This window comes from Lampetra fluviatilis, chromosome 6 (assembly GCF_964198595.1).
Source record: "Lampetra fluviatilis chromosome 6, kcLamFluv1.1, whole genome shotgun sequence".
Taxonomy (NCBI): Eukaryota; Metazoa; Chordata; class Hyperoartia; order Petromyzontiformes; family Petromyzontidae; genus Lampetra; species Lampetra fluviatilis.
This window is the reverse complement of record NC_136280.1, coordinates 8,956,455-9,028,543: the sequence shown is the minus strand read 5'-3', so window position 1 is coordinate 9,028,543 and position 72,089 is coordinate 8,956,455. Positions and strand designations below refer to the sequence as shown.

General features: G+C 47.3%; 1 protein-coding gene across 1 annotated transcript; it reads right to left on the bottom strand.

Moving 5' to 3' along the window:
- Positions 1-19,894: 19,894 nt before the first annotated feature.
- PPM1F (protein phosphatase, Mg2+/Mn2+ dependent 1F) lies at positions 19,895-60,335 on the bottom strand. The gene is made up of 7 exons (XM_078857707.1): positions 59,619-60,335; positions 34,804-34,925; positions 32,252-32,451; positions 30,804-31,004; positions 30,422-30,565; positions 27,165-27,258; positions 19,895-26,287 (listed from the first exon to the last, which is right to left on the bottom strand). The coding sequence occupies exons 1-7, from the start codon at positions 59,825-59,827 to the stop codon at positions 25,836-25,838; spliced, it is 1,422 nt and encodes a 473-aa protein (XP_078713833.1). The 5' UTR covers positions 59,828-60,335; the 3' UTR covers positions 19,895-25,835.
- Positions 60,336-72,089: the final 11,754 nt, after the last annotated feature.

The window sequence follows — 72,089 nt, the reverse complement described above, 5'->3', positions numbered from 1 at the left end:
GCGCGCTCGGGATTTTTTTTTCCGTTTGGAAAAAAAAAAGACCCCACATTCCCCTTTAAAAAATATCCCCTTTTAATTGGAAGCAGTTACGTGGGGGGGGGGGGGGAGCGTGGGGGGGAAGTGCGGGGTGAGGAGGTCGCGGGCACGGGAGGCTCCCCCAGTAATGGCTTGAAAACACTTAATGACTGCAAAGGCTTCCACCCAGCGTGCCGCCTCGATTCCTCCTGCCACGGCCTGCCACGGCCTGCCACGGTTGCGGAACCCACGCCCGCCTCGGTTACAGACGCAAGCGCAACAAAATCTGCCACGGTTAAATTTCGATGTAATGCTCTCGTGACTGCAGGGATTCATCTTCTTGGTTCTTTCGGTAAAGTCACGTAGAAGGCAAATAATAAAATAATAAAATAAAACATAATAAAATAATTCTCACGACGTTTCGGCCACAACGCAAGCAGCCGTCCTCAGGTGAACAGTTACAGATGAAAGCCTTGCAACGGTTACAGATGGATATGACTCCCACGGTTACAGACGCACGCCTTGCCAGGATGAATGTTGTGTAATCGAGACCAAATTGTATTACTAAATTCCCATGCCTTGTTTGGCCATACTTCACCACACTGGTCACTGCGGGGTTGGTGAAGGGGTGGAGGGTGAGGGGAGCATCCCATGACCGGTTTCAAATATCACTCGCCACTGATGTTTGCCGTGGCCGGCAATCGAATGATATTACGAGGTTCACAGGGTAGTGAGCTAGTGAATGCACCACCGCTCCACTCCATGAAGAAATTGCCATCAATTTAATCTGGTTTGTTAAATACAAATTGTAGCCCGTGTAATTTAATAAGTTCCTCGGATTTCGTGTTACGTCCCAAGAGTAAAACGTCCTGTTCCTTATAGCAGGATGATTTTCGTACGTAGAACAATAGTAAATAATGTCATATAAACACCAGCGGCTCCTACCTCAGTAGCTAACGAATACATTGTAGTCGTGGTTTAGCCAATATGAATGTGCCTGCTTTTGAGCCATACCTTGTGTCACATTTAAAATGTGAGCCATACCATGTGTCAAAATAATGTGTCACGTTTTAAAATGTGACGCAATATTTTATTAAACTTCATCCTGTTGGGTTATTTTATTGCTTAAGTTAACATTTCATGTGTTTGTGAAATGTGGAGGGGAAACATATAAATATCGAGTGTACTCGCAAATTACAAACATCGCAATAACCAAAATCAACATCGCCCCCTACTGGCAGACTAACGTCTCACGTGGCAAGCCGCAGCTGCGTCGCCGCAGTAGGTCAAGCTGCCAATCTGGGGTCCAATCAGGGGTCCCCTAGGCTCGCGCAATCTAAATGCAAGCATTATTATTGTGTACAATTTACGGGGGGTTTCTTTACTGGTTTATAAAATGTTTTATCCTTAAACACGTGGCCGCTGTATTACTATTGCGAGGCAGAATCAGGGTACCACCTGAATTAGAAACACGAGAGACTGGAGAAGATGAAGACTACATGGTGGTGATGGTGATAAAGATGATGGCGATTAAAAAAAAGCACAGCGCTTATAATTCTGATGATGATGATGCTGGTGATGGAAATGAGAAATCTAATGGTAATGACGTTGGTGATGCTCAGGATGATGATCACGATGGACGGTGATCAGGATGATGAAGATGACGGTGATGATGAAGATGAAGATGACGGTGATGATGATGACGGTGATAACGGTGATGATGATGACGGTGATGATGATGACGGTGATGATGATGATGAAGATGACGGTGGTGATGATGATGAAGATGATGACGGTGATGATGATGACGGTGATGATGATGATGATGAAGATGACGGTGGTGATGATGATGATCACGGTGAAGATGAAGATGGTGATGATGACGGTGATGATGATGATGATGACGGTGATGATGATGATGACGGTGATGATGATGAAGATGATGACGGTGATGATGATGACGGTGATGATGATGAAGATGATAACGGTGATGATGAAGATGACGGTGATGTAGTTCGACCCTCCTTCCTCAAGGCATCGAGCGACGTCACTTCACGTTGCTTCCCCGCTCCTCCTCCTCGCTCCCCTCCGCCCGTCCACCCGACGTCTGGCGTCTCCTTGCCCGGGCCCCGACACATCTCCATTGTTTCGCGGCGTCCATCCTCTTCTCTCTCTCTCTCCGAGCCGGATTCCTCCCTCGAGACATCTTCACCGCCCCCTCGCTTTCTCCCCTCGCTGTCTCTCTCTCTCTCTTTTCGATTTAAAGCTTTCGTGACTGCAGGGATTCATCTTATCGGTTCTTTCGGTAAAGTCACGTAGAATGGAAATAATAAAATAATAAAAAATTAAACAGACTCTGTCTTCTCGACAGGCCTGTTTTTCACCTGAGGACGGCTGCTTGCGTTGTGGCCGAAACGTCGTGAGAATTATTTTTATTATGTTTTATTTGTATTATGTTATTATTTCCATTCTACGTGACTTTACCGAAAGAACCAAGAAGATGTCTCCCTCTCCTCTCGCCGTCTCTCTCCCACGTCTATTTGCTTCTTTCCCCACCTCACAGCCGTCCTCCTCTTTCATTTTCTCTCTCGCTTATCAGACAAAACTTCCACTTGGATAAATTTACTTAATTCGATAATAAAACAACACGTAACCAAAGTTTCCGTCGAAATTATAAAACGACTCGCCCAAATGAATGAGCTTGTGAGATGTGTTTATGTTACGCGCTTTTTTAAATTAGGTGCGCTCATGATTCACGCAACGATTTCCAAATAAGGTTGCAAACATTAGCGCGATTACTCTCGAAAGGATGATCGAATTTAAAATAAAGTCGATTACAAAGCAGCTCTGATCTTACAGACTTTATGTCTATGTTAAGGCAATCGGGGCCAGCGCATCATTACATTTAATGTTCTATGAAGAAGGACCATAGTCCGAACCGTCGCTTATTTAATATGTTTTCATTTCAGGGCCCACGGTGCTATTGACGAACGCGTTACATTCATCCACTGATTATTTAAAAACTCGGCAAAAATGGAATCCAAACCGCGTTCCCATTAACTTTATGCAAATTGAATGACGTCACAGCGCCCGTGACGTCACCGCACGGCAGGCCCGGTGCCCCCGAAACCCAGTGCCTGCCTCGCCTGGTTCTCCTCGCCGGGATACCCGCGCCTCCCCCAGGCAAGCGAATCTAGGCGAGCGGCGGGGTAGGGGGGGGCAGCGTTCTACCAACGCCGCCTCTTTATTCCTATACCCAACTTGATGTCTCTGAGGCGCGTCTGTTGCCTCGTCCGTGAGTGCGTTTGAAATGATATATATCGTTAAAAACAAAACACGACCCCTTGCATGTACCGTCATGCTCTATCCACTGCTGCAGGACGATCTCTCGTCCACGAGCTTGCCACGTGGTGCCTCTTCTCTCTCGACGCTCGCTCCATTCGCCATTCTCTTCAAGCACAGTGGCGACAAGTGATGCCCTTTCGTTGATAAAAGATCACCTTTCAAACGTGCATTGCAACCCGCACTCGTCTGCGCCTATTTAACATCCGTCACCTTCAATAACTCACAGTTCCTATGATCACTGTTACATTGCTTATGGGATTTATTTTGGTGATTTCGAAAACGTTTTTTGATTTGGCCATGTTTGTTTGTTGTAGTACGGAGTTAGAATGATGGCTTTAATCTAAGTTGTCTTGTGGTTGTTGTTGTTGTTGTTTGACTTGCATCCCACTGGGATTTTTGCACAGCGTTGGTGTATGGTGCTGTTTTTCTGGAGGACTTTGCAATTTTTTCCTGGATTTTTCTGTTTGCGCATAGTCACTTTAAGATGTTTTCTAGTTCATGTTTTAGTTTTTTGCTCATTGCGGTTGCACCCGATTCATGAGCCAAATGGCTCACAGGGCTTTACCAAATAAATGAAACTGAAAACTGAAACTGAGGGTGTAACTCGCTCTTCGTATTGTCTTCCAGTCGATGTGTTGTCCGGTGTCCAATGCGGTATATGTGCGATAAAATATCAAAGTGAGGATGGAGTAACGCATTTGTGATAAACGTTTAGCCATCCACTTGCTCAGGTCTCGTGATTTGGTTTCAATACTCTATTAGGTTCTTTCGGTAAAGTCACGTAGGTATAACAGGAATCACGACGTTTCGATCGCAACACAAGCAGTTCCACTGGTGGATTCTATTTTTCGAAAGAACCAAAGAGTATGGATTCCTGCAGTCACGAAAGCTTCAAATCAAAATTTGGTTTCAACTTCACTCTCGTCAGCACGGGGAGGTGAAAGTGGGAAGCACGTACACGCGGGTGCATAGAAGTACGGTACAACACGTCTTTAATTTTGACGCAATGCCCTCTGTTGCCCACCACATAGCTCCGCGCTTATTCAAACAACATCCGAGTTATTCGAATTTAAGACTTGAAAGGACGAATGGATGAGTGTTATTGGAAAACATCCACACAGAATCGTTAATTGTGCATTGCAATTGGAGCATCATGTCGAACGGCTACGATAAGCCAAAGTACGTTTCTGTGCTTGCACTTGCAAATAAAATATGTATTGTAGTCAATCTTGATTTGAAGCTTTCGTGACTCTTTGGTTCTTTCGGTAAAGTCACGTGGATAGAAAATGTATCGATCACGACGTTTCGATCGCAACAGAAGCAACCGTCATCAGGTGAGACAAACACAGCAGGAGAACTGCTGACGTCGGAGTGTTGCGATCGAAACGTCGTGATCTATTAATTTTCTATCTACGTGACTTTACCGAAAGAACCAAAGAGTATATATTGTAGTCCATCAGCCTATTTGACTTTTTTTTCAGACGAACTATAATTTGATCAAACAGAATGTGTCTAAGCAAGCAAACGTTGGGACATATTTTGCTGGTGAGACCCGGAATGTTGAAACCGGTCCAGAGTTTTGCTTGCTTAAAAAAAACACCCCACAAACGCTGCTTCACGTTTAGAAAGCCAATAATAGGCCGACGGACCGAGAACTATGTGCACGCGGAGACACAGAATATGGGAGCCCTGTTTGTATTTGGCTAAAAACAGCCCACGGAACGCGTCACCCTGAAGCACTGTGGACGAACAGTGGACAGGACGATGGAATCTAGGAGGCGTTTCTTGCCCTCATTGAGAGAGCTGGGAAGAAATTAGGACTTTTTTTTGTTAAGTGGTAGGAATTTGAAGAAACAGTCCCCCACCCCACCTCACCCCCCCCCCACACTCCCCACACACACACGCGAACTTAATTTACGAGCTGGGTGGGAACCGCGCATTCCTATCGGGTCAGGCGAGCCGCGTTCGCCCGGCCGGGTGAGCGCGGTGCAGCGAGAGAAGCACGTTGCATTGATTGGGGGGAAGGTGGAGAGGGGCGGGGGATTACAAAGCGCAGCCCTGCAATTGCTTGCTCACGCCACAATGCTGGCGGAAGGGGCCTCCGTCAGACGGAGCATCTCCAGTGAGAGTCCGCATCGGGAAATCGAACTGGCGACCTCTGGAAATCCAGCATGCGCACCGTTGCTGCACCAGGGCATCATTATTATCATCATCATCATCATCACGAGTGGCGAGAATGTGCCCGACAGGATGCATGCATGTTGAACTTCCTTCGCGCCGTACGTTGCCAACCGTGCTGTTTGGAGGTGCCGGGGGAAGGAGAACAAACCAAACTTTCAAAAAGCAGTTCTAAAGAAATGGGGTTTTCAATTTAAATTATTTAAAAGCGCACAGCTCCAGCGGCGAAATAATATCGGAAGGAAGAGCGTTCCAGACGGCCGCAGAAGTGCACCTAAAAGCACGCGCGAAGCAGTGACCTCTTTGTTCGATGGCTCGATGACCACCACGGAGATGGAGGGATGAATTTCGATTTAAAGCTTTCGTGACTGCAGGGATTCATAATCTTGGTTCTTTCGGTAAAGTCACGTAGAAGAGAAATAAGAAAATAAGAAAAAAACACCACTTTTTTCAAATATTATTGCCGTGGTTTTCACACCTGATGACGATTGCTTGTGTTGCAATCGAAACGTCGTGAGAATTTTATTGTTTTATTTTATTTATTGTATTATTTCCCTTCTACGTTACTTTACCGAAAGAACCAAGAGGGATGAGTTCAGCTCACGTGCAGGAGCGAGACGGATTGTGGCGAGAAACCTCAGACACGGTTGGGGGGGGTGGGGGGGGGGCATTTTTCCAGCAGTGGATAGATCATGACTGATGAGGACACATCATCATCATCTCTTCCTGCCCCTTCGTGTAATTCCGAGCATGCATCTCTCCATATTTTCTCTGCACGCTATTCTGTATCTTTGCATCGTCGTCTTATCGAGGCAGACCACTGCGCCCCACCGCTCTACCCCACTGTAACGATCGTGTAATCCTTACAGCTTTTACCGATATACCGTGAAGCAACAAAGTACATCGACTTCGGCGTGATTATTAAAACATACAACGTGCGATGCATTGGCGCCAGGAAAGTCTCACTGTCACAATATTCATTTTGAGGAGCGGCCTGCGTTTGGAATGTTTCACCAATCATCTTTTATTCCAGGGAGCGTCGTGTTTCTGCCTCTCTTTACCGGGGATGACATGGGTACTAGAATACTCGCAAACACGACCCCACTTTAAATAAAACTTGCGTGTAAAGTTGCATTGCTATGACGGACTCATCCGAGTACGAACCGGCCACATTTGATTAAAGTGTGAGTTTATTGTAGTTGTTACGTGGATGATCCAGTTTTTAGCCAGTTGCTCGTCTATTTTACAAGGGAGATTCTTGGTGCGTGAGCACAGCATCAACAACAAAAAACAACGTCAAGTAGTGCAGAGAACGAGTAACGTGGTCATATTACTTGGGTCTTTCGGTAAAGTCACGTAGATATGTTCAAAGAAAATAACAAAAAACTACGACGTTTCGATCACAACACAAGCGATCGTCATCAGTAAAAAATGATGACGGTCGCTTGTGTTGTGATCAAAACGAAGTTCCTTGTTATTGTTTTAGTTATTTTCTTTGAACCTATCTACGTGACTTTACCGAAAGACCCAAAGAATGTGAATTCCTGCTAGTCACGAAAGCTTCAATTCAAGATTTGAGTACGTGGTCCTTGAGGAATATTGCACGACGATTCAAAACGAGCTACAGTATTTAACGGACGTATACAAAACTCACACAAGAATGCAACAAAAAAAAACAACCGGGGGAGCAAAAGTACCCGGAGAAGAAAACAAGTTAGGTACATTTGCAAGTAAGATATGCGTTTTGGTTTCATGCGGAAATCATGAGCGGGAGTGAACCGAGCTGCAGATCCATGAGCGGCAAGGGGAATTCCAGAAACGTGGAGCAAACAACGTTTCGGCGAATGGAATGTTAAGCAGGACTACTGAGTCACTTGTGAGGCTCCGGGAGGGAGGATTTGGAGGAACACACGGAGTGTGTCTTCGGCGACCTCCACGGCAGAGCGACGATCCAAGCCTCGGTTGTCTCGTCGCGGCCCCATGGATGTAACCGCTTTGTTGCGTGAGCGCCTCCGTTATTCCGACTGATTAACTTAATCCAGGATACGCGCGCTTGGTTGGACAGCGCTATGGGATTGTGGCACAGTTTTGCTTCGTGAATTCCGAATTTCCAGGCACATGCAGTCACCGCGGCACGCGAGGAGAGAGGCGTAAATCATCTCCGCACACGTCGATTCAAGAATCCATTCGCTGCACTGCCACCTCGCGGGGAGGTAGTGATGGAGGGGGGAAAAACAGGAAGGGGAAGACACTTAATTTGGAGCTATCGTGACTGCAGGAGTTACTCTTTGGTTCTTTCGGTAAAGTGACGTATAAAGATAAAATAATAAATTAAATACTAGCATACGACGTTTCGATTGCAACACAATCAATCATCATCAGGTATAAATGAAATAGAAACACAAATCTAGTATACTTAGAAATGTAATGTAATACAACAGAGAGTCGGATAACATAACAGTCAACACCCTACCTGGTTGATTACGTTCTTCCTGAGAATGCTAAATTTGAGAGAGAGAGAGAGAGATAAACACGGAACCAGAGACATATATACAGACATATAAGCAGACAGATATCACAGAAACACATAGAGAGAGAACAAACATAGGCAAGGATTAATTATGGAGAAAGTGATGGCGGAGAGATCACGGAGGAATGGAGTGTGGGATGGGGTGATGATGGGGGGGGGATGAAGTTTGTGTGATTTTTGTGTGTTTAGTTTGTCGTTATCCCCCCCCCCCCACCGCACCTCCGCTTATCACTGTTGGCTACGTACGATGCGAAAGAAGTTCAACGTGACGATTATACCCAAAGGCTGTGTCGGCTGGCCCTGAGGTTCTGGATCTCGGCTACTTCGTCCCGGGCTGTGCTCTCTCTCTCTTTTTTTACGATCAGTGAAAACAAGAAGATGCTCGGTGTATTCGGCACTTTGCTTCGTTCATCATTTCGTTAAAAAAAAATGTTTTACATTTTTAAACTTAGCTTTATGTAAAACCCCCACCTCTCGCTCACTCTCTCGGTCACTCTCTCGGTCACTCTCTCGCTCACTCTCTCGGTCTCTCTCGTTCTGCACGCAGCCCTTCTCGCAGTCCGAGGGCCTCCGACGGGTAGCTCATCTCTCTCTCTCTGCCGTGTTTCAGTGCCTGATCGCCCCCCACCAAACACCGCTTCCTACCCCCCCCCCCACACACACACACTTCTAGCCCTAATGCAGTTTTTCTTTCATTTTTGTGAAGCGGCTTGAGATGCGATTGCATTTAGACGCTATATAAATTCAAATTGCTGTTGTTGATGGTGATGGGGTGAGCATTGCGGGAGTGATGATGGAGTGACTGAGGGATGGGGTGATGGAGTGCTGATAGCAGTGATGATATAGTGATGATGGTGGCGGATAATGGAAATTATGTCGTAATGATGATGACATAGTTATTACGATGTAGTGATGTTATTAATCTACCGATGATGATGTTTTAGTAATGATGTAATATAGTGATGATTATCATATAGTAACGATGACAGCGATATATTTTTTGTTCGTGGTCTAGTAGTAGTAATAATGATATAGTGATGAGGTTAGTGACATGGTGATTATGATTCTAGTAATATAGTGATGAGAGTGGCATTATGACGGCGATGATGGTGATAGCATATTCTTGGTTCTTTCGGTAAAGTCACGTAGATAAAAAACAAAAATCTAAATTAAAAGCAAAAATCCCACAACGTTTCGAGGTGGAGAGAAAAGAGCTATTTTCTGTACACCTGAAGAAGACCGCATGTGTTGCGATCGAAACGTCGTGGGTTTTTTTGCTTTTAATTTAGATTTTGGTTTTCTATCTGCGTGACTTTGCCGAAAGAACCAAGAATATTAATTCCTGCAGTCACGAAAGTCTTAAGTCTATGGTTGAGAGCAATTTAGGGATAATGATGCTGCTGATAGTGTTATAGGGGTAATGATGGTGACGATGATGGTGACGATGATGGTGATAGCAATTTAGGGATAATGATGATGCTGCTGATAGTGTTATAGGGGTGAAGATGGTGATGATGGTGACGATGATGGTGATAGCAATTTAGGGATAATGATGATGCTACTGATAGTGTTATAGGGGTGATGATCGTGATAGCAATATAGGAATAATGATTATGATGAGAGTGATACAGGAACGATGATAATGGTGGTGATGATTATGATAGTTATATATGGATAATGATGATGGTGGTGGTGATAGTTATATAGGAATGATGATGATGGTGGTGATGATTATGATGGTGGTGATGATGGTGGTGGTGGTGATGATGGTGGTGGTGGTGAGATTGATATAGGAATGATGGTGGTGGTGGTGGTGGTGGTGCCGATGGTGGCGGTGATGATGGTGGTGGTGATGGTGATGATGGTGGTGATGGTGGTGGTGATGGTGGTGGTGGTGATGGTGGTGATGATGATGGTGGCGGTGATGATGGTGATGATGATGATGGTGGTGGTGATGGTGGTGATGGTGGTGGTGGTGGTGATGATGGTGGTGGTGATGATGGTGGTGGTGGTGGTGGTGGTGATGATGGTGGTGGTGATGATGGTGGTGGTGGTGATGGTGGTGATGGTGGTGGTGGTGATGATGGTGGTGGTGATGATGGTGGTGGTGGTGAGAGTGATATAGGAATGATGGTGGTGGTGATGATGATGGTGGTGGTGGCGATGGTGGTGGTGGTGGTGATGATGATGATGGTGGTGATGATGCTGGTGGTGATGATGGTGATGATGGTGGTGATGATGATGATGGTGGTGATGATGATGGTGGTGATGATGATGGTGATGATGGTGGTGGTGGTGATAATGATGATGATGCTGGTGGTGGTGGTGATGATGATGGTGATGGTGGTGATGATGGTGGTGATGGTGGGAGACTGCTCTCCTGCTCTCCACACGGCGCGGGTGGCCTCCCCAGCGGAATGATTCTTTTCAACCCCCGAGATAAATGAACGCGCCGGGCCCCGCCCGGGGAACAGGGTCGCGTCCAGGGGCCACAGGGGCAGGGCCCCCGGGTTACTGTGGGGGGGAGGGAGGGTAGGGGGACGATGGCGGGGTGGAAGGGGGAGGGGGGGGAGCGTTAAGAGTTCGGAAAGGACGGGAGAGGTGGGGGCCGTGATGGGTGGTGGGTGATGTGGAGCGAGGGGTGGGCGGGCGGGGGAGACGCAGGACACGGGGGTTCAAAAGACGAGCTCTTGGAATGCGCCCACTTCAAACGATGTCTTCGACTCGGAAGATTTGTGCGTCCTCCGTTGTGGATTTTTAAGGAGTCCACAAGGGATGATGGGGCGATGGTGGGGGGGTATGTGGGGTGCAGGAATGGTGGGAGAGAGGTTGATGGTGGTGATGGTGGAGTGGGGAGCGGTGGTGTAGCGGTTTGCGCACCGCGTTTACGGGCTCGGCCACCAGAGTCCTGGGCCTCCCCTAGGTCGACTCAGCCTCAAATGAGTACCTGGTGCGGTGTGTAAACATCGCCACCGGGGGAGACAAAGGCGGCCGGGCGTGGTTGCTGGCCACCCACCGCCTCGTGTGCCGTGCCGGCCTTCATAGGTGCTCCTCGCTAACAGCACTTGCCCCAACAGTCTGTTAAGGCTACACGGGGGATCTTTTTTCGTCTTTGGTGGCGGTTGTGATGGTGGTTGTAATGATGGCTTGTGGAGGGGGGGGGGGGTTGTGATGGGTGTTGGAGATGAAGGCGCTTGCCCGGGTGCACGCATCACGGGTTGTGGTTTTATTTCAATTCAAAGTTCCCTCCGCGAATCGCAGTTGGCGAGGATGGGTTTGTTTTACGCGTGGGATTGGGGGCGAGAATAACCAAATATAAAAAAAAAACTCGGACGAGATCGCATCGGTGGTAGCGGAACGCACACAGCACGACAGAGCTCAATTACTCTGTAACACAAATACAAATAGTCCCCCTACAGCCTTCACAGACTGTAGGGGCAAGTGCTGTTAGCGAGTAGCACCTGTGAAGGCCGGCACGGCACACGATGGGGTGGGTGGCGAGCAACCACGCCCGTCCGCCTTTGTCTCCCTCAGTGCCGATGTTTACACATCGCACCAGGTACTCATTTAAGTCTGAGTTGACATAGGGGAGACCCAGGACCGGTTCCAATACTCTAACACACACACACGAACTACAGACGCGTAGGGGCAAGATCGATGCACAGAGATGAGCTTGAAGCCTCCAACACGGTAATCAACATTTTATACAAATCACAGTACAGCTTAAGTATTATTATATATTACACAATACACTGGTTAACGGTTTCAACCACAGGCCAACGTTGACTCAACGTTGACTCAACGTTGGCATGTTTCCTGGTTATTTAATCATCCGGATGTTTTCCTATTAATTACTGGAGGAATCCGATGAGCAATCGAGCTCTTTTTCACAGATGTCCGGTAAAAAAAACGTCCTTTGTTTGCCAAACGAGAATATAAATGTTTTGGTTTATCCGCAAATCACCTCCGAGTAGGCGTCACTTGAAGGCATGGCATGTGTAGATTATGCGAAGTGGAGATTACGATTTTATTTTAATTTAACGCCAACTCGATCATCCCACCACTGTTTCGATTTAAAGCTTTCGCGACTGCAGGGATGCATCTTCTTGGTTCTTTCGGTAAAGTCACGTAGAATGTAAATAATACAATAATAAAAATAAAATATAACATAATTTATTATGTTATGTTTTAGGTTTATCATTTTATTATGTAATGTTTTATTTTTATTATTTTATTATTTCCATTCTACGTGACTTTACCGAAAGAACCAAGAAGATGCATCCCACCACTGTTTCGGCCTCGCCGCTGCTCGTCTGCTCTCCAACATCTCTGCCCGTGACGCGAACCTCCGATTAGGAATCAATACAATGGATGTGTTCGAGCGCGCCGTTACATCTCAGCCGTTGTGATTGATCGATGGCTGAATTACAATATTTTAAGGGAACCGCATCACGCGTTGCGTTTGGTGTGTTTCATTTAATAATTGTTCTATTGTTGATTTAATTACGTGTGTGTTTTTTTGTCTTCCTTTCTCATGTAATTATATAAAAACGTGAATAGAACAAAGGCGTGAGAGCCGTGGTCTATTATCCAATAGGCCGCAATGAGCACTGCGCAAGAGGGCCGACGAAAACTAAAGGGCCAACGAAAAATATTTTGTGACCGTATTTAATTTAATTTTTACGATTAAATAAAAACGTAGGCAAGATATCTTCTTGAATAAATATACGCATGTAGCAAGGATAGACACAGTGTACATACATACAAGAGGAGAAGTCATGTCGATGGTGGGGGGAGGGGGGGGTTTCCATAAGGTGAGAGAAATTAACACGGGAGATGTGTTCATTTGCAACATTGGTAACGCGTGAACCACAAGCGGAGTAACAGCGGAGGCAGTAGTGGCATGGAACAGCAGCGGGAGCAAATGCCAAAGGGCCCACAAGGATCTTAATGCGGCCCACGCTGCGGGGTTACAGATTCATCCTCCGACGACCGCTTCACGAATTTTTCGCGTTTTGAGTCAAGACTCTTTTTAAATCCTTTATATTAAGTTCGCTTGCTTGCTTGCTTGCGTGCTTGCGTGCGTGCTTGCTTGCTTACGACCGTGCAAATCTTTCGGTCGTTTTTTAACCCACTTCCCGTGATCCAATCGAGCTGACATTTTGCACACAGACTCGTTGTGCGTGACAATTTATTTTCGATAAAAATTTGTTCCCATAACTTTACACTTAAAAAAAAACAATTATATTTAATTACCAATTGCTTAATGGTGGCAGCCATCTCAAGCCAGAGGACGAGAGGACTCTAGCCGCCACGCATATTAAGGATTTATAGTGAAAAATTTAGTTTTAACGGGTTAATTTTTTTTAAATAAGCATCGTGACAAATTTAGCGGCCTCTAGTGGCTGAATGGTGCACGTGAAAGTGCTACCCGTACGTATTGTAACAACACCAACATAAAGCACTCTATTCGTCAATAACACTACCTTAAAAAGGAGAATATATAAAATGCGACGTTTCGGGCAACGACCCTTCTTTATAGCTTTCCACGCGATAACTCCGAACCTGCGGGTGTAACGCACACATCTCGACATGAGCATCGGGTTGTTAAAATCGATGTTTTTCATTCCTGGCAACCGATTTTTGTTTGTTTAAGGTAAATAACGGTTACCGGTTCGCCACCCATGTTGAGAGACGTCCAGCAACACACGTAATTGATAATTTCACGTTTTTTTTACAAATTTTTTTTGGAAAGTGAAATTCAGCCTGGATGTGTGTTGTTGAATCTCCGCTTGTTGAATCTAATTTTTTTTCCGGCGCGGCGCGTTGAAACAATGGGCCGAGTTTCTGACGTCTCCCCCCACGCCTCTCTCCGCCCAGCAGCAGCAGCGTAAACACCGCAGTCATCATCATCATCATCGGTCGATCGCGTGTGGTGAGGTTCAGGCGTGGGGTACTCCAACACCTCTTCCTAGACATCTGTTCGGCGCAGGAAGAGCAGACCAAATTGGCGTCCATGACCGCCTGCAGTGCCCCCCACTTCCGAGTGGAGTATGTACTGGTTATCGTTCGACAATCCCGTCCGAAACGATCAGATTTCGATTTAAAGCTTTCGTGACTGCAGGGATTCATCTTCTTGGTTCTTTCGGTAAAGTCACGTAGAAGGGAAGTAATAAAATAATAAAAATTAAACATTATAAAATAATTCTCGATTTAAAGCTTTCGTGACTGCAGGGATTCATCTTCTTGGTTCTTTCGGTAAAGTCACGTAGAAGGGAAATAATAAAATAATAAAAATAAAACATTTATTACTTGATATTTTTGTTACTTTATTATTTCCCTTCCACGTGACTTTACCGAAAGAACCAAGAAGACGAAACGATCAAGTTTCAACATTGCGGCCGTATCTAAAGTCGCGTTTGGGCTGGAGGAAAGAAAAACAAACTAACGCTCTCTAACCAGTGTCTCACCATTGTTAGGAATCATCAGCACAGCGTGGCCATAATTGCCGCCTCGTTTTCGACAAGCTACTCAAAACGAGTACAAACTGTTGCCACTTCAACTCTCATTATGCAACTTCGTGTGTACGATTCTCGAGAGAGACGCCGCTTGCCACGTAATGTTACGTAACAAGGGGGAGAGGGGAGGCTGGGAAGGAGGGGGAGGGGATGGATGGGTGGGTGCAGAAGGGTCGAGAGGAGGAGATTGGGGGCGGGTGGGTGGGGGAAGAAGAGGCGTGGACGGACGCATGGTTGGGTTGAGGGGGTCGGGGAGAAGGATGGTGAGGAAGGAGGGGGTGGGTGGATGGAGGAGGAGGGTGACGAGGATGAGGAGAAAGAGGAGATGAGTGGGTGGTGTGGGGGGGAGGATGGCGTGGAGGAGGAGGAGGAGGGGCGGTGAGTGGCGCCGTTTTGAGTTTCTGGAGAATGGACAGCTCAATGGTGGAGTTGCCTCCCCCTCCCCGCACACACACACGCATTGACCCCCCATCCCCACACACACATTGCCCCCACACACACACACAGTGCCCCCTCCCCACACGCACACACATTTCCCCCACACCCCACACACACGCATTTCCCCCTCCCCACACGCACACACACGCATTTCCCCCACACCCCACACACACACGCATTGCCCCCTCCCCACACACACACACGCATTGCCCCCTCCCCACACACACACGCATTGCCCCCTCCCCACACCCCCCCCCACACCCCACACGCATTGCCCCCTCCCCACACCCCCCACACGCATTTCCCCCCCCCACACCTCAGCGTGCACCCCTCGGCCTCGCACAGAGGCAAACGATACCCGTGTAGCCTATGCTGTGCTGTGCTGTTCGCGAGCACCTATTAAGGCAAACACGGCGCACGAGCGTGCTGGTGTCGTCGGTTGTCACCACCCCGGCCGCCTTTGTCTCCCCGGTGTTAACATTTAGCGCAAAAGGCACCAGCTACTCGTTTAATCTTGACGCTAAGCTTTCGTGACTGCAGGAATCCATACTCTTTGGTTCTTTCGGTAAATTATAGATTTTTATTTATTTTTATTTTTTTACCTACGTGACTTTACCGAAAAAACCTAAGAGTATCTTTCGGTAAAGTCACGTAGGCAGAAAAATTACAAAATAAAACAACAAATAATACATCACGACGTTTCGAGCGCAACACAAGCGGTCGTCCTGAGGCGGAATAAAATAATCCAGCAGTGCAACTGCTGAGCCAGCGAGAGAGCTGTTACAACAAGAGGTTATTCATGTGGTGATGGGCCTCATTTAAGGCTGAGTCGACCTACGAGGGAGGGGTGTGAGGGGGGTGGAGAGACCCAGAACCGATTCAGATGAACGCCACTTTATAATGTGAGCATCCGGCTGTAAATCGAATTCGCAACTCCGCGTCCGCAGGAGGAGCGCAGCGCACGGAACCACGAGGCCCCCCTCCGCTCCCCCCGCGTGCCACGCACTCCTCGCCCCCACCTCCTCCTACTCCTCCTCGCCCCGCGAGCCGGTGGTGCTGTACGGAGGACCTTTGTCTTTGTGGCGGCACGTGGAGACCGCGTGGTCGGGGTCGGGGGGTCTGGGCTGTAAATAAACTGGGCGAGCGCGCCCTCTGCTGCTGCTGCTGCTGCAGCTACCAATGACGATAGCAGCAGCAGCAGAGGCCATGATTAATCCACTGCTGGATGAAGGCATCTCCCAGCTGTGTGCCACTAATCCCATGGTACTCATACTCTTTTTTTCGGTAAAGTCACGTAGGTAAAAAAATAAAAAATTACTAAAAGTAATACTAGGAATAAAAGAAAATAAATTTCGATTTAAAGCTTTCGTGACTGCAGGGATTCATCTTCTTGGTTCTTTCGGTAAAGTCACGTAGAAGGGAAGTAATAATACAATAATAATAAAATAAAACACAACGCTACTTGCGTTGTGGCCGAAACGTCGTGAGAATGATTTTATGTTTTATTTTTTATTATTGTATTACTTCCCTTCTACGTGACTTTACCGAAAGAACCAAGAAGATAAAATAAAATAATAAAAATCACGACGTTTCGGAGGCAACACAAGTCTCCGTCATCAGGTGGGACCGTCACAGCTAGATTTGCTGTATCAAGTGAGGCAGAGATTCCAAGATGCAAGTTCTTCAATACAATACAATCCCATGGTCCTGCGAGGCAACAGCACCGACAACAGTCGCCATTCGCCACTGCAACAACGAAGGCAAAGATCTCCCGTGTAGCCTGAACAGACTGTTGGAGCAAGTGCTGTTTGCGAGCACCTATGAAGGTCGGTACGGTACACGATGGAGTGGGTGGGCCACAACACCATACACGCCCGGACGCCTTTGTCTACCCAGTAGAGATGTTTCTACACACACCAGACCAGGTACTCATTTGAGGCCGAGTCGACCTGGATGAGGCCCAGAACCGTTTTAGATAACCGTGAGTGGGAATCGAACCTGGGTCACCGGGTTCGTCAGCGCAGCGTGCTAACCACGACTCCACAGCACCCCCACACACACACACGAGATGGTTGCATTTCCAGCGTGCATCTCTCCTTCAATGCTTCCTTGCGCACTTTCTAGCCAGCGCGTGTTGCATCCTCTTAGTGAAGGACCGATACACGCCACGGCATGTCAGAGAGCAGTGGCAGTTTGCTTGCCGGCTGGGCTCCGAGTTTATGCGACCCCTTGTGTGATTGTTCCTCCACGCACACATTGAAGCTGGCGAGGGTTGTTTGCCCATACTTCACCACAAGGCCGTAATTATAATATATATTGGGGGACCCCCCCCCCCAATATTCAAAAATGCTGAAAATGTCCCCCCCCCCCCCAATATATTGCTATAACATAGATTTCTGTTTAATATGATTGTGGTCATTGTTGTACTTTATTAATCCCTAATCTCTGCCATTACATACAATGAAACAAGGTAAAAAAAGAAAACAGAGCAATGTAATAAATACAATACACTATTAGACATTATTTAAAAAAATAAAATAAAAAATCCATCCGAGGTGTTAGTGATTTTTTAAATATTTTAGGCAGGAAATTCGTTTTCAAATTTATATATTTTTTTCTGGGGAGGAAACCCCCAGACCCCCTGGAAGATTTGTTCCCCCCCAATGTTGACTCCATGGCTACGGCCTTGCTTCACCACGCTGGTCAGTGCGGGTTACAGAAAGCGAGTGCTTGAGAGGGTCATAGACCACGCGTAAGAATACAACAATGGCTTTTAGCTGCACTGCTGCCCCCTCTACTGGTCATCGCGCTTTGGGGGTCTGCGTGGTGGCTGGAATAACCCGCGGCACGCTGCGCCCTCCGCCGACAAGATTCGGTACCGAGCCAAATGCCCCCGTTCAACAAAGTGCTCACAAGGTCACTCGCTTTAGATGTCCTTTTCGCTTTCCCAGCTCGAAATGTTGTTGCGTATTTGTTAAAGTAAAAAAAAAATGGGATGGAAAGTTAATGGAATCATCAATATCGGCATCGTTTTAGCCATGGGCTCATCTGCCTCGGAATCGTGGCCTCCGCAAGCCGTTGCCATACCACACGGACCCGTAGTTGGTGGGCAGTGGCTTGCCCCCCCCGCCCCCCCGTCCCAAGACTCGTGTGTTTTTTCACAAGGGACATCCATTCTGTTTTTTTACACGTTTGAGCCAAACGAACTCTCCTGCCCCGGTCTCCCTTTGGGTCGCTTCATAGGAAAATTTGCTACCGCAATATGCTTTTCCTATTAAAAAAACATTTTCGATGATAAATCAGTGCTTTTGCACAGAATGGGGAATAAAAAGAACAGCACATGTTTGTTTTATTCACAAACGCAGGGATGAGGCCCAAATATGAATTTCAAATGCCGTTGCCAGGCCACATTAACACACACATAAGTCACATTTGCCACTGCCAGACAGCATTCAGTAACAGAAGCGATTGGTAAAGGTGCAGCCCTGCAATTACTCGCTTTACACCAATGCTAGCAGAAGGGCCTCCACTGGATAGAGCTCCACTTCAGGGTAACTGCGAAGGTGGGAGTACCCACACTTTACCCCACCACACACCCTCACAATCAACAGGAGAATTGACCCGAGCGCATTTTAGAAGTGTTGCCAGGACTAAAATGTTTCCTGCGAGTATTCTAGTACCCCGTTGGACCAGCTCAGATGCTTGGTTCGACAGATCGTTTACGGGCCGGTTTTGAGTGGCCGGTCTCGTGGGCGTAGACCCCATGAAAAAAAAGTCCTGGGTCATAACCAGACTGCGGTATTCCGTATTCCACACCCCCTGATTGAACGGAATTGCCACTTTAACGAACCGAGAAGCGTTTGTGGTCAATATTTCTTCAGGGTGGAACGGTGGCCCACTAGTTAACACATTGTTCTATAAACCCAGTTGACACGAGTTTGCTTCCCGGATCCTGATACGGGGCCCCAATGTCGTTCCAACCTCCTCTCTTCGTAGCCTGGCGCCTGGGCCCAGGGGCAGTTCAAGAGTCCCTGCACACCGCGGCAACTACATCGCTCACTGCCCCGCTGTCCAAACTCGAAATTAACCCTGGGCGTGGGGGACACATCTACCATCGCTTAGCCTTCGGATTCATATTCTTGGTTCTTTCGGTAAAGTCACGTAGATAGAAAATAAAAGATAATAAAATTTAATAAAATTGAAAATAACAAGCGGTCTTCATCAAGATCGCTTGTGTTGCGATCGAAACGTCGTGGGTTTTTTGCTTTATTTTTCAATTTATTTTCAATTTTGTTATCTTTTATTTTATATCTACGTGACTTTACCGAAATAACCAAGAATATTCATTCCTGCAGTCACGAAAGTTAAGCCTTCGGATACCGGCCTCGCGTGCAGCGGCCAGCACACCGAGTAAACACGACAACCCACGAACACCCTCTTCACGGCATGCCGCCGCGTCCACCGGTCATGGTTGCGGAAGGTCAACGTCAGTCAATAACCCTGCCGCACAGATCCTCGTCAAAGGATATTGGGGGGGGGGGGGGGAGAATTACAATCACACGCAAGACAGGAGTGGGGGCACGGACACGAGCGACAGACACGCAGGGAGGACACGACAAGGCGGCTCCCAAGTTTCATATACATCATGTTTATTTGTAGGAATTGAAGGTAATACTGTGAAGAACTGAAGCTCAGACCAATAGAGGTGTTAAGGAGGACTCGTTTCAAGGAGTACAGTGAGTGACCCACTAGAAAAATACAAATAGGAAAAACAGTAACCCCATGACCGACACGACTACAGAAAGGACAGCACTTGAAATTTAGGCTTGTTTATGTTTTCTGGTAAATAAATAATTCAACATAAATAAGCTTGTTTTTTTTTATTAAACACCCGCTGCCACTAATGTACTATAGCATATTGATAATTGTCAAACTCTCCCCAAAAAAGCCAACATGCACCATGCCCTATTATTCTTACTAGTACACAAAAACAAGCAAGCAGTCACAAGCATCATTTGGCCACTTTCAGAAACAGACCTCACAGTGGGTACATTTTAAACCAAACTTTCCCGTTCTAAATCGGTATAATAGTTTGCTATTTAACACACAAAAATTCCAACCCCAAAAGCTTCATTGTAATGAACATCAAGTATAAAAAAAATCATATATCCAAGGGAAATGATAAAGGTTATGCAATATAAGCTTAGTGTTGTGCTTTATGTACATATAGAAGTTGTATGGACTATTGAGCTAGAGAATTATTCAGTGGTACAGCTCTACGGGCAAAACGACTCCAAATTATAGTTGGCAGTCAAAATTAAGATCATTTAAATTGTCTATATGGCCAATAGAAAACGCACGGATTAAACCCTCGCAAGATGAGAACACGTTTACTACTCTGGCATTCACAAGCGGGCGAGGAGTAAATGCTGGGTTGGATTTCAAGACGAGGTTCGAGTCTGCAGACGTGGTGGCACGTGAATGTTCTCATGGCGTTGTCACAACCTCGGCACAAGATAGTTTCACATTTGAGGCCGAATTATACAAATCGGGGGATAAGAAACCACAACCAATAATTTCATTAAACTTGTATTCTTCTCCCCAGTTAATTTGCACATCAAAATTCAAGTTTATTCAAGGAGATGACAAAAAACCCCACCTCCAACAGCAACAAAAACGATTATGGCCATATTATTGGGGGGGGGGGGGAGGAGGGGTGCAGAGACACTGGGAGGGCAATTCATTCCCGACAATTTAATCCACGCGGCGAGGGTGAAGTGCATGGACGACAAAAACTGGGCACAGAACGCCTCCAACCCCACTAGGGTGGCCACGTTGGGATGTTGGTGCCTCAATTACGAAGAAGCGCAGACCGTCGACACACGGCGACGGGCAGCACGGGATTATACACACTCGTTAAGACGCCGATCAAGCACAAACAAGGACCCAGGCGATGTTGTCATTTTAGGCAAGATAAGGTCATTTTGCCGTCTTGCCCAAGGCACAGGTGGACACGCAGCGTATTGGGTAACAATAAACCTTGCACGCGTTACACATCTTACACGCCCTGAAACCTTGAATGCGGTACACACTCGTTACTCGAATGAACTCCCGGCTTCAGCGGCTCAATGTGTCCTGCGATAGACGTCTATAGAAGGTAATCCGTGCAAGATGTTCGCCGAAGCAAGAGAGCGTAACACTGAAACCGAAGCACCATAGTTCCTGAAAGGTGGGCCCCACGTGCAAACACCAGGGGGGACAGCTCATCAAAAGAGACCCCAATTCTTACCACAGAGGGGTTTGCGTGAAACAGACAAAAAATTCTCCCGACTTTTGAAATTCGAAATGAAACTTTCAACCTTAAATAAACACACGAAAATACTGCGTAGCATAATAAGACAACGGTATGTAAATTTTAACAAATGGCAAAAAAAACAGTCGTAATAAGAACGAATCTATTGCGCGAAGCCAGCAGCGATCGCGGACATCAATACCACAGCCTGCACACTGCTGTAACAGAAGGCTCCCTTTTGAGATGCAAACAATCAAATGTGAATTTTTTTTTTTACTATTTTTTATTTTACCAGGTAAGGCCACCGGAGGAGCTGGATAGCTCTTTCCAAAGCGACCTGACCACAAACGATAGCCCAATGAAGTGGCTTTTTATATGGGAATTTATTGCAGCCAAATACTCAAAACGCATGTTTCTAAATGTGGAGGAAAAATAAACCGGAAGACCCGGAGAAAAATCCACACGACCACAGGGAGAACATGCAAACTCCAAATATACAGCAGGCGTCAGGGTTGAGATCGAACCTACGACCTCCTGTATACCAGGCGAGGTAGTTAACATCTCGCTACGGTGGCGCTCATATATAGTCAGAAAGCATGCAATTAAATGTTAACATCCACACGCATCCCCTCTCCTCTCCCTTCTATCCGCCACACCCGACCTAACAAGACAAGTTATTTTGGTTAACAAACTGACACTGCTGTGTGGGTCTGCACACCGCAGTTGTCTTATGTACACCATTTTACACCAACTCACTTTAATATCTGTAGCTGCACTTGTTTACAAAACACTCACTTTCACCCCGACACAAAAGTAGGAGGGCAATTTCAGTTTGTCATGTTTCTGTAAGCCCATTAAACCCAACTCGACAACTAAGCCCTTGTAACGTGGCAGGTAAAAACATTATTATTCCTGCACAATGCAAAATCTGCAAAAAACTAAACGCACTTCGAGAACCACGCTCCCCCCTTGCTCATTAAATCTGCAAGCAGTTCCGTTGATTCGTGTGAATTGGCAAAGTCGGGCAAGGTTTACATCGTCATGGTGATAATAATGCCACTTTTTTTTTTCAAAATACGCAGATATTTACAGAGCGGCTCCACCCTACCTACCTAAGTCATCCACGGTATTGCCAAAATGTAGCAGAGATGTGCTCTGCTACATTCTTCCTAAAATATAAAGTATACCCTCTAATGCATTGCTGAAAACATTCACCGAAAAACTTTTTTGTTCTTAACTTTGGTTTGTTTTATGAAGGAAAGTCGTTTTTTTTTCTTAGAAAGGCGCAATAAGTGACGTGGCATCTTGCGTTCAACTCGCCTTAAAGTCGGCGACAGCCCAAGACGGACACCGACGGAAAAAAAAATCCCCAACGTTTGTTTACAAAGAGTTAACACTCTGACGAGCGTGCAGCCGTCAGCAGCGAAGCGAGAAATATTTTCTTCAGCTTCGATGAAAAGTAAAGGCAGTAGTGTGACCTGAAGCCACGAAAGTACATCCGTCGGTCCTGCCAGCCAACTACATAACATTGCATTTGTAGGTTTACCAACGACCTGCATGGCTAGCCATCCACCCAGCTGTCTAATGATACGTCATCTACATCTATTATATTCAAGTTTACCCTCGCATAAAAAAAAGAAATATACCGTGTGTGACTTCAAGCTTTCAAGTCAATAACGGGGACGAGGTGTCATGCTTTAAAGAGAAATGGCAGTCGTGCCTCGATGCCACCGAATGGAAGGACAGATAACTGTTCTGTGTTCTGCAAATCACTTATTGCACCTTTTAAGTGTCAGGGGTGGCACTAGTAGATGTCATCGATTTATTTGGGGGGGGTCCAGGAAAGCTGGTTAGAGTTGGTAATGGGGCAAAAACGGCCGTACGTACACACACACACACATCACCGTGCTGGCGACATGTGCGACAGCTTAACAGTTGAATGTATATCTACGTCTGGACTCCCAATTTGACATCCTAGTACCATCCCCAAGACTGGAGACCTGTACCAGCAGAAGTAGTAATAGTCATCGACTAAAGAGATGGCTCGATTGTGCTATCCCCAGAGAGAGCCTGAGTGCACGTCCGACGATTGTAGTTACACTTCCGCTAATGGCAGTCAAGAGCGCGTGTGTGTGCGCGTGTGCGTGTGTGCGTCTGTGCGTGTGTGCATGTGTTGCGTGTGTGCACGCGTGTGTGCGCGTGTGTGTGCTCGCATGTGTGCGTGTGTGCACGCGTGCACTTGAAAAGGATTTGCCGTGCACGGCGTGGGCCGTCAACTTATTCCAAAATCCTCGCGTCGCACGGAGGTGCGCGATCACTCCAAAATAACTCTCACGAGCGAGCATCGTAGAGAGCGACTCGAAACACTGCACCGTCCCACGCGACGTGCCAATAGCGGTGTTAGCGGCAGTGTGGGATTTGCTCCCGACTCTGCATCCTGAGACAAATCAACGATGAGAAAAAATAAAAGTCCTGACCGATCGCAAAGCTCGCGTCAAGTAGGGCCGTGCCGACATGCAGCCTGCAAGGCGTCGGAGGTCTACGGATCGCATAGACAGGCAGCGCGGCAGTAGAGCAAGTAGGTTGCTCACCTAACTGTGCGGGGGAAGGGGGGTAGGGCGAGTTATCGCCACGCATGGGTGGGTGTTCTCCGGGCACAATGGTTTCCCTCCCACGTGCGCACAAAACAAAAATACTCGAGAAGTACAGTCTAACGTCCCTAAGCAGGGTCCTCTCTTGAAAATGAATATTGCTTGAAGGACTTGGGCTTTCCTTGGCAAGTCGTCACATTATTATTATTATCCACCGCCGGTCACGCATCACGTGATTTGAATAAAAATTTGTAAAGCCTATCGGAGACTCCAAGTTAAAATGTTCACACCGTACATCAATAGAGACTTAATTATTATTTTAATTCCCACCCCACCCCACCCCCAAAACTGAGAAGGGCAATTATAAATTCATTTAAGTGCTCCGTTTGCAACCGCGCCAAGCTCGCAACGTGTACTGAAAACTGACCAATCGAAAGTCCTGCCGTTAACTCTCGCAGCGCTGTAATTGCACAGGAAGGCCATCTCAAGTGCTCGTTTTCCCCATTCCCAAGTGGGCCACAAATTATTTCTACAGAGACCCGAAGTCGTGCTGCTGCTCACAACAATTCCTTTAAAGTGGCTCACCGCATTTCCTCCGCACACTTTTGGCAAATGAAAGCGTGAGTATTTCCAACGGACAGCTTTACAGAAACTTACGAAAACTGCCACCGGCACCGATAAACGTTAAGTGCGAGACTCCCTGTGCAGGCCTTGATAAACTGGACACGTTACTAACCGGCGAGTCGATCCCCCACACACCCCCTCAATTTCGATTTAAAGCTTTCGTGACTGCAGGGATTCATCTTCTTGGTTCTTTCGGTAAAGTCACGTAGTAGGGAAGTAATAAAATAATAAAAATAAAACATAATTAAACAATTCTCACGACGTTTTGGCCACAACGCAAGAAGACAGAGTCATTCAGACGCTGTCTTATCGACAGACCTGTTCTTCACCTGAGGACGGCTGCTGGCGTTGTGGCCGAAACGTCGTGAGAATTGTTTTATTTTTATTATTTTATTACTTCCCTACTACGTGACTTTACCGAAAGAACCAAGAAGATGAACCCCCTCAATTGTTTCATCGAATGCGCAGAGTGCAGGTTAACCTCCGATTAGCACCGTTGGCTATGTATGGTGCTCGCAAGATGTTTGACGTACGTACGTACGTACAAGCTGAACGCGGTGGGGGGGTGGGGGACTGATCAGAAAAATCTAGAAGGCTATTCCAACTCGATTCTCGACCAGCAAGCACCTGCGCTCCCCATCCCCAAAACCGTTTCAAAGCTGCACCCTCGGAAAACGATTTCTGTCACCACCGTGAAGTCGAACGCCGCAGTTACCCTTCTTGTCCGTGGTCATCTTTCAAGGTGGCCCACTTGCCTGGGGAATAAGAAGGCAACTGCCCATTTCATTGGGCGACTGCAAAACTTAACGAAGAGGTGATATGGTCGGTTATTTGCAAAAAAAGGCACAAATGATTTTGCTTGACGCCGTAAGTGCATTACACTCAATTTACGGGGGGAAAAAAAACACTTAACTAAAACCTTACGCTTAACGATGAAAACCAAGAAAATAATAAAACTACCAGCAGAAACGATGCTCTTCTTAGTGTTAGTCACTGCAGACAAAGATGCCCGAATTGCATCCCAACATTTTTGTTTTAGTTGGCCTGTCCCCAAAACACCCACCATTATTACACACACAACACTACTCTCCAAGTTATCTTCTCCGCTGCGCACGGGGTACTTTGCGGCTCATACTGCTGGTGTTTATTGCCCTGCCGTAAAAAAGAAAAGGAAAAAAAATGGGGGCGAGCCTGGGGTAGTGCTTACGATTCATCCCCACGACCCGAGCTCGCTTGTGCCCTCGGGCTTTGACTCGCAGGAGCCAAGCGGACCTGGGCCGCCACCGCTGCCCCCCCGCTCGGACTCAGCGGTTCTCCGCGCCTCGCGGGCAACCATCCCCTTTCTCCGCCTCGCTCGGTTCCTTCACCATCTCCTCCTCCTCCTCTTCACCGCTGCCGCTGCCACCACGGCACGGCTTCGCTCCGTCGGAGTGGCCCGGGCCCGCCGCGTCCACCACGACGGTGCCGGGGTCGCGTAGGAAGAGCACGATGACGGTGATGTTGTCGCCGGAGCCGGCGTCACGAGCGGCCGTGACAAGACGCTGCGCCAGGCCGGCGGGCCGGCAGCCTTCGTCCTCCGCCGTGCCGGCATCCCGGCTCTTGCGCAGGTGAGCGGCGGCCACGGCGACGGCCTCGTCGGGCCGCACCGTGTCGAAGAAGCCGTCGCACGCGAGTAGCAGGTAGTCCTCCGTGCCGTCGAGACGCACCGACGCACTCTCGGCGTCGCCGCAGATGTACGGCTTGTAGTCCGCGTCGCCTGCGCATGGAGGTGGAGACGCGCCCACAGGTAGAATTACTTGAGGGTTTCTTTGTGATGTTTGTGTTGCACCGCCGTTATTTTGAGTCGAACGTCGTTTCGCACGTGTTTTTCACGTGCCAATTGATCATTTTATTTGGAACGCTGGCAGTAATCGATTGAGAAATTCTTTCCCCCAAATGTAATCATGTTTGTTTCATGTACTTTGTTTTAATATTAGATGCTTAGCGCAGGCCTATTAGTATCTAGCAAAAAATATGATGATGATGATGATGATAACAACCACCCCTTTGGTTGATCAACCTTGGATTAAGGCCTCTCCATGCCCTGTTGGTCACAGGGGTTGTTTGACCATACTTCACCGAAACAGGTTGTTAAAGGAGGGCCGTGGACCGGTTAACGTTAGCCACGGCAGTGCGCGACCCACTGCGCCACCGCTCCCACACACGACAGATGCAAATTGAAAAGAAACGCGAATCACGAACACACAATTCGATGCAGGTATAGTGAGAGCATCGGAATCTATTTTTCCATCGATGCATCATTGCAGACTTAGTATTTAGTAATAGGTTTTTACCCTTTCAACTGGTACAAAAACTGACACCTTTATACAAGGCATCATGTTTGCAATAACCACAACACAAGCAGTCAAAATGTTTATTTTTGTTTGCATTTTGACTGCTTGTGTTGTGGTTATTGCAAACATGATGCCTTGTATAAAGGTGTCAGTTTTTGTACCAGTTAAAAGGGTAAAAACCTATTAGTATATTTTGCCACTGGTAAAGGAGGTCGCATAGTGACTTAGTATTTGTTTATGTATCTGCCAGTGAAACATTTCTGTTTGGTGTCTCCGTGCGGGAGCCAACGCCGAACTCACCGATAGCCCTGGACACAGAGAGGGTGCCATTGACTCGCCAGGCCCCGAACCACACCACGCACCCTCCTAGCGCTTCAATTCGCTTCTTCTCGTCCTGCACACAAACCACAAATGGGGCAAACCCCCACACGGCGGTGAGACCTGCGACAACACCGTGCGCAAGAGGTCACAACCCCGGATCAAACGCAACCGATCCCAGCCGCCCCAAGCGAATGGACGGACTGATCCGCAGGAATGCTCCGCTGGTGGTGTGTCCAGTTCACTGTGGGTGCTAACAAACAAAAATAGAATCTACCTGTAGGCGGATACAAAGTCAATGGTTTCATAGCTTCATTGCGAGTGTTCATAGCCATCCCCCCCATCTCTCATTCCAATTCTGTCACTTCCATGGTTCCTACCCACTGCAATCAGGGTCATCGTTCTCGTAAACTCCAGTCTCTCACTATCGTTCTGTTACCTCAAGGTCACTCTTTTGTGGCTACTACAACGGTTACCAGGGTCAATGTTCTTCTTGGGGCGAGGCCATACGCCAGGCCATCGTGAATCGATGCAGACCCAATCTGTCAGTGGGATCGACTCGCTAACAGACTCGCCCACATGAACGCTCTGCTGGGAGGCGTGTCAAGCTTCTCGCGAGTACTAAATAAACTAAATTAAGCCTTTCCCTCGAAGGGATCCAAAGTGCATTGCTTCACATAGTTTTAGCGCACGGGTTCACCGATTCATTGCACTGTTGTTCAGTTGCTTCCGTGTCGCGCTTTCACAGCCACTACCACAACTACAAATATTATTCTCAAATTTCATGCCTCTGGTGATGTGGTAATGTCAAAGACTCGTGCTATCAAACCGATTCCTCTCGACTCTACGATGCTCAAACGATAGATTGTGAATACATCTCTTGTTCCTTCATTGCTAGAGAGCGGCCTAACCTTAGAACCATCGTCCCTTTCCTATAACCTTGCTCAATTTTACGCTCGGAAACTCTTATCCTTTATACCATCGTTGACAGAGCGTTGCAATCAGCTCATGTCCAGATGCTGGGAACATGAGAGATGGCGACACCTGGGGAAGACCATCGCCAAGCAGTGGATTGATCATGGCCGATGAGGAGGATAGATTATCATGAGTGTTCTTAGTCACTGGCCGCCTTGCGTTGCAGGCCAGCAGGCCTGGAACTCGCTATCGGTGATGAATATTAAAAAAGGGCACTCGAAGCAAAACGCGGTGATGTAAGCAGAGTACGCCGTGAGCGCGTACGCAAGTCATGCACAAGCACGTGTGTACAGTGCTTGCGTAGGCTGGTAATCGAGCTGAGGTCCGGAGTAGACAGGATATGGGTGGCAGCAGATGAAGAGGGGGTGGCGGGCTTGAGTGGTAACATTAGCCCTGTTACACTAAATGCCAATATAAATAAGGGCTGTTTAGTTAGCAAAAACAAAGGCTGGCAGCCTTCCATTGCGCGCTGTTAAATGCTGACGGTGCACCAAAAACTGCATCCCAGACGGCAAGTAACTCGTCGATTCAAAACTTTTATCCTCAACGGTAGACGTTTTCCTTTCAGAGCAGGGTTGTACAATATGCATAACGAACCGTCGTGGCGAATCGGGTTCTAAATAATAACATATATTTTTTAAACACGTGCCAATTGATGCATTGTTAGATGCATGGTCACCACCCACCGAGCAGAGGAAGCACATTTATAAACACGCAACTCTTCTAACCTAGGTTATCACAAGTGACCAAATATTCATACATTGTGAGCTCTACTGAACAGTTCTGCCTCGCATTTTCTACTGAACCGGCTAAGCGTCTGTGAAGTCTCGAACATCGTGCAACAGCAGCGGATACCAAGCCTACGGACTCCTGAGTGGGCGAGTGGGCGAGTGGATGGATAGACGAGTTCCAGACGGATGGGACCGCTGACCACGAAGCTGCCAAGGCCAAATCTCGCTGTCCCGAGTGTGCGGAAACGATCAGGGTCAAAAGAGCTGCTGAACGAAGATGGCGACGATTAACAATGGATTATACCCGGCACACACGTGTGGGTTTGTGTGTGTGTGTGTACCGGCACACACGTGTGGGTCTGTGTGTGTGTGTGTACCGGCACACACGTGTGGGTTTGTGTGTGTGTACTGGCACACACGTGTGGGTCTGTGTGTGTGTACCGGCACACACGTGTGGGTCTGTGTGTGTGTGTGTACTGGCACACACGTGTGGGTCTGTGTGTGTGTGTGTGTACCGGCACACACGTGTGGGTTTGTGTGTGTGTGTACCGGCACACACGTGTGGGTCTGTGTGTGTGTGTGTACCGGCACACACGTGTGGGTCTGTGTGTGTGTGTGTACCGGCACACACGTGTGGGTCTGTGTGTGTGTACCGGCACACACGTGTGGGTCTGTGTGTGTGTGTGTGTACCGGCACACACGTGTGGGTTTGTGTGTGTGTACTGGCACACACGTGTGGGTTTGTGTGTGTGTTTGTGTGTGTGTACTGGCACACACGTGTGGGTTTGGGTCTGTGTGTGTGTACTGGCACACACGTGTGGGTTTGTGTGTGTGTGTGTACTGGCACACACGTGTGGGTTTGTGTGTGTGTGTGTACTGGCACACACGTGTGGGTTTGTGTGTGTGTGTGTACTGGCACACACATGTGGGTTTGTGTGTGTGTGTACTGGCACACACGTGTGGGTTTGTGTGTGTGTGTGTACTGGCACACACGTGTGGGTCTGTGTGTGTGTGTGTGTACTGGCACACACGTGTGGGTCTGTGTGTGTGTACTGGCACACACGTGTGGGTTTGTGTGTGTGTGTACTGGCACACACGTGTGGGTTTGTGTGTGTGTGTACTGGCACACACGTGTGGGTTTGTGTGTGTGTGTACTGGCACACACGTGTGGGTTTGTGTGTGTGTGTACTGGCACACACGTGTGGGTTTGTGTGTGTGTATACTGGCACACACGTGTGGGTTTGTGCATGTGTACCGGCACACACACGTCCATCAGATAGCATGGACCAAATTGATGTCGACACACGTATACGAATGTGCACAGCTTGTAATCAAATCTTTTGTTTAATTGGGCAGCCAGTGAAGGACATCACGAATGGTCGGTGTGATGTGGTCGCATTTCCCTTTTTGCACAATCAGACGTGCGGCCGAGTTCGGAGGTCAACCGCCGAAAGAGACTACGCCGTGCCGGCAGACCGTCAGCAGAGCGAATGCACAACGCGAAACTTGACGATGTCGGTTGAGCGGTGTCACCTCTCGCTCGGGCTTGTGCGGAGTCATGATCTCGACGGGGCAGCCGTCCCTGACAAGCAGGGCTTGCGAGTCCCCGAGCCACGCCACGTGCAGCATGTCCCCGCGCACCAGCGCCACCACGCCCGTCGTGCCGCTGCGCAGGTTCTGGGCGCCACGCAAAAGAAATCCACGGTTTCATCCCAATGGCGTTCACGGGACGAGGAATCACGCAGCGGCACAACGTTTCGTGTAGGTCAACGGCCCACGGAAAAAAAATACTACAGAGCTGCATCCGAGATTCCCGACAGTGACCCAATCCGTCAGGCTCAAATGCGAACGGACGTTTAACAAGCATCGGGCCACCGTTGGTCGCGCGACACCGGTGGCGGCGGGTGGCGGTTACCTCTCGGACGGCCTTCTGCACAAAGTTGCGGTCGGTGAGGCTGAAGGCTTCCCGGAGAGCACGAGCCGGGTCCCGCGCCAGCATCTCCTGCTGCAAGAGGTTCACGTGCAGGTGCGTGGCCGCGTACACTGCCGCCTCCACCCCGCCGTGGCCGTCAAACACGGCGAGGTACGTCTGCTGCTGCTGCTGCTCCTCCGCGTCCTGCACGCGCGGCGGGCCGGGGCACGGGTGCAGCGTGTTGCAATAACACAGACGCGACGCGGCTCATCAACGACATCCCCCCGAGGCTCACGAGACACTCGGTGCATGGCACGTGCGAGAACGGATTGTTTATACAATTCACACGATGCCCGATTTGAAAATCCCGGCCATAGCCCTGCGCAGCAAGTGATGTCTGAACAAGCTATTAGTTAACTCGGCCATTCTTTAGTTTAGCACGGTCGGCCAAGTACGGTGCGAAAGAAGAAGGTCCAACCCGCACTGACGAGCGTGGGTGAAATATGGTCAATGAAATGGCCATGACCGACAGGGTACGGGGAGAGGCTTCCAGCAGCGGATTGACAATAAGAATTGTGATACATGTTGTAATTTATGAACCATTACGAGGCCCCTCCAAAATTCACAAACATGCACCGACCATCATGAAGAATGATAAAACAACCCCCAAATATGAACAGCAAATTTTAGATGTAGGTTAACGGCACATATGAAAACTGTAGTACAAACAGGACCGACATTTTAAAAAAATCGATTTTTGATTCGAATCCGAACCAATGAATGACGATAACTCGTCATTCGTTATATTATTAGTGCGAATCATTGCGATAGCCATTGAATATCTATCCAGAGCTGAGCTGCAGTGTACCGACGTAAATTTGGATTGCTGAACATGTCAAGTACTTTGAGAATTACCTTCAAAGCCTCTTAATAAAGCTAATTACGCAATATTCTTTATGTTTACAAATGTATGTTTATATCTGGGAAACAACCAAATTGGGCGTGTTTACATTGGCATAAAATATTAAAGAAGCCAGTGATTTGCATCTCAAATGCATGATTAGCACATACATGAAGACTGCATTGGCGTGGCTTAATTTATTTGAGCCTATTAAGTAATAAAAACGGCCATTATTGAGAAACTAAAATATTAACCATTGGCAAGCCAGATCGGTAATGCCACTTTGATCACTTATTGCTCAACCACTTTCAATATTTTTTCTTCATCGTGTATTCCACACTGATTTTTTGCAACATCAAGAGAATTAAAAAAAAATTTAACAGCCAAATTCTCCATTATGTCAGTAACAGTTTTAAGCCAATTGATAAACAATGTTCAGCCCTTGACCAATCGACTGGTGGATGAAGGCCTTTCCAATGCCATGCCAAGAATCAATCCGAATGGCACAAACCACACGAGGCAGCTAACGTAGACGATGGAGAAAACTCACTTCCAGGCCCAACAGGGCATTCAAGTCGGGCAGCACGACGTGCCGGTCTTCCATCTTGCGCCGGCTGTTCTTGACGGCGTGCAGTGACGTTTGGAAATGGCGTGCCGATGTGCGCAATGGTGGGAGGTCGTCCAGCCAGGCTTCGCACACCTCCCGCACGCAGTTGCACACCACGCGCGCGAGCTTGTACGCGTCATACTCTGCAAGGGAAGAAATTCGCGAGAGGGCGCTTTGTTAACCAGAAAAAATAACGAAAAGAAACAAAGACTATGGCGGTGGTGGCACAGTGCAATTATTGGCTTAGACTTTCAAGAACTAAATGGCTGGCCAAACCGCTGAGCTGGCATTAATGAGATCCTGGATTCAAATCTAGGAAAACCGCCTGAGATTAAAATGGGTTTCTCAAATTTAGCGAGATTATGATCTCAGCCCGGTCAACCAGTGAGTGCACTTAGGAAACAATGTTACATTTAGTTATAGATTTAATTGGCCAAATCTCTAGCTCCGATAATTTAAATATGAGTTTGTCATGTGGCAAACATTACACTCTTATATGGCAGAGCAGCTGCGAAAGAGCTGCCCCCCTGTGTGGAGCAGAGGTCACTTAAAAGGGCATCTCTGAGATAGCTTTGCGATATTCACTTCCGTGGAATGTTCTCGGACATGAAAAGGTTGCAGTTCTCTGCGAGACATCCGATTGATAATTTCTTCTCATTACTTTGCTGCCAATAGCACAATTAGGATAAAAATTGGGGAAAAGAAGAAGTGTGAAAAGCGGTTATCTAATGATTGACGAGCCTTGAAGTTAATTAACGTTCAGACAAAAAGTCCAAGAACGGTATGCAACTACACATTTTATCCAAAAGCACTGTTGACTTTGTTACGCTTCCGTTTGCTATGCTCCTTTATTCGAACTAAGTTGCGCATTTTTCCGCGAACATTTTCTGCAAAAATAAAATCAGCAATCTTGTGACTCTGCCAACAGTAGGAAGAAATTAATGTGCGTTTTTCACTAATTATAGCCCAATCGGCCACATCCTGAATGCAGAAACGCATCATTACTCAATTTGCGGATCCTCTGCGGACTGCAAGACAGCTTTGCCTCAAATTATAAGAGACCAGGAAAGATGGATGCACTGCAAGCTTACACACGTGCGCTCACTGCAAGCTTCACATACACTTGGGGGAGGCTCTCCACAGGCCTCGCTTACCCACCACAAGACACAAGGTCTTTTAGCTGGGGAGACGAATGTTGCAATTTGCTCCATGTCAGTCACCGGTTCAATTGAACCTCGGCGCTGGCTACAAGCAAAGTGGGCGCAATTACCAAGGTTTGCCGTGGGAATTTTTCACGATCATCAGGGGCCCGTGCCGAGACCGTCGAATTTGCTGCAGATGAAAACCCCTTTCATGTCCCTCTACCGCAAGCGGCAAGACGGGAGCCCGGAATTTCGGATGCGGCAGAGCAAATCGATACGTCTACGAGAATGACCCGCCTGTTTAATATCATCATTATTATTGTATTGTATCGGTCGAGTTAAAGATGATTTCTTTAACCAGATGAGAACTCAAGAAACCAGGGTTGTCTCATTTGGCAAAGTGAGCTGGGTCACCAAAAAATAAGTTAAACTAATAACGTACAGCAATGAGGCAGACAGATAGGAGCAAAAAAAAAAAAAAGAAAACCTCACATGGGATATTTAAAATATTTGCACAACCATAAAATCACTGTTAAATAATACATTCCCTGTAGCGCAAGTAAAATTGGGCAGATCATTTTTTTTATACTGATCATAGTAACATTACATTTAAGTTAAAGAAATATTAATAAAAAATACGGTGACCATTGTACGAATATGTAAATTGATAACGATGTCAACCCATTACTGCTCGGGTTGCCGTACTAGGGTATATCGTACAGAATAGGCCCACGAGAATTGTACTATAATTTTTGCAAAATATAATAATAGTGATTATCTTTACTCACATGATTCTTCTCCAAGTGTTTTATAGCCCAACAAAATATTTATTAAAAAACAGAAAATGCCATAATTATGATAAAAAAAACAATTATCCATTAAATTAGTACTTTGGAAATTGCTTGAAGGCCTAATAGACGGGAAAATGGTTATCTCACATTATAATTTTTGTAGTCATTCGATTTTTTTAAATTATTCCTTGCATCACGAAGTGGCACAAATTGTCAAGGCGCAGCAACACGAAGACCTACGGCAGCTCACGTCGAGCGAACCGTAACGGAAGCACGTTCACGTAACCTGCACTCCGACCTCTCAAGTACAGCTAAGAGCCGACACGAGACCACCTGAGGACGGCTGCTTGCGTTGTGGCCGAAACGTCGTGAGAATTGTATTTTATTATGTTTTATTATTTTATTATTTCCCTTCTACGTGACTTGACCGACAGAACCAAGAAGGTCTAAATATACCGTCAAAGTTACAGGACACCAATATCGCAAACGGAAAAAAAGGAAAAAAAAAAAATCGCCCCCCGGTTTGTGCCGGGGGCCCGTCGCGAGCGACGCGTTCACGTACGCCGGGGCTCTCCCTCTCCGTCGCACTCCCTGGCCTCGCGCTGGTGAGGGCTGAGGTCCTGCTGCGGCACCCTCTCAGCTGCAGCGCGAGCGATCGCCAGCGCCAGCGCAAACGGCGCTTTGCTGCAAGCGACACGAACACACGGAGCTGCGTTAACGACAACGTCGCATTGGATGTGGGGCACCGAGTGGTTTTTCAGCGAATTCATTACAAACAATACGGATCCCAGCTAAAAGAACAATTATATCGATTCTCGCACATTCCGATACAATGCATCCATGGTGGCGAGCATGGGAAGCTATTTCCACTTCTGTTTTCAATACGTCGTCGCACACACCGGCCCGCACAGTTAGATATGTTCGTTGCACGCGTAATAATCACGGTCTGGCACACCAGATGGCGCTGTGCTGAGATCATGCACGTGCAGTACTTCATATGAACCTTATGGCAGGACCCAGAGGTCCCACAAGCCCCCGGCTCTCGCATGAACCGCGTTGCGACGTCATTTTATGTCTGCTGAAGGCGAACCATACAGCAACCTATTCCTCTCGACGAGCTCTACACGATGCGCTAATCAAAGATTCAAAGTTTTGTTTCTTCTGCGCATCCGTCCAAGCGACGCTTGATCCGCGCCAGGTGGGTCGCGGCGATTATGTGGTGCGGTGGGACCAGTCGCCAAAAATAAATCAATTACGATTTTGACTTCCGTTTATTCGGGACCCCGGGATCCCGCCATGAGGTTCATATGCATAAAAGACACATGTACTGTACATAAATAAGAACACTATCAGAAGTGTGTACAATATACTTAAGTAGAGCATCACAACATCAAATTGCCCAAAAGCTATTTATTTCTCAGGTGGAAACTCAACCACTGCCATCATTTTATGCTACTGTGCATTTTGCTTGACTTGAATTTGCGGTATTTTTTAAATGGGACTTTGTACTAATAAAATATCTAACTGCATTCTTACTCGGTGTGTTAACAATACAGATCCAATGAATTCTAGTTCTTATAAGCACGATAAACGCACTGAATCACTCACGCAAGAATAAATTATTTTCAATGTGTATACGTTGTGTATAAACACTGGGTTCACGTGCCACTACTGGATGCTACATTTGCCACGGTTAACACAATCCAATCTATCCTCCAAATAAAATCTCAACTCCGAATCGGTTTATCGAATCGATAAACCGCACATGCACTGCAAACTAGCTGAGAAACACAATGGATACCGTTTTCAAACAAACTTGATTATTGCTTCCAATGTCTGAGCATTGAGATGGCAGGAATCTACAGTCACAAGTGAAACTTGGCAAGAACTGTTAAAAAAAAAACCCACAAGCCTCCCCTGACCATATGAAACAAAAACTGAAAGCGAATCGTTTGGCGTATTTTTTATGCTAAACATAGGCCTCGCTTAATTTTCAGGTCTCAAAGGCCGTTTGGCAAGGATGTGATTCTGTTAGAGAGAGAGAGAGAAAGCGTAAAAGGTTACAGTGCAACAGTAATAAAAAGCATGCTGGCAGCGCCCGTGGCAGGATGCACGTTTTTCCGTGCAGCTGGAAAAGGCTTCTAACGGTACCACCCTAGCCTCCCCCGGTTGAGCGAGGGCACTGCGCTCGATTCCCAAGTGGGTTGTGGGACTTTAATCTGGACTATGCGAATGTATGGGTCGCGATGCACGTCCATGTACAGCTCTCCATGCGAGGCGAAACGTGTATTTAAAACCGTGGAACAGTGACGGCAACTGCCCTGCTCTGATCGTTCAACAACTCCTGAAGCGGTCCACTGGCCCATTCACTCACCAAGCTCGACATTAAAATATACACACTGCTCATCAACTCCCCACCGTACGAAGGAAGGACCCTCCTGACCACCCCCTTTCACCACCCCCCCCCCTTCACCTACAACCCCCCCCTTCACCACCACCCCCCCCCCTTCACCACCACCCCCCTTCACCACCACCCCCCCCCCCTTCACCACCAACCCCCCCCCCTTCACCACCAACCCCCCCCCCTTCACCACCAACCCCCCCCCTTCACCACCACCCCCCCCTTCACCTCCCCCCCTTCACCCCCCCCCCCCTTCACCCGTACAATCCCATCCTCACAGAATCGCCGCTTCCAGGAGGAGGAGGAGGAATAGACGCGCGCGGCTATACGAGGTTACAGCTGTCAGCCATCACTCAGGGGCCTTCTCCAGCACGGTGAAGAAAGGGGTGTGGTGGTGGTGGTATGGTGGTGGAGAAGGGGGGAGGTGCGGAGAGAGGGCAACACAAGAGCCTTCATTATAACAAAAAAAAAATCCTGACAGTAAATCTGACTTTTCCCTATTCCAGATATGGCACAAACGCAGCTCTGTGACTGTGCCCAAGAAAGGCGGCTTCATGCCGGGAACCGGGGCACTCTCAACAGAAAAATTGCTTCTCAGTGCACGGGTGGCATTTGACGAAAATAATATTAACGAAAATTATCGCTCTTGAGATCTATATACAGTATATATATAAAATAAGAGCGTGCATTCTCCGATTGCAGATTTTGGCACGGCCGTAAATTAGGCCCAGTGTACCAATTGCAGTGCTTTTCATTCACCCCGTGCTGGAAGAAGGGCTTCCTCCTCATGCAGTGCGGGTCACGGTATCCGTTTGACCATACTTCACCACGCTAGTCGGTGCACGTTGGTGAAGGAGGGGAGCACAGTATGTGGGAGCATACAATTACAGTATAACAACGGATTTCTGCACTACTCCCTGCTGCACACACAACGTAGCCCTGCACCTTATTCTATACGAGCCTATAGCCCCTGTCCAAGGACAGGTGTATTGAAGTAAATCTGAAACATTCAAGCGAAAAGCAGACCGCAAAGTGATATTCATTGCATCAATCCGTGTGCAATTTGTAAGGCCGCGGTGAGACAGACCTATTTCATGTTAAGGTTACAATCCCTTGTTCATCATGACGTCCTTTTTACTTTGATGTCTCAACAGCGTTACGGAGATCACGTGACGTGAGGGTTCTGCCTTTGTAGTGAGGGTTGTGAGTTGACGCTGAGGGGGGAGGAGGCCCCCACCCCCATGTGGAGAGAAGTCACCCACTCATGATAATTAATGAGGGAAAGGGTGCGGCATGTGGAGTGACGTCACACAGACATTCTTGGCTCATATTAGTAATAATCTGGTCGCCAATCCAAGCACTATCCAGGCTCAAAAACCTGCTTAGCTTCTGAGATCTGACGAGATCGAGAGCAGTCAGGGTGCTTTGGTCAAAGGCTGTAGTTATGTGCCATGTAGTAATAAAAATGTAATTATAAATATTGATTGACCTTCATTCTTAAGCTCATGATTCTGGGTGTAAAGATGCACCCCACCTTGCAAATATGATGCAATGTTACAGTCCGATTGAGGAGACCATTTAAGTAATCGTTCTTTTTTTATTACCAATACAGCGGCAGCTACAATCACCACAATATTCAACGAAGTATATCTCTTCCCGAATCAAATCGTGGAAACGTATTGAACCACGAGGACAAGGCAAATCATGGAACTTCTGGTAACATTTAGCCACGTAATTTGGCAACGAACCATAACGTCTGCTGCCGATATCGTCTTCGCCCTGCTGCGGCTATCGAGTGTGCAGGCAGTGCAGCTGCACCGGGGTCCGAGGCAGGAGGGACCCAGGCATCGGGCTACAAAAGCAGTGGTGGCGGTGAGTGGGGGGGGAATGGGACACTTAATTCCATGCACAAGGGCCAGTGCCAAATCGTGCTGTACCCCTGCATCTTTGATCCTCACTTTGCCAGCTTTTACAACACACGAAGCTCACAATGTTCCGTCGGTGAGCGAGCAGCCACACCTATGGCCACGCAATCGCCTGTCTGGAGCCGAGCTACGGTGTAATACGATAAGGGAATGTTCGCACTATTCAAACCAGGGTACTTCAAAAGACGAATGATCTCAGTCAACCGCAATAAACTCGTGCAACTGACAAGCGGTTTCATTACGATGTAAAGATTATGAGAATTAGAATGGCATTAAAAAAATGGGGTTGTTGTGGTGACCGGGCTGAGACCATCGACTAGCTACCATTGGGCTGCTGTGTGGATTCGAAGGCCAGGCTCTAGGTATTGCTGGCCGAGAGAGCCTGGCTTTCGTGAAATGGTGAAGAATTTCGTAAGCAAGCTCCATGACAATGACACAGAATTGGCTTTATAAAAAAAATCTAAAAATTCACGGCCACCCCAGAACATCTCGAGGGTCACAAAGCAGAATTGTCCTGCAACACACCACCAGCGGTTCGGTTTTCACCTGCGAGCGTATGAATATTTAATGCAGGCAGATGTTGGAATGCTCTTGCGTTAAAAGCACGCACGCACACGAGATGGGGTCCAACTTAGTGTTGCGAGACAGAAACTATGCACGTGCACCTTCATAACCAAACATTACGTTTGTTTAGCGTCAACATGAACGGCCAAGCGGGTCACCATTTCCACGTTTACCCAACAATGCGTTCATAAAAGGGTCCTGTGAATAATACAAAAAATTCATGCAGAACACGCTTTCGCAACAACGCTGCAATTTAATCATCACCAGAAGTGGAGAGGGGAGGGGGGGGGGTGGTGGAAATCGCTGTTAAATACGATTGGCCAAAAATACGACATCCAATGCGAACTTAGCTAGACGCTTCCAGCTCGGTTAAGCAACAGAAAATTAAATTATTTGCTGGGGGGACACGCGACAAATGAAACAACTAAACACGGCGGTAAACGCCGCGTGCGGCAAAGCATTCGGACGAAACCAAAAACTGCTGCGCTGCACGGTTAGCCTCTCGACACGCTTGCAAAAAACATAAGGGGACCAAGCAAGGTCACACACGCTCGCCGCGCACACACACGAAAAAAAACGCAAGCGCGGAACATGGCGCGTGCGGACCTGCCGCTTGCTTGCGCACCCACACGGCAGCGCAGGATTTTTTGCGCGCTACGATCGCATTTCCTCTTTCGCTTGGCCAGAGCCGCGTACAGTGCTCGACGGCCGAGGGTTTCCTCTGCAAAAGGAAACTGGAGGGAGTACGGCAGATTGTGACCCAGGGCTCAATCTCTTCCCCCCCCCTACCACCACCACCCTCCAACACTCTCTCCCTCCCCTCCCTCTCTCTGCCTCTTCCCTGCCTCGGCCAAATTGCGTTGACAATGCTTGCACGCTACTATCGTCGGAGTCAAGTTTTGACGAAGCGATTTTTGTTAACTTGTAGATGGAGCACAATGTTTGTTGTTACGTCCGAAATATGTCAGTGGGGTTCCGAGTTCATCGCAATCTCTCGCGTGGGTTATCTTTCACCGTAAAAAAAAAATCAGAAAGTGCGTTAAGACGTGCACCAGCAGAAGAAGAATTAGAAAAAAAAATAGCATTTCATCTGCCCAAATAAACACCGATACAGCAGTGCGTGCAGTCGTGACAACTCGGCGCAATCTCTAACCATCCAAAGATCAACACAAACAAGGGTTTAAATTGAGCAAACGCAACCCACTGCGGGCCAAAACGCACGCACGCGCACGCACATGGAAGCTCTGTCACGGCTGATTGGACGGAGAAAAAAAAAGCCTGCACGGGGCTCATCGCAAACATCTCAAAACCACGACCGCAAAGAGTGGACCCCGTGGCGGGGCAGATTCCGTGCATACCAAAGCCTCCACACGCACCCCTCCCCCCCCCAAGCGCACACACGCACGCACACACACACGCGCTCCCAAACCTCGCTCGCCTGCTTTAAACGTTCACCGTGAAGATTGTTCAATACAGAACCCACCCCCACCAACCACTATTATTTAGGCAGAACAAACTTTTAATTTATAGGTTTAACCGACAGTCCCTGCACCCCCCCCGACTCCCAAGGTGTTGTTTATGAGACTTTTACAAAGCGAATCTCCATTTCCACCACCCCGCCCCCGCAAACTCACTGCTCCCACCACCCTTCCACTCCCATCCATTTAAACGGTACAAAAAACACACACACAAAGATCCTCCCCGTATAGACTTAACAAACTGTTGGGGCAAGTGCTGTTAGCGAGCACCTACGAAGGCTGGAACGGTACACGAGAGGGGGTGGGTGGCCAGCACCACGCCCGACCGCCTTTGTCTCCCCAGCGGCGATGTTTACACGCCACACCAGCTACTCATTTGAGGCTGAGTCGACCTACGGGCCGTCCAGGACCGGTTCATATAATCGTCACCTGGGGTTTGGCCGCGAGCGGGAATCGTACTCGGGTCGCCGGGTTCGTAGCGCAGCGCGTTGACTGCTACATTACCACTCCCCATTTTAAAAAAACGGTACACAGTGAGTCAGTGATAAGACCTAGGCATTTCCTGGACACGATGAGTAGGCAGCCAACACATGCGCGGCCAGATGCACTATTGTCATTACGGTTATTAAAAAAAAGCACGCTGCAAGACCGAATTACCCTAAATGCACCCGATCTTATTGAATCTCGGGAGGATATGCGCGCAGGGTTGAGCCCGATTAGTAAATTGGATGGGTGACCTGGCGTTGTGGGCGGGGGCCCGCAAGATTGCCAGGAAATGGCAGTGTTGAGTTTGATCAATTGCATGTACGATCACCCCAATTGTAGGTAGGTCCCCTCCTGAAAACGACTCTTGCTTGGCACTGGGCGAGCTTTCCTGATTAAATGAATAGCATAGTTACGCGGGCAACTAATTTGTACATTCGAACAGGGAGGCTTTATTATAATTTCTCTATGTCAACGCATTCTGCAGGCGATTGACAATTAAGGTCAACTTTACAGCCAGAACTGGCCCCTTACCATCAGATCTGTGCTTCGCAAATCCGCGGTGCCGCGGCACACACAAGTCCCGGGTGCGCCGTGGTATTTTAGAGAATTATAAGGGGTAGGAAAGATCCTCACACCGTTTGCCGGCGAGAGCAGGCGAACTTCACCGTGCTGTTCAGTGGCCAAACCCAGCACCCATCTACCCCGCCCTCCCCCCATTGGTTGCGGCGCAGTATGCCAGACAGCCATCAGCTTTCCCAACCTCAACCGCATGGGCCGAACAGCGATTTTTGGTTTTGTGTGCCAGGAAGATAAGCAAGCTCCGAAGCGTGCACCGTGGCACGAAGAACGTTGAAGGGGCACTGCATGGGACGGATGTTAAGTTACAAATATCGTCAAGGAAGGATGTACAAAAAAGGTATTGCATGTTCATAATGTAAATAGACATCCGACCAATTTTCGACTAAAAAAACGGAGCAAGAACTTCGAGGGGGTGGTGCGACACGGACGTACGATTACACTCCGGTGTGATATTTACAGCACGTTCGAATAGAACTGCAAGGGATCGCACCACGCAGACCTGAAACCTTCGCACTCCGCATAGCACGCACCAATCACACGCACGGGAATACACTGGACGAGGGTCAAGGGTTAAAGGGCACCGACGTCACACGGACTCGGCGTGCGAGACGGAGACGTGAATTGGGAACGAGGGCGGAGATGGAGGGTTCAAAAGGGGCTGCGTGACGCGTGCTCAGAGTTGGTTTTGGGAACGAGTGTGTGGCTGTGGGCTGAAGAATAAACTATCAAACATCGCATCTGACATTTTTGGAAATGGCAGCCAATTGTAAAACATTTAATGGGGAAGAAAAAAACATGCGTAAGCATGGATTCTGTAAACCTTCCCAACATGCGTTTGACCTCAAGAAGCAATTGTTTCATAGAGACGTTACTCTGACCGGCCGAACAAGACAAGGTCACATGATGTCATGTAATGAGGACATGGGAAAGCGACATACATGTGGAGACCCTAGCACGAAACGGACAAGCCGGAGAGCTTCATCGCCTACTTAATGCTGGTTTTACCCTTTCATTAATTTGTCTGGTTTTTTTCTGCGGGAAAGTCCCTAATATAGCAACGCAGCTTTACTAAAATTTCATTACTATTGGATCATCCTCACAAAGTTAACGTGACCCCCCCCCATACTACAGACAATACAGACAGAAGGAATGCATTAAACGCATTCTATTTTAGTGGACTCTTTAACAACTTTAGTTGGAAAGCGCTAAAAAGAATACGCAGAATGGGCAAATGTACGAACAAAAGAAACCCAACTCGTAGAAAAACAACCCGCGGAGAATGAAAGCATCATCTGGATTTCATACGGCAGTTTGCCGCAGCCATACAAGTGGCGTTATGAGCCCAGGGAGAGAGAGAGCGAGAGAGAAAAAAAGTTAAAACGCTCGTGTCAAAAGTTGGGAAACGCCAGCACAGCTGAGCACGCTTGAGACCGGGAGAAGCGGCCAGACTTTACGACCAGCACCGGCTTCTGTTACAATCCGTGGGACGGCCTGCGCAGCTGAGAAAATCCCCCACGATTCGTACATGAAAGGAGACAGGTGTCAAGGAAATGAACGGCCATTTGAAAACGCTGACCCAGGCGCGTGTCACTCGCTTAACGGTGGCATCCATGTGCTGGCATTAGCAGGATCCTACCACCTGCAAGCCATTAAAAAAAAAGAGTCAAGCCCTACCCCTCTCCTTCCTCTGCGATGGAAACTACTGGATGGCACTTTCATCACGAACATTATTTTCAAAATGCGCATGCTGTGATTATCTGGCGCTGCATCCAGTTGTGAAGTCCATGCCGTGTTTCATTCTTGGAGAGCCTGATCGTAAGAGGTGACATGACGGAGATTCACCCATTAGCACTCGTAACTTCGCGATAGGGGCATCGGATGTCATTGCGCGTGGGAACTTTAGGGTTTAATGCTAATTACGTGTGAATACAACAAGCAGACTACAAAGGAGCATGCAACCCCTATGGACACGAGACTGAACGAGGCTGGAAAAACATGTCTCAAATAGAATCGCAACCCCAAGTCGTGTCAGTTCACCAAATCGCACGCGCTGAATGCAACTGCTTCACATCACTCCTGCAGGCCCGACATCGGGGGTCGGTAACCCGCGACTCTGGGAGCCGCACGTAGCATTTTAAAGACTGCTTCGTGACGTTACTTATTAAGAGGACCACTGTCTTGTCTTCACATACATTGCGGCTCTTGAAATGGAGGGTTTCTTTGACCGAACGAGAGAAAAAAATGGCTCGTTATTTTTCTTGCCCACCCATACCCTAGGAGGAACCACTGCCAAAAACCACAACGTTAAAAACATAAATCGGTTCTTAAAAAGATTCATAACCGTGAACTGTTACGATTCATTTAATTGCCTAGTACAGGGTGGGGAGTGGGGGGAGTGAGGGGGGCGGAGAAATGGTTACATATGGATTATGAAACTGCTTCGGTAGTCACAAGAAGTAAATTTATGCTCTTGGAAGCAGTTGGTGACCACACATTGCAGTGCTTCCTGTACGACGTGCAGCAGCAGCAGAGCATGTGTACATATGTTGAACTTTTTCCGCACCATACGTAGCCAACACTGCTAATCGGAGGTGCAGAGCAACAGAAAGAAAGAGAGAGAGAGGACCCAGAAGCCACAGGCTGGCAACGGCCGGGCAGTTAGGACATTTGACACTTTGGAGATAAGGCAGATGGAAATGCCACTTCTGGAGTTCAAAACATCGCTGCCAAAACACAATGTTCGGGGAAATCGATGTAACAACAACAAAACAGGCTGTGCAAAGGGCAGGCCGTCAGGAATTGGACATAACAGCTGCCTCCATAAATCTTTACTGCCTCTCCCACCACCATGCGACCATCCTCCCACCCAACCATCAACTCGCCAACCCAAACACCCGTCCACCAACTCCACCAGGCGCCTCACTCACGTGGCACATAGGAGTGGGTCTCTCTTGCTGCCATTTCCCAGGTGGCTTCAACCAAAAATGTTTGGGCACAAACACAGCGTGAACCCTGCGTGGAATGATCTGATGAAGATATCCTGGACTCTCTGTCGACTGCCAGGCACGCGAGTCACGACAACTGTGTGGACACTGGGGATACGTAGCACTGGTAGAGTGGGAGTGGTCGAGGGCTGCCACGGTGGCGAGATGTTAACTCCCTCGCCTGGTATGCAGGTTGTTCGTGAGTTCAATCCCGACCCTGACGCCTGCTATATTTGGAGTTTGCGTGTCTCTCCCTGTGGTTGCGTGAATTTTTCCCCAGGTCCTCCAGTTTTTCCCCTCTACATTTAGCATCAACCACGCGTTCAGAGTATTTGGCTGCTTTACATTTCACACATGCTAAGCCACTCGTTGAGCTCTCATTTGTGGCCAGGTCACATCTGAAAAAATATCTATATAGCTCAGTGGGCCTTACCTGGTAAAATTAAAAAAAAAGTGTAGTGGTGTACTACACTCGTTTTGCACTGCGGCCAGAAGAATATTCTTGGGTTTTTTCGGTAAAGTCACGTAGGTAAAACATTTTAATTAAAATAAAATAAAAATCACGACGTTTCGGAGGCAACACAAGCCTCCGTCTTCAGGTGGAACCGTCACAGCATGCTCGCTGTATCAAGCAAATGAGCGAGCGTGCTGTGACGGTTCCACCTGAAGACGGAGGCTTGTGTTGCCTCCGAAACGTCGTAATTTTAATTTTATTTTAATTTTAATTTTTTACCTACGTGACTTTACCGAAAAACCCAAGAATATGAATCCTTGCAGTCACGAAAGCTTCAAATCTAGGCCAGAAGAATGTGTTTAAAATGCTACGTCAAGTTCACACCCAATGCAAAAAAAATTAAGGGAATTGGCTATAGATCTCAATTTACGATCGTCATTAAAAATGCATGAAGCTCGTAAGGCATTCCTGACCGAAGGACTTATCGTGATATTCCGCAAACGATTAAAATGTCACGAGCCTTGGTGTAAAACACAAATCAAAATAACTCGCCATGTTTTTCATTAACACTACCTTATAACAGAATAATTGAAAGCTATACAACCACATAATAATAGGCCAAAAATATTAGTGGATTACATATATTTCCATTTCAAGGCAATGTTAATGATGAATGTGGATACTGTATATTGTTTTGTTGAGCAAAACACATTTTAATGCTCTGCATGATTACAGACAATGAGTAGTATAGTGGGATAATTAAGAACAAAATCACAGTACACAGTTATATTGAAAAATGCTACATGCGAATATAACAGTTATAAATTACGTAAATTTGACTATTTGCCCTTTGATTTTTTTTGCCAATTTTTCTCCCAATTACAGCCCAACTGTGCCATCGGCATTAATCACACGATGCAAAGAACATTCCGTTCAGAACTCTCGCATGGAGCACACACCCAGAAGAGAACGTCACACATCTTGTCCAAGTAAAGTCACGTCGGTAGGAAAAAAAAATCACGACGTTTCGATCGCCACACAAGCAACCGTCTTCAGGTGAGAGAGACAGAGGCTGCTGAAACAAGTCCTTATATAGAGAGAGAGAGCCGAGAGCGTGGGGGCTCCAGATTGTGCTGAAGCGAGTGGGAAATCCAAAGATGGGAACCGAGATAGGGGGGGAAGGGAGGATGACCATTGTATCGTGAGAGATTAGCAGGTCAGTGTAGCATGTCAGTGTAGCATGTCAGTGTAGCAGGTCAGTGTAGCAGGTCAGTGTAGCAGGTCAGTGTAGCAGGTCAATGTAGCAGGTCAATGTAGCAGGTCAATGTAGCAGGTCAATGTAGCATGTCAATGTAGCAGGTCAGTGTAGCAGGTCAGTGTAGCATGTCAGTGTAGCAGGTCAGTGTAGCAGGTCAGTGTAGCAGGTCGATGTAGCAGGTCAATGTAGCAGGTCAATGTAGCAGGTCAGTGTAGCAGGCCAGTGTAGCAGTCAATGTAGCAGGTCAATGTAGCAGGTCAATGTAGCAGGTCAATGTAGCAGGTCAATGTAGCAGGTCAATGTAGCAGGTCAATGTAGCAGGTCAGTGTAGCAGGTCAGTGTAGCAGGTCGATGTAGCAGGTCAATGTAGCATGTCAATGTAGCATGTCAATGTAGCATGTCAATGTAAACGAACCAATGCAACCGGTGGCTGTGCTCGTGCGACAAGCAGCTCGTTAGAAAACGAGGGAAACAAACGAGGGACAACATCATAGAGGGAAGGAAAGAGACACACACAGAGAGACACACACAGAGAGAGAGACACACACAGAGAGAGAGAGACACACGCAGAAAGACACACCCATACACAGAGAGAGACACACACACAGGGACACACCCAGAGAGAGGCACACACAGAAAGACACACAAAGTGACAGAGAGAGACACACACACATACACACAAAGAGATACAAAGAGACACACAAACCGAGAGACACACACACACAAAGACACGCACACACAGAGACGTCGTGATCTATTATTCTTTCTACCTACGTGACTTTACCGAAAGAACTAAAGAGTATGAATTCCTGCAGTCACGAAAGCTTCAAATCAAGATTGTAATCTTGTCAAATCACTTAAAATCGGCCTCTTATCCTCAAGGAGGTGCTACAACCCTTTGATATGCCCTGCTAGAGTTTTGCATTTGCATGCCAATCAATCCATATTTGTTTAACAACCCGAAATTTAAAAAAAGAGTCAACCAAAGAGACAAACCAGCCATTGGTGACAGGGCTCAGACTAGAAACTCCCGACCCATGAGAACCCGATTTTATAATAGATAACACCCTCCGGCATGCTAAATTCCCACTAATTGAAGGGATAGTGACCATAGCTGAAACACAAAGGTTGGCCATGACTGGGAGGGTTGATGCTGCAGCTGATGGTTCAAATGGGGGGAAAAGGTCAACGTTTAAATGTTCCAACTCTTTAAGCGAAGGATCGAGTTCACCAAAAGTTACATATGTACGTATTACAAACACTTGTGCATTGACTATTCACACTGCTGCTCTACAAACCCATCGACCCGAGTTTGATTTCTTGCCATGGCTAACATCAGTGGTGAGTGCTATCTGACCTTTCCTGCCCTCTCTCCCATCTGTAGGGGTGTTAGAGAGAGAACCCGTTATGCATGGCAGCTTATGGCAAACACAGTGGGCGGGGCTACGTGAGTGCACGGGGAGGTGCTCTCTACGACGTCCGCGCCAGGCACCCTGGGGGGCCCCACCCCTCAGCGGGGGGGTTGGGTATAAAAGGGGATGTATCGGAGGGCTCGGGGTTCTTGTTAAGCTAACCAGTGAAGACTGAAGACGTCTTAGCTAGAGCCCTGGACTCCCCTGGTTCGCCGTCCTTATCAGGGCCGAACAGGACCGAGCCAGCGGCGTGGTCCCGAGATCCAGAGCCGGTGCTCTTGTCAGCGCTGGTCTGGGACTCAGGGTACCGGGCCCGACTTACCAGTGTCGGGCCAGATAGCCTCCCCTAGCCCGTTAGAGGAGGACTAGGAGGCAGGCTAGGAAGTAGCTAGCGCGTGTATCCCCAGCTAGCCGGGTGAGGGGGCCGACACCCCCTCTAGTGTTGTATGCCAGAACCGTGCTGTGTGAATAAAACCCGTGTGCCTCCAACTCCGGCGTCCAAGAGTCGTGAACTCTATTACACATCCTTACCAAAACACATGGGCCATGTTCTTGGTTCTTTCGGTAAAGTCACGTAGAATGGATATAATAAAATAATAAAAATAAAACATAATAAAATAATTCTCACGACGTTTCGGCCACAACGTCGTGAGAATGATTTTATTATGTTCTATTTTTATTATTTTATTATTTCCATTCTACGTGACTTTACCGAAAGAACCAAGAAGATGAATCCCTGCAGTCACGAAAGCTTTAAATCGAAACATGGGCCATGATTACAAAATTTTCAAACAATCCTTATGACCGGTACAGGGTGGGGAGGGGGGGGCTTCATCCAGCAGTGGATTGATAAAGGGCTGTACATTACATTCATTACACACACACACGAGAACACGCAGTACCAAATTGTAATCCTATCAATCGATAAAAATCAATGTCAACACACTCGTGCTACATTCATCCCGGCGATAACACCGACAGAGCGGCAGCCAACAGGGAACAGAGCGAGGAGGACATCCACTGCAGAAATGAAGCAATGAAATTAGCTCGTGTGCAGGTGCTTCATGGGTCGTTACATCGCGAGCCTGCGAGAGACGGCGGTGGTTTGGGAGGTAGGCCTTCATCCAGTAGCGGACATGGCTGACGATAATAAAAACCACGCGGGGAAAAAGTTTTAAGTTTGGATCGTTTCTGTCACACGTCATTATCGCTTAGAACACAAATAGCAATGGGTGTGGTTTTGGAAAAACTGCTGCGAGCAAGGTCGATGGTCCTATCGATGTGCTGATCAGGAGGTCACAGCGGGGCCGAAACGGCCGTGGCACTTTTAACACAATGGGGCAGGTGGGACAAAGACGTGTCCTGCGATCAAGTGCTTTGCATTTCAATTGGATAAGTGCACAGTTGTTCTTTAGAATAAGATGTATTGCCATATTCACTACTCTGATGTGTTCGGGTTGTTACCGCATGTTGTTCAGCATGCCCGACGTTTCATTCCACGCCCTGGGAGATTCTGCAGAAATTTAACCGAAGCTCGCAGCACAACGGAGTGAAGGACAGCAAATATTATCTCAGCCTGGTCACCCCATGGCTGCACGTGTCACTTAGTTTGGCTTATTGCATTTCAGAGAATTAAAAAAACTGATTTGAACATCACACGGTACCACTACAAAAACCCATCAGAGATAAATTCCCTACCTGTCCCACTCTGCCAAAGAGCGTGGCCGACGTTAGCGATGGCACATTTATCGCAGTGCCCATTTCCCGTGAACCATGTGGCCAATACTTGAACGCCATTCCAGCGAGAACTGTTGCAAAGCGTGGCTCAGCGTTTCATAGAGACTGGGGGCAGGGAATCCACAACTTAATTTCATGTGTCAAGCGGTCACGTGAGGCCTACCGCTTAGAAATGGCCCACAAATAATAATTATCCACCATCATTAGAGTCTTTAGCCACTCTACTTTGGATATGCCACGCGACAAAGCATTTGTGAAAGGAAAATCGGGTTAAGGCATCGCATTCGTGCTGTAAAAGGCGAGTCCTCATAATTTTCACTTTATTATTGGATGATGCTGGAGGTGGTTTCCAATGTGGCCGACCAATGGAATTCAAAATTCGTACTTGGCCCACAAGTAAGGAAAAAGTTTCCAGTCCGCTAAAAGACGAATCCTCCAAAATGGCGACATTTGTTGTTACACGTTGCATGCGATCAAGCTACTAATTGTAATGAGAAATTGCGATGGGATTGTACAATTGGTGAAAATAACACGGCAATTTTTTGTGTACCGTGGAGCCAAACACAAAAAAATCTTCCATGCAATTACCACCAAAATAAATCATGTGGATGACAGCGTACAGAGGCACACAACACTGTAACATTAGTGGTATCTCTACCTAAATATGCACAGAGCACATTAAAGTATGAAATACAAACAAGCTCAAAACATAACAGAAATATGATGTCCATTAACTGTCCCACAACATAGATAATGTAGCTAATTTCATCAATTTAGTTTTCAAAAACGGGCTCAAGAACCCTTGCGTGAGCACGAGTGAACTTTGACACAAGAGCAAAGCGAACAACTGGCGTGAAATCAATCGGCGATGGTGTTTTTGGGCGCAGTGGTAAATTAAGCAAAAACGCATCTAAAAAAAAAAACCCGTGCGTGCAATCAAGAGATGGGGCCCCACGTCATCTTGCTTGCAAATTGATGGCTTCATTAGCATTCCCTACCAACCGATGATGACCTTACCGCTCATCACGGCCCCACGCACGGAAAAGGAAACAATCGGGAAGCCACTAACCGAATTAGTGCGTGCCCAAATTAAACAGCCCCGATTCCGGCCCGCGTCCAAACCGCTGTGAATTTCGCCGAGGGGAAGTGCGGCGCCCGGTTGTAACTCGACGTGAACGGCGGCAGAAGCGGGTCCTCGTGACGTGCTCAATAATATCGGCGGTTCGTTCTAGATTTGGAGGCGCACGTAATAGGCTCGGTTTGCGTCGGGGACGCGTTCCCGAAAAAGGTGCGACGACGAATAGAGACGGGCGTCAATCGGAGCGATTCACATGGCAGGTGGAGAAGGCCGAGAGGCGATGGACACACGATGTTGTCAGCGACACAAGTGCGTGCGTGTGCGTGTGTGGCTTGAGGCGACTGCAAATCAGGTGGCAGTGTTAATCAAGTGACGACGCATTTGCGAAACGAACGGTGTATAAATCTGGGCATCACTGTGACACATCGCTTCGGCAAATTGTATAAAGTGTTGCGACCGAGGATCACGAAACAATTCAAGAATTCATTAGGGTTCTATGTTATGGGTTTTTTACTGTCTCATTTGTATCGTCTCTGTTTTTGTTAAGTTGTGTTTGCTCTAGGCAGGCAGAATATTACATCAGTATCGATTTTGCATAAAAACTTGCATATATAATAAACAATGCTGACACGCACTACAGCATTCGATAATATGCAGGTATTGCGCACATACAAATCTTTTTTAATCCATTAAACAATGCATCATTACATGGCTCGTCAATAGGGGTGTAAATATGCATTAATTTCTAATTTTATTGTTTTCATTCACGACTCAAGCATCGAAACCTGCATTTGAGAATCAATTGTGTTATGATTTGCATACCTTGTATGTAATGGGTGAATGTGATTCCTGCAGCTGCTTAGGGAAGCTGTCCACCAATAAGAGACAAGAACGGATTCCTTAAATCGAACTCTTGTCCTGAATAGTGACAATTCACCTAGTCCACTGGTGGGAATGGCAATAGCTTAAGTAGATTGAATCGTTAAACCTCTACAATCCAAGTTCACTTTGAATCCCAATTTTGGAAATCGATGAAGCCACATTACCCCGAGGGTCACTAAAATATGTGTCACGTTGCGAGACGTCATCAGTGGAAATATTAAAGATCGACTTGGCAGTGATAAAATGTCACTCGGGACCTCAAACATCATGGGCTTGACCTCTGCCCAATGCCATGACCGTGGCTTTGAATCGGTAACCTTTATTGACGGAACTGCCCAACACCCAACAACAATGCAATGCATAATCTATGCTTATGGTTAAACCAACTTTTGACCTTTCTCTGCTCACCACACCTTCAAGGAGAGAGCCAATGAACAACAATGGGACGCGTAACAAACACAGCGTGTGGCGGCCAGCGGCCAGCGATACTGGTTCCGTCAATTTGAATGCGAGTGGGTGTGGGTGGGCAGGAAAAACAAGTCCAAAGATGAATCTTCTTGGTTCTTTCGGTAAAGTCACGTAGAAGGGAAATAATAAAATAATAAAAATAAAACATGATAAAATGATTCTCCCGACAGACCTGTTCTTCACCTGAGGACGGCTGCTTGCGTTGTGGCCGAAACGTCGTGAGAATTATTTAATTATGTTTTATTTTTATTATTTTATTATTTCCCTTCTACGTGACTTTACCGAAAGAACCAAGAAGATGAATCCCTACAGTCACGAAAGCTTTAATTCGAAATTTAAATCCAATCCCCTACACTTGTAGCGTACAAACTCAATTTGTAGTTATTTCGCGTGGCCCACGGTGGCGAGATGTTAACTACCTCTCCTGGTATACAGGAGGTCGTGGGTTCGATCCCGACCCTGACAGCTGTATATATGGAGTTTGTATGTCCTGCCCCGCAGTCGCTTGGATTTTTCATCGGTTCCTCCGGTTTTTTAAATCCTTTATAATAAGTTCACTTGCTTGCTTGCTGGCTTGCGCGCTTACGACCGTGCAAATCTTTCGGTCGTTTTTTAACCCACTTCCCGTGATCCAATCGAGCTGACATTTAGCACACAGACTGGTTGTGCGTGACAATTTATTTTCGTGAAACTTTTTTTCCAAAATTTGACACTTTTTAGGAAAAAAAAAAATTTCATATTTAATTTAAAATACCAATGTGATAAAAATGAAACTCTTACTCAAGAAAAACAGAAATGAATAATAAAATAAAACCGATGCCACGCATATAAAGGATTTATAGTGAAAAACTTTGTTTTTATGGGTTAATTTTTCCCCTCTACATTTAGAAAGGTGCATTTCGAGTATTTGGCCGCTATAAAGTTCCACACGAGAAGCCACTTTGTTGAGCTATCATTTGTGGCCAGATCGCTTCTAAAAAATATCTATAGCTCAGTGGGCCTTACCTGGTGAAATAAAAGGTCCCACATGTGCAATTATTAAAATTCCATTTTGTCTCCATTTAAAGATGGGGGATTAGCATGAGTAACAACTGTTTAAGTTTTAACAGGACGGAATTGGGGTTATACATTTGCATCTATAAAGGGCTTTGGCATTTAAGGTTTAATCAGGGCTCTGGTTTAAAAATGTAAAATATTTACTTCCTATGAAAACGCCACAGGATGGGGCCCCACTGCTCTGAAACTCCCAAATAGCTTGATACCCCCCTCTGCCAATGCCTGAAGCTACTGCATACCTTTACAAAAATCTAACAATATTTTACATCCATTTGTAAATACACTGCTAGATGAAGGCCTCATCATAACGGAGGTTGTTTAACCGTACTTCACCACATCGCTCAGCGTGGGTTGGTGTAGGGGGGAAAAGCATCAAACGCTCAAGTTGCCAGGTTCATAGCACGATGCATGACCAACTGCGTCCATAACATGTGTTAAATGTCCCTTTAGCACATCGAACAGAATGGCCATTTTACGTACGACATTTTCGTCAATGTATTTTAAAGAAAACTATTCACGTTTGGTGGCTTCTCACCACATCTTAATTATATGTAATACGCCTGCAAGAATCTACACTGCATCAAATTATTAACATTTATTCTTAAAACTCATGACATTAATTTGCATACGTAAGAATCCATGTTCTGACATTCACACACGTACATCACGGGTGTAACTGGACCCCCTGGAGACACCAATAACTACATTCACAAGGTAACCAAAATATGATTGAATTGAACGATGACCCCTAATCACGTCACTTCATCTAATTGGTGGGTCAAGATCAGTGAATTGTTGCACCCCGATAGCCAAACAGTTTGTGAGTTTCCATCCTTATTTGGGTAATACTTGAAACCATCATATGTCTAGGGTCAATACAAGTATAACTGCTTAGTGGGATTCGGGAGGGCATTGTAAAGGAGTTGGGATCTCACCACAGTGCACATTATCAGAGTTATGTCTTTTGTTTGTATTATGACTGCAGGTATTGCGGTCTATGCAAACATGACTCCTTGTAAAAAGGTGTCCGTTTTGTTGCCAGATAGAAGGGTAAAAAAACAATTATCGAGTTGGGATCTCTTTAAAATTCAGAGGCCGTGGAGTCGATGTCAAAAACCCGGGATTAAGAAGTGAGCCATGAAGTTTAAGCGATTAGAATTCAGGGTTAGTGGGGGCCAAGGCTTGGCAAGTGTGAGGAGGGAGGGGTACGTTCTCAGTCAAGGGCTCAGGGTTAAGAGGTCAACCAGGGCTTCAGTGAAAAGGGCCCAAACCTCCTCCCTCCTCCTCATCGCCCTCCTTTTCCACGGGAAAACCCACCGGCCACAAAGCCACTCTGGGCACAACGAACTTTTGTGCCAGAAAATGTACACTTCGAGAGACAGAGCAACATAAGCCTATCAAGATCAAGATGTCATCATCATGGCCACGGCCACTTATGCCGCTACACCTTGCCATTGCTTGCTACTACCCTCTGCCAGCTCCCCGCAGCTGCTGCTCAGTAGACGCGGGAACTCCCAGCTCTGCCCTAACGGTATGTCAACAAATGCAAGCTTACAAGGGTTTTCGATTTAAAGCTTTCGTGACTGCAGGGGATTCATCTTCTTGGTTCTTTCGGTAAAGTCACGTAGAAGGGAAATAATAAAATAATAAAAATAAAACATAATAAAATAATTCTCACGACGTTTCGGCCACAACGCAAGCAGCCGTCCTCAGGTGAAGATCAGGTCTGTCGGGGAGACAGCTGACTGCTGTCTGTTTGACAGATATGACAGACCTGGTCTTCACCTGAGGACGGCTGCTTGCATTGTGGCCGAAACGTCGTGAGAATTGTTTTATTATATTTATTATTTTATTATTTCCCTTCTACGTGACTTTACCGAAAGAACCAAGAAGACTTACAAGGGCTACTCATTTATATGTATAGCCATATCTGTCAAAGCCGCACTGGATGATTACCTCCCCACGACACGCAGGTTCGTTGGAATTATTCGACGACCCCTTCACCCTGCTAGTTGGGGCAAGTTGTTGATGGCAGAGAGCATAGACTGAGAGCGGAGTACAGTACAAAGGATTGTACCACATCGCCCCCCTCTGCTGCTCAAAACGTAGAACCGCAAACAGCCTATGGCAACCTGTTTGGTCCATGTGGGTGCTCATCCAAGATTTGAAGCTTTCGTGACTGCAAGGATTCATATTCTTAGGATTTTTCGGTAAAGTCACGTAGGTAAAAAATTTAAATTAATAAAAGTAAAATAAAAACTAAATAAATAAAAAATCACGACGTTTCGGAGGCAACACAAGCTTCCGTCTTCAGGTGGAACAGTCACAGCACGATAGCTGTATCAAGTGACAGCTGTATCAAGTGATACAGCTATCGTGCTGTGACTGTTCCACCTGAAGACAGAAGCTTGTGTTGCCTCCGAAACGTCGTGATTTTTTTTATATTTTTTTTATATTAAACCTAAGAATATGCTCATCCAAGCTCTATCCTGCTAATTTCCGATTGTTGCTTAGTTTGAGATGGGATAAGATCGGACACATTCCGGGCGGTTTTGGTCAAAGGCGAAGGACTACTCGTGCAAAGACAATAGCTATCGTACAGAGCGGTACAATCGTGAAGGAAAACACACCTAATGTCTTCGAGGCTTTCCTGGGTAAAAAAATAAAAGTTTAATTCTGACTGCGTAAAAGCAATTTACACGAGCACCCTGTTCTGCTGTCATTGCCAATAACACCGATGCAATCGCTAAGTAATGGCTTCGTAATTTATTAGATTTTACACGCAATATTTGTTTTGTACTGCACTTGTGTTCCCACGTCTATGCTCCCCCGTGCCACAACCCCCTCACCCCCCTTCCTTTCCAAACCTTCACCAACTCACACTGACCAGTGTGGTGATTGTGTGGTCAAATAACCACCACAAACTGCGCAGCGTGGGAAGGTTATCTTCCTACAGAGGATTGACAAAGGAGCTGTACACACACACACAATGAGAGTTGTTTTTTTTCAGTAAACTGCGCAGCATACGTAAACATTCCGACTCGTGTGCGTTTAATACAAAATAAACCACATTCAACAGACAAGGGGACCTTCTATGGATTTAAATAGGGTGCATGGGAGCTGTGAACTTGCAGAGACAAGTCATCCCGGACTAAGATGCAGCAGAAAGAAAGAGCTTATTTTACGTAATATGGTAGCTGGCAATTATTATGTTGACAGGATCCTACTGCAATGCATTTGAGAATCAATTATGTTAATGCTTTATGACAGATTTGATCAAGATGGTACTTATAATAATTCTACAGTACGATAAGACTACTACGACTACAGTAATGCCCTTTAATGCTCTTTAATTTTCCAGGAAAGGAGCACGGAGTCAATACTTTTTAATGAGGTTCCAGCATTGGGAGGTTTAACCAATTCCGTTAACGAGCATTTGGGTATATAGGAGAAATTTGGAGTACCTAAATCAAAAACCCATGTATACGTGGGGCGACCCTTACGAGCTCCGTACGGACGGACTCAATAATCTACTGCTGGACTGCCATCTCCAGACCACCTCTGGGGCCGAGGCGCCAACACTTCACACTCCCAGGCAGCCTCCAATCTAAATGCTCACGAGGTTTAACCCATCCTGGCCTCCAAGACCTGACGAGATCGAATGCAGTCGAGGTTGATTTGGTCGCGATGGCGATCATCGTGTTCTTTAAAAGATTGTTGACGTAAAATTGATGTTGTACCGTATCGCACTGCAGTTGAAGATAAAGCAACAGACCTCAGCAGTGGTGGTTGTGCCATGGTTGTTGATGGTAGGTCCTGGCTGTTATGATGGTGGTTGTTGATGGTAGTTAAGATGGCGATTGTTGTCAATACTGGATGTTGGTGGTGTTGAAATTGGTGAATGATTGTTGGTAATCATAATTAATGGGTAATTCTTGTCACAGGTGGTGGTTACTATATTTTGCTTGTATTGGTAGATGTATTGGTTGATGTTAGAGTATCATTGGTGGCTAATACTGTTTGTTTTTGGTAATACTTGTTGGGTGGCACCGATGATTTTTGGTAGTTGATGCTGGTGGACGTGGAAGATTACTGTTTGTTGGCGGCGGTGGTTATATTGTTGTTAGTAGCAGGGAATGGTTTTTGTTGGTGGTTTATCGGCGATTGTTAATACCCATTGTTGGGCACAAGTAGAGTACGGTAGTAGTTACAGGATGATACAATGGGATGGTTCATCTTCTTGGTTCTTTCGGTAAAGTCACACATAATACAATAATTCTCAGGTGTCGGGGAGACACCTGAGGACGGCTGCTTGCGTTGTGGCCGAAACGTCGTGAGAATTATTGTATTATGTTTTATTTTTATTATTTTATTACTCCCCTTCTACGTGACTTTACCAAAAGAACCAAGAAGATGAATCCCTGCAGTCACGAAAGCTTTAAATCGAAATTTAATGGGATGGTTATTGTTGTTACTACTGCAGTGCCCTTCACGTCACCCACTGCCTACCACCACTATCTGGGCCACCAACACAACGACCATCAGTACAAATGGCAAAACCGCCAACACCAATGCTCATGACATCACAACCACCACTCACCACCAAGTTGACCACTTACCTCTATCCACCCCACTTACTACAGCCACCACCCCCATTGCAAACCCTGACATCACCACCCATGCTAGAAACTTCATAACCACCAACATCACGAGCACCACAACAACATTACCACCACCAACCACATTATCAACACCATCAACATCGCAACCAGCACACTGGCCAACGACATCACCCTCATCAGCTACACCACAAACACTATCAAAATCACCATCAACCATGCACTAGCATACAATTACCACCACACACTAAAACTACCACGAAAAGCAACAACCACCACCATTCATACAAATACCACCACCACTAACACCACCATAACTGTCAACACACCACACCCCCTAACCACCACTACAATTATACCACGGTTAAAAGTGTACCACTTCCAATACCACCACTAACCACACACGGCCACAAACCACGACTACGGTACTTATACTAGCCAGTTGTGGATTATCCAAGTAGCAAGAGTAGCTACAAATGTAGTAGGTCCAAATATAGTAGCTACGGGCCCCGCACTTTCAAGTGCACCGCACTAAACGCTTTCAAGCTATCAATTCCGGTTCAGTGATTCTGCACTTGCTCTATTACTATAGTACTATACCGCCTTCAACTGTTATGAACGACTGGCTGTTTAAGGTTAGCGATTTGTTGTATTATCTGGCTTTATAGCAAATAAAAAAAATACAATTACTTTACTATGCAAGTTAAACATTTGTTTAATATGTATGTGTTTTTTATGGCCCCTTTATAACATATGCTACAGACTCTGCACTAGCTTAATCCGGCACTGATACCATCACCTTCATCAAATACTATTATTTATACCACACTACAAATACTATTATTTATACAAAACACAGATCCTCTGGAAAGCCTGAACAGACTGTTTTCCACATCCCACCAGGGAGTCATTTGAGGTCGAGACGATCTAGGAGAGGGCCCAGAAACGATTCAGAAATTTCGCCACTTGTGTTGGTCGTGAGCGGGAATCGAACTCCCGTCACAGGGTAGGTTGCGGAGCGTGCCAACCGTTGCACCACCGCTCCCACAATACGCATCATGATTGTTGTACTGCACCGCCACTGTCACCTAGAAAGGCAAAAGATCCTCCACCCCCGCCGTAACAGACTGTAGGGGCAAGTGCTGTTAGCGAGCACCTATGAAGGCCGGCACGGCAACACGAGGGGGTGGGTGGCCGGCACCACTCCCGGCCGCCTTTGTCTCCCAAGTGGCGATGTTTTTAAACACACCGCACCAGGTTCTCATTTGAGGCCGAGTCGACCTAGGAGAGGCCCAGGACCGGTTCAGATAATCGCCACCGGTGTTGGCCGTCAGCGGGAATCGAACTCGGGTGGCCGCGTTTTGTCGTGCAGCGCGCTAAGCGCGACACAACCCCACCACTCCACAACCACACACACCACCACCACACACCACCACCTCACAACCACCACCACCATCCCCACACACACCACCACCACCACACCACCACCATCACCTCACAACCACACACACACCACCATCATCACCTACCCCACCACCATCACACCACCACTACCTCACCACACACACACCACCATCATCATCACCACCACCATCACACCACCATCATCACCATCATCACCACCACTACCTCACCACACACACCACACCATCATCATCACCACACCACCACCACACCATCACCGCCACCACCACACCATCACCGCCACCACCACACCATCATCACCACCACCACCACACCATCATCATCATCATCACCACCACCACCACAACCACACCACATATCATCACAACACCACCACCCCATCACCACAACACCATCACACCACCATCGCACCACCACACACACCATCACCCCACCACCACCACACACACCATCACCACACCACCACCACCACACACCCCACCACCACACCACCACCACCACACACCACACCACCACCACCACCATACACACCACCCCACGCACTGCCCCCCCGCTCTGCCCCCGCACTCACTGCTTGGCGGCGAGCAGCTGCAGGGCCGTGTCGAGGCTCTCTCCCCGCAGCTCCCCGTCAGTCACCCAGCCCGAGCAGCCGGGCCTCACGGGCATGCTCGCCTCGTCTCCCAGCGGGGGGCCGAACTCCTCCAAGAAGCGGCGGAGGAACGAGGAGGCCGAGGAGAAGGAGGAGGAGGACGAAGCCACGCGTTCCGGACTCCTCGCCATGTCGCCCGAGCATACCCGGGGCCCACGCCAGCAGCAAGCGGCAGCCCCCGAGGCTGCTGACCACAGCAGCAGGGGTAACCCAAAGCCAGAGCTCAGGTCTAAACACACTCACGACTAAGTAGCCACGCGTTGGTTGGCTGGCTGGCTGGGTTGCTTGGTTGCTTGCTTGCTTTGTCGGGTGAACTGTTGAGCCGGCCGAACGGGATATCAGATTGGTTTGGTTTCTTCGCTAACCACCACCTGGACAGCCAAACACGCGGCAAAGTCTTTAAGTAGGGCAAGGCCCACCGGCTAAGCTGGCTTGGTTGAGTACTGTAGTTGCTGCTGCTGGGTGATCTCTCTCTCTAATTGTGAGGGGTGTGGAGGAACTAAGAGGGCTTTACCGTACAGCTCGGCGTCAACGCCGACACTGATGCTGCTGCTGATGCTGCTGCTATGTGGTGTCCACACCGCCCCCCCTCCACCACGCGGCCTTTGAGCTACGAGGCCACGCCCAGCGCAGGTTGTACCACGCCCACGTCGTCTCAAACCACGACCACGTCGCCCTTAGCCACGCCCACGTCGTCATTAACCACGCCCACGTCGTCCCAAACTACGCCCACGTCGTCCTTAACCACGCCCACGTCGTCCCGAACCACGCGCACGTCGTCATTAGCCACGCCCATGTCGTCCCAAACCACGCGCACGTCGCCCTTGACCACGCCCACGTCGCCCTTAACCACGCCCGCGTCGCCCTTAACCACGCCCACGTCGCCCCTAACCACGCCCACGTCGCCCTTAACCACGCCCGCGTTGCCCTTAACCACGCCCACGTTTACCCGTAACCACGCCCGCTCCCGATCCTGACATTACCACCACCACCACCACATTTCACCCAGAATCTGAATATTTATATAGACTGGAGGAATCTGACGAGCTATCAAATCTTTTGTTGTTGTTTTTCTTTCACAGATGTCCATTAGGGGCAGGTCGGAAGGTTTCAACAACAAACAATATAAAAACACACGATAGTATAGGAAATGTAAACACATCACTTTAAAAATATATATGTACAAATACAAACGAAACATTTTTTTTAGTCTTACCAGGTAAATCCCACTGAGCTATTAGTTTATTTTTCGGAAGCCACCTGGCCACAAATGATAATCCACCACACACCCACACTGCCTGTGAAGCCATGACATTGAATAACACATTGTATGCAGTGACATCAGTGCACAAGCACACACAAAAACCTTAACATTTGTAAATACCACAGTGACCTTAAAAGCCAAACTTATACCACGTGCTATGAAGGGTAGGCCATTGTATTTTCATTTTAAGGCCTCAGTGTTATTGACTATTGTGTCGAGTTTTTGATTAGAAGTCGACATGTAACGATTCACCGGAGTAATGGCGAAAACATTGATTGCGTCAATTAAATTCAAGCAAGAATCGATCACTTGTGTCTGTTTTTGCTGTCTAGTTCTGTGCTATGCCGCATTCATTGACCCGAACAAGACTTTTGACACAGTCAGTCGTGATGGTCTCTGGAGAATACCTTCCAAACGGGGCTGCCCCCCCAAGTTCCGTACCATGGTGCAGCAAGTACTCGTCGGACAGAAAGGCCACAGGTCAAACACAAAGGAAGCATCTCAGACAGCTTCCACATCAACAATGGGGTCAAGCAAGGTCGCGAGCTGACACCTTACACTCTTCGCCATATTCTTCAACCCGATGCTCCAGCAGGCAAAGCAGGGGCTGACAGAAGGCCTCTACATCCGATTCCGGACCCATGGCAATCTTTTCAATCTTCGGAATCTCTTTGCCAATAACAAAACCACAGAGCAATATGTTTTGGAACTGCTGTTTGCAGATGACTGCGCACTTCTTGCACACACGAAGAAGGCCCTATACAGCTCATTGTGAACTGTTTATCTGAGGCAGCTAATGCTTTTGACCACTCACTTCGCCTCACCACAAAGATACATGTATACAGGGCAGTTGTCGTAACCACCCTTCTATACGGCTCAGAATCCTGGGTCCTGTACAGGAACCAGCTTGGGCTGCTGGAGCATTTCCACCAGCGCTGCCTGCGTTTCATCATGAACGTCAGATGGCAGAACTATGTCACAAACAACATAGATTCAGACGCTGTCTCCCCGACAGACCTGGTCTTCACCTGAGGACGGCTGCTTGCGTTGTGGCGGAAACGTCGTGATAATTATTTTATTATGTTTTATTTTTATTCTTTTTTTATTTCCATTCTACGTGACTTTACCGAAAGAACCAAGAAGATGAAACAACATAATCCTGGAGAAAGAGCTCAGACACCCAGCATTGAATCCATCTTGCTGCCTTTTCAGCTCCGCCGGGCTGGCGACGTCTCGCACATGGAGAACAAGAGGATTCCCAAAGCGGTCCTCTACAGCAGGGGTCCCCAACCCCTGGGCCACGGACCGGTATCGGTCCGTGGCCTGTTAGGAACCGGGCCGCACCGCAGCACAAAGTGAGCGGTGAGTCAGCGCGTGGCCCGTCCATTATTTTATTTACCACTTCCGTCCGCGCCTCTTTCCCGCACTGCGCACTTGTCTCAGTCACAGTGTTGGTAAGCCCACAAGCTCTAGCCCCCTAGTAGCCACAATGAGTAAACAACAAACGTCGCTGGAGAGCTTCTTTGAAAAGGTGGAAAGACCCAATGATGACCCCCCCCTCCACCCCGGTCCGTGAAAAAATTGTCTTCCACTAAACCGGTCCCTGGTGCCAAAAAGGTTGGGGACCGCTGATCTACAGCGAGCTGTGTCATGGAAAGCGAGACAGGAGTGGACCTTGCAGACGCTTCAAGGACCAGCTCAAACAGCAACCGACCGCTGCGGGTATCGACACCCGAAGCTGGGAGCTCAGGGCATGCGGACAAAGAACATTTGCGCTCCACGGCACAAGGAAGCGACTAAAATGGCCGACCGAACGAGGCACACAGCCTCAACAGAAAAACGGAGGCGTAGAAAGACTACCACCACGGACATGTCCCGCAAATGGACCACCTGCCACGAAATCTGCAAGTCAAGGATTGTCCTGTACAGCCCGTACAGCCACCAGCGCGCCTGCCAACTACACGGATCTTCGCAAGCGAATAACCAGCCGATGACGACGAGTTTTGCGCTATTCAGCTTATTTTGTTACAATAGCCTAAATTTACATTTTCAGATGGCAATGTGCTCAGGAGCTAAATGACAATGTGGAGGTCTGCGAGACACTAGAGGGCTTCAGGAGGGAGTTGGTGTAATTCTGCTTTTCCATTAAGGGAGCGTAGACTATGGTGCTTTACGACTGTTTTTGACTGTTTGGGTTGTGTTGCTACAAATCGCACTGTGGCTTGTGAGTGCCAATGATCCCTTCTTGCATAGTAAGTTGTATTGTTTTACTTGAAGCCTTGGTTTTTAAGAGTTTGGACAACTGCATAGATTTCCAGCCAAATGTCTCTTCATTTAGTTCACATGTGCCAGTGTGGAGTGGTATTTTGATGTTTAGTCGTAAAAATATGAACAGCTACACTGGGACTGCATGTCCAAAGTAACGAATATAAAAGATTAGTCAGGAAAGGAGACATGCTTTCAGCAATCTAATTAACAGCAACATGACAAGATGTGTTTTTAAAATTGGAATGGTTAAAGGCATAATAGTGAATGGATATGGACATGAGGAATGTATGGAAGAACCTAATAAAAAGGTTGCAATGTTGGCTCCATGATGAATGATACGGTATAAACAAAAGTAGACACAAAAAGTTATTTGACTAAATATGACCTTATTGAAAATGAACATCATCAGCCATCGGAATCAGAAACTGTATATATCCTGGAGAAATCCGATGAGCTACGCAGCTCTTTTTTACCGATGTCCTGTCGGGGTGGGTCATAAAGTTACAACACCAAAATATGAAGAAACAATATGGGTGCAAAGTACGCACACAAACAGCGATGATATAAGCTCGTGGTATGTTAACATCGTGTCACCGCGACAGATGGTGGCGGTTTGGGGAGGCCTTTAGTCCAGCAGTGGACAGATCGTGGCCGTTGGTGACAATGAAAGTTGATCATTGGTTTTTTACCCTTCTATCTGGCAACAAAACTGACACCTTTTTTTACAAGGAGTCATGTTTGCATAGACCACAATACCTGCAGCCATAATGCAAACAAAAAACATAACGCCAAAAGGCGTAATCTGGTCCAACCCATGTGAGACTAGGCTCTAAGGAAAGCTGTCTCGGGTGTGGACCAATCAACTTCAAGGACAGTGCACATACATTATCAGAGTTTTTTTTTTGAATTATGGCTGCAGGTATTATGGTCTATGCAAACGTGACTCCTTGTAAAAAAGGTGTCAGTTTTGTTGCCAGGTAGAAGGGTAAAAAACCAATTATCATATTTTTTACTGGCAAATGAGGTTCCAATGGTGACAATGAAAGTTGTTAACCGGCGGTGCACCATGCCAGCACGTAACTGCAGGAATTATTTTTAGACGTGACTTAACCGAAAAGAACCAAAGAACAGCACGTAACTCTTGGAATGTTGCGCAAACATCCTTCGTTTTGCAACACGGCTGTATGTTCTTGAGACATTGAACACTCACCTGGCAGTAAATACAATGCTGTAATTACTAAACTCAACCATGCATACCTCTTCTTGGTTCTTTCGGTAAAGTCACGCAGAAGGGAAATAATAAAGTAATAAAAATAAAACATAATAAAATACAATTCTCACGACGTTTCCCTTCTACGTGACTTTACCGAAAGAACCAAGACGATGAATCCCTGCAGTCACGAAAGCTTTAAATCGAAATCCATGCATACCTGTCGACCCATACGGTTTAGCCGTATTCTTGTACAGGGAAATTGACTTTTCATGTCCATACGGCGTTACAGTCGTTTCAATAAGTGCAAAAAAATGTTTTGGTCTATTCGTGTCTCTCCCCTATGATGGGACTTTGTAGGATGAACGTTGAGATTTATAAGGGCACGCGGTGACCAATAAGGTCTGAATTGGTCTGTAATAAGGTAGACACTGACCAGGGGTTGACAGGTATGTAACAGCCAGGACCCTCAATCTAGAAGTGGATTGACCAGAGGGTTGTACACACATGTACGTTGGTATGGGGTATGGCTGAAAACTACGCATGTAACGAGTCATTTATTAAAATGTATTCTTAAACTGAAGTTCAACGGTTCAGTTGTCCGCGTTACTCTTGTTATATTTGTTGTATTTTAACCTCGGTCTGTAGCACCGACAGCTAACTCCTCTACAGAGGAGTGGCTCTCAAAGTGTGGGTCTCGGACAGGACTCCACGTGGTCCCGGACGGACCTCCAGGTGGTCTGAAGCCTGTGATGCCAATGCAGGTTGATTAGTAAAGAATGACAACGTTAATCCGTTTTGTTTAGGACATTAATTAAAAAATATATATATATACCAATAGCATTTAATGTAAAAATGAGGTTGGGTAAACTACCCTTATTAAACTACCCTAACACTGAGATCTAAATGCCACCACTTTAAAAAAAAACGTAAGGCTGCGTTAGCATTTTTTTTATGTTCCGGTAACATGAATAATGTTCTATTAGTGGTATTTCGAGAGAGAAGTAAATGCGTTTTGTCACCAGGGCTGGGTGGTCCGCGATTCAAAAAAGTTTGAGAAACACTGCACTGCAGCGTGGTCCAGATGTCTTGTGACCCTCGTTTCATTCTCGAATTTTTTTTTAAGTTCCATTACAAAGCAGAGACACACACAAATATAGACACAAAAAAGGGGCCGTATTGGAAAGGCTGTACGCCGTATGGACCTAAAAACCCAATTTCCTTATACAAGAATACGGGTAAACATATGAGTTGACACAGTATGCGGTTATTTGACCATACTTCACCACGCGGGGGGGGGGGGATAGACGTGTGAGGCTGAGTCGACCTAGGGGAGGCCCAGGACCAGTTCAGATAATCGCCACTGGTGTTGGCCGTGAGCGCTAATCGATCTCGGGTGGCTGGGTTTCGTAGTCCAGTGCGCCAATTACTACACGACCGCTCCCCACACCATGATCACGACAATAACTGCCGCTATTCGCCACTAAGTGGCCTGTGCCAGGCCAGGTGCACATTGAGGCCACGTGAAGTACCGAAGCCTCCGCTGACAGGAGGTCACGGGACAAACCCAGGTGCCACGGGTTGACTGACTGAGATGCTGCTATGTCAAATTGCTGTATTTTAACTGCCCGGCGGCTCCACTCGTTGTTGTGAGCGTCGCTCCTCCGTTGCTTGCTGTTGAAGGGCGACTGCCTCCGACTGACCGGTAGCGTCCTTCACACGAGCCTCTTCCTTCACAGCCTCCTCCACACGCTCACACGCACGCACGAACACCCAACAACACGGCCTCACCCCACTGCCATTAACCCCGCAACCGAACCCATCCCCTATCTCCCCCTCGCTCCCGAGGCAGACTCTCCCACCCCCACCGTGGCAGCAGCGGGCCCCATCCTCCCCGTGTCCCCCCCACACACACGCACACAGAGACACCCACCCCTCCCTGACGGCGGCCAAGTTCAGGAATGTGCGTGCGCGTGTTCGTGACTGGGGTGGGTTTGTACAGCGCGTCTGCGGGGAGCGGTGGCGCAGCGGTTAGCGCGCTGCACCACGGACCAGGCCACCCGAGTTCGATTTGCCATCTCATCGGCCGACACCAATGACGATTATCTGAACCGGTCCTGGGCCTCCCGTAGGTCGATTCAGCCTCAAATGAGTGCCTCGTGCGGTGTGTAAAATTATCGCCACTGGGGAGACAAAGGCGGTCGGGCGTGGTTGTGGCCACTCACCCCCTCGTGTACATGTTCAGGCCTTCATAGGTGTTCGCTAACAGCACTTGCCCAAACAGTCTGTTAAATTCTATACGGGGGATCTTTGTCTTTGTTTTTGTACGTCTGTGGGGAGCGAGTGTGCAGCGGTGAGCGTGCTGCACCACGAACCCGGCCACCTGATTTCGAATCCCGCTCACGGTCAACAGCAGTGACGAGTGATGTCTGAACCGGTTCGCCGCCTCCCCTATTCGGGCTCAGCCTTAAATGAGTAGATTGTGCGGTGTTCTTTGTCTTTAGTTCGTGTGTGTGTGTGCGCGCGTGTACGTTTTGGTGTGCTGAGTTTATCAGGGTTGCTGAGCACAGGTCCAAATGCCCGAAACTACCAAGCGGGCAGCAACAAGCGACACTCGTGAAGTTAGAATGAATACACGTGAAACTGTTTTAACAACTCGAAGATAAATAAGGAGGCAACTGACCAGCGGTGTGCGAGTGAGTGGAGCGCATCTGATGTGCAATCATTTCAAGTTCAAGTTTATTTCTTAGGTATAGCCCTGTGAGCCATTCGACTCTTGAATCGGGTGCAACCGCAACAAAAAAAAACATGAACAAGAAAACATCTTAAAGTTAATATGTGACAGAGTGCAAACAGAAAATCCAATTAAAGACAGCAAAATATTGCAGAAAAAACACCGTACACCAACGCTGTGTGCAAAAATCCCAGTGGGATGCAAGTCAAACAACCAACAACAACCACAGGACAACTTAGATTTTTTTTCAATGCACCTTTAAGATCAGCACACTAAATCAAAACACAGGTCATACTTTATAGCGATCATCCGGAGCAAAACATTTTATTTTAGGCCACTGAATAGCACTGGCAGCTAGGGGTGTACAACTCCTCTAGAGCAGTTTTGAGTAATTCACTCAAGTTGAATTCTATCGCGTGCGATGGGGCAGCAAGGATTCCAACTTCGGATGAATATGTGCTTTGTGTAGCAACAGTAATACTGCAATTGTTCGGAGTTAAAGACGAAGGCTTCGGCATGAAAAAGAAAAGCACACTTCTCTGATGCTGCATTAATCAGATTAGTAATACAGGCGTTTCGCGAGAGGTTTAAGGAGATTGTTGTGCCAAGCAAATTAGTGGGTTTACTACGGATAAGAATAGAATAGTTACATATGATGGGAGCAAACGGTGGAGTTGCCAGTCTTACGTGATATTATTGACTGGTGGTTTGTTAGAGTTGCATTCAAGTCATTGGTGACTGATGGCGAAGTATCATGCGCGTTGGACAGCCGAGTCTAGCACTTTCAGCTTGCGATTTAAATAAAATAAAAATTCGAAGTGATTATCTACATCTGTTGAGCAGTAAACACGGCAGAGGAATGTAATGGAGGAAGGGAGAAACGGAGACGCTATCTCTGGTGAAATACACAAACTCCACCTTTGAACCAGAAAGAGTGAACAAGGGCTGCATGCATGCTGGGAACATTCAAAGTGAGTGAGGTCAGATGACGGTAAAATTTGTGATTCTGTGAGATACTGTCATTGGGAAGTTGGGTTGTTTCTAAGGTTATGATGAATTGACGTGATGTTACAGTTGATAGTACGGAAGTTGCGGTAATTCATATTGAAAGAACTATGCTTATTGGAAATTGAGAGCCTTCCTGTTTGCCGCAGTAGCCACAATCATGAACCGGCGCATCAGATGATTCCAGATTATCACTCCTGCTTATACCCTTGCTGATAAGGCAGCCCTCCCCCCCAAAAGCGTGTCCTAAGGGTATGGGTCGCAAGCCTGCGGAAAGTCGTTTCACTGGGGAACCTTCATAACTGCTGGAGCTACCATGGGAGTACACGCTGCTTACAGGCTACAACTACAGAGCCAAACAAATGCCGGATCAAGTGTTGGCCTGCAACCTCAAGCAGGTATCCATGCAGGGCGGTGTCCCTTTGGAATACCTGCAGTGACGTGGTGGTACTCTCCCAGTCCGCCGTTTAAGACACCTACCACCAAACATGTGTGTACATGTTTGAGGCTAGATGAGTGAGTGTATGTGTGTGTCACTGCGTGTGTTTGTATGTGGGGAGCGGTGGTGCAGCGGTTAGCGCGCTGCGCTATGAACCCGGCGACACAAGTTCGATTCCCGCTCACGGCCAACACCAGTGACGATTATCTGAACCGTTCCCGGGCCTCCCCTAGGTCGACTCAGCCTCAAATGAGTACCTGGTGCGGTGTGTAAACATTGCCACTAGGGAGACAAAGGCGGTCGGGCGTGGTGCTGGCCACCCACCCCCTCGTGTACCGTTCCGGCCTTCATAGGTGCTCGCTAACAGCACTTGCCCCTACAGTCTGTTAAGGCTATACGGGGGATCTTTGTTTGTATGTGGGGAGCGGTGGTATAGCGGTTAGCGCGCTGCGCTGCAAACCTGGCGACCCGGGTTCGATGTCCGCTCACGGCCAACACCGGTGACGATTATTTGAACCGGTCCTGGGCCTCCCCTAGGTTGGCTCAGCCTCAAATGAGTACGCGGTGTGTAAAACATCGCCACTGGGGAGACAAAGGTGTGGTGTTGGCCACCCACCCCCATTTTTGCCATACCAGTGTTCATAGGTACTCGCTAACAGCACTTGCTCCCAACAATTTGGTAAAACGATACGAGGGGGGTCTTTGTTGTTGTGTGCACGTAAGCGATGTGTAAACATCAGCACGGGAGATACAAAAGCGGCCGGGCGTGGTACCTGGCCACACCACTCCCACGCACCGCACCGTATGACTTTAATAGGCACTCGCTTACAGCAAACGCCCCAGCAATTCAGATGTTCATTATGCTGGGGTCATTTGGCGATTATTGCGTTGGGCAGTGGTAAACAAACACAAAGAAAAAAATAAGTTCAACACATTTGTCAATAACACTGCTCTTAAAAAGGGCCATTGCCTATTTTTTTCCCTTTGTCTATACAGGGGTTATTTATATTGGCTGTGAGTAGTTCGAGTATTGTGCAGTTGGAGGGGGATGGGAGTTGGGCATTGATCTGATGGCCGTTTGATGTTATTTTATTTCGCGTAGACAGATCTGTGTGTAGTTTTTTTGGCTTTGTGGAATGTTATTTAGTTGCAATTATTTCTTTTCAAATCGACACATTCGTCAATAACACTGTGACTTTAATGGAAAAATGTATAAAATAGGCGACGTTTCGGGTAATGGCTCTTCTTCATAGCATATACAACGTTGCTTGTTGAGCCACTGCCAACGCAGCATCACCAAATAAAATGTGTTCAATCGTGAGCAAAAAAAACCCCAATCGATTTCCAAACATTTTTTTAAAATGTAGATGTAAATAGAAAATGATCAGTGATTTTACGACCCCCCGCCCGCCCCCACTGCCTCTAAATACATCTGTAGGGTGTTTCGTTCTGACAGAAGGAAGAATGCGATGGCGAGATGTGGTGGCATCAGCACTCGTAACAAAACACGTGTTTACGTGAACTACATTTTATATACATTTTCTGGAAGTAGAAAATGATCATTAATGACTACTCTTTTTGTTTTTATTTACATTACTGTCCATACAGAGCTCGCCTTTTGCCCGTCCAAGGACGGGTGTATTGCAGTAAATCTGAAACTTGCAAGCAAAAAGCAGACCACGACGTGATATTCATTGCATCAATTCGTGTGCAATTAGTAAGGGCGCGGTGACACGGACCTATTTCATTTAAAGGTTATAATCCCTTGTTCATCATGACGTCCTTTTACTTCGATGTCTCAACAGCGTTACGGAGATCACGTGACGTGAGGGTTCTGCCTTTGTAGTGAGGGTTGTGAGTTCACGCCGAGGAGGGGGGAGGAGGCGCCTCGCCCCCCCCACCCACGTGTGGAGTGACGTCAGCCGCTATCATTAATGGGGGGGGGGAGGGGTCCATTTGGAGGACGTCACCTTATGATGATTATTAATGAGGGTGGCTCTTAGATGTGGAGTGACGTCACTTGTTCATGATTATTAATGAGGGGGGAGGGTGCTCCATGTGGAGTGACGTCACCTGCTCATGATTATTAATGAGGATGGGGGTCCATGTGGAGGACGTAACCTGTTCATGATTATTAATGAGGGGGGCTGGTCTACGTGGAGTGACGTCACGAGCGTTGCACACAGACATTCTTGGCTCATTATAGTAGGTAATAATAATGGGAGGGGGTGGGAGTGTCCATTTGGAGGACGTCACCTGCTCATGAATATTAATGAGAGGGGCTGGTCGATGTGGAGTGACGTCACGAGCGTTAAGGACAGACATTCACTTTGGTTATTCAGAAAAGCCCCACTTAGGATCAACTCTTTTCTTCCATTCGGGTAGTGCCCCGTTTTTACAGGAGGAATGCCTTTTTGCTCCGTTAACACCAGCTACGTAGATTGTGTATATGTATATTAGCTATTTATTCTATCTATCAGAAGGGAGAAATAGGTGGCAAGGTGTGGGTCGCATCAAGGGCACGAGTGATTGTACCTTAATGAGCCTCGCGCACGCGCGCGTGTGTGTGTGTGGAGTGTAAATTGTTTACAAATTCCCTAAACATTTTTTTTATTAGGGTAAGGTTTCGAAAAACGCAGGTCATCGCGACCTCCCAGAGTGCCATCTCGCCTTTCCTTTGTTTACCAAATAGAGATTAGGTCGTTTGCACGCTGCAAGCGCCTCATTAGGGCTAAACAATAGTTCCACGTGCAGTAAAGGGCGTTGGTACAGATCGTTTGCGCGTGTCCCACGTGCTAGAATAGAACGCCGATTCAACTCAAGATAGACTTGATTTGTGCGTAACTGTGTGTATGTGGGGAGCAGCGAACAGAGTTCGATTCCCGCTCACGGCCAACGCCGGTCCTGGGCCTCCCTTAGGTCGACTCAGCCACAAATGAGTACCCGGTGCGGTGTGTAAACTGGGGAGACAAAGGCGGCCGGGCGTGGTGTTGACCACCCACCCTCTCGTGCGCTGTACCGGCATTCGTAGGTGCTCGCTAACAGCGCTTGAGGCTATGAGGGGGGGGGTCGGTGGTGAATCTTTGTTTGTGTCCCACTGAACGCAGGGAGCGTACAATGTGAATATCTTGCATGTGATCTCGACGCCACGTGAAGCTATGTGTTGTAATCAATAGGCGCGCAAAGCGTGCGATGACTACACGTGCGTGGAAAGGCGGACCGTGGTGGGTCGTGAGGACTGGAGTTTCGTAAACCCATACCTTAGCTTATTGCATTGCATTTCGATTTAAAGCTTTCGTGACTGCAGGGATTCATCTTCTTGGTTCTTTCGGTAAAGTCACGTAGAAGGGAAGTAATAAAATAATAAAAATAAAACAAAATAATAAAATAATTATTGCATTGCAGTTCTTATTTTATCACGGACATGCCTTGTTTTTGTGATACAGTACTACATAAATTATGGACACACGGAA

Coding starts and splice junctions, on each gene's coding strand:
- PPM1F (XM_078857707.1), bottom strand. CDS start 59,827: ATGGCGAGGAGTCCGGAACGCGTGGCTTCGTCCTCCTCCTCCTTCTCC. Junction 32,452..34,803: donor CGGAGAGGGAGAGCCCCGGC/GTACGTGAACGC, acceptor CTTCCCTTGCAG/AGTATGACGCGTACAAGCTC. Junction 27,259..30,421: donor CGCACAAGCCCGAGCGAGAG/GTGACACCGCTC, acceptor GTTTGTGTGCAG/GACGAGAAGAAGCGAATTGA.